The 72,089-nt window shown below is 44.8% G+C and overlaps 2 protein-coding genes and 1 pseudogene across 8 annotated transcripts; all 3 read left to right on the top strand.

The window, feature by feature from the left end:
• Positions 1-36,169: 36,169 nt before the first annotated feature.
• LOC125544974 (uncharacterized) lies at positions 36,170-54,110 on the top strand. 7 transcript variants are annotated; one of them, XM_087547660.1, is made up of 20 exons: positions 36,171-36,560; positions 36,664-36,843; positions 36,929-37,155; positions 37,260-37,332; positions 37,432-37,488; positions 37,757-37,836; positions 37,919-37,981; positions 38,282-38,369; positions 38,464-38,567; positions 38,653-38,755; positions 39,387-39,460; positions 40,054-40,118; positions 48,506-48,666; positions 48,755-48,822; positions 48,897-48,957; positions 49,660-49,697; positions 51,263-51,331; positions 52,812-53,088; positions 53,495-53,588; positions 53,812-54,110. In XM_087547660.1, the coding sequence occupies exons 1-19, from the start codon at positions 36,285-36,287 to the stop codon at positions 53,522-53,524; spliced, it is 2,094 nt and encodes a 697-aa protein (XP_087403786.1). In that variant the 5' UTR covers positions 36,171-36,284; the 3' UTR covers positions 53,525-53,588; positions 53,812-54,110. The 7 variants fall into 7 exon arrangements, with proteins under 7 accessions (XP_087403791.1, XP_087403786.1, XP_087403785.1 ...); XM_087547659.1 differs by having other exon boundaries at positions 53,495-53,620; XM_087547661.1 differs by lacking the exon at positions 37,919-37,981 and having other exon boundaries at positions 53,495-53,620.
• LOC147980439 (uncharacterized) lies at positions 40,130-48,499 on the top strand (annotated as a pseudogene).
• A 639-nt stretch (positions 54,111-54,749) lies between the features above and the next one.
• Positions 54,750-56,659, top strand: LOC125529161 (homocysteine S-methyltransferase 4-like). The gene is made up of 6 exons (XM_048693568.2): positions 54,750-55,122; positions 55,222-55,460; positions 55,561-55,690; positions 55,846-56,049; positions 56,139-56,210; positions 56,309-56,659. Exons 1-6 carry the CDS (start codon positions 54,892-54,894, stop codon positions 56,513-56,515), a joined length of 1,083 nt encoding a protein of 360 aa, XP_048549525.2. The 5' UTR covers positions 54,750-54,891; the 3' UTR covers positions 56,516-56,659.
• Positions 56,660-72,089: the final 15,430 nt, after the last annotated feature.

Raw genomic sequence — 72,089 nt, 5'->3', positions numbered from 1 at the left:
GGAAAAGTGGCTTTCTCCTTGGTTAGCTTTACTTGAAGTTGATCATGAGACTCTTTGAGGCTAGCATGAGCACCCTTCAAGACCTTGTGAGCCTTTTCAAGTAGATCAAACTCCTCTTTGAGTCTAGCAAGATCAACCCCAAGCTTGGCCTTCTCGGAGTTTAGCACACGAGAGACAACGAGAGCATGATCAAAATCTTTCTTTAACTTAGCGTGATCAACGTTGTGTGACTTCTCAAGAGCCAAACGAAGACCACGCTCTTCCTCAAGAGCATTGGAAAGATCCGAAATCTCATCGACATAGTCACGACTATGCCCCTCCATCTTGGAGATAGTATCTTCGTGAACCTCGATCATGTCATTGGCTTCACCAAGTTGTTCCAAGAGAGCAACAAAATGCTTCTTGGACTTACCCTTGAGTTTACCCATAAAGGACTCAAACTCATTTTCCTCCACATTCGATCCCTCATATTCATCAATGCAATCCGTCAAGGAAGGATTATTAATGATGGTAGTTTTGATGTTGGGGGTTACCTTGTTGGTGGATTTATCCATGAGGCACTTGGCGGTGATGTTCCCATTGGGTGAGTCGAAGAGAGACACTCGTGCAACTTTTGCAATGGCAACGGAGGCCATGGCAACCGACTCACCATCTTCATCATCATCATCCTCATGGTACTCTTCTTGAACCACCAACGCCTTGTGAGGTGTCTTGTTGGTGAAGTTGCTCTTGTTGGGGAAAGACTTGGCTTTGTCCTTTCAGATGAGCTTGCCACCATTGTATTCCCTCTTCTCATACGGGCACTCCGCAACAAAATGGCTCACATTGCCACAGTTGTAGCAAGTCCTCACACGTTGCTTGCTCTTCGTGCCACTTGAGTTGTTCTTGTTGACGTTCGGCCTTGAGCTCTTCTTGCTCCAAAATTGCCTTGAAGCAAGTGCCATGTGTTCATGATAGGCATACTTTGTATCTTCGGGGTTGCTTTCCTCTTCTTCCTCCTCTTCTTCTTCTACAACACAAACCTTGGCCTTCAATGCAAGGTTGGGCTTCTTTGCCCTTTGAGAGCGAAGCATCGCATTGTCGGCCTTTGACGAATGACGGAGGACATGGCCTTGTGGTAAGGCATCATTGCCTTGAGGAATTTGTGCTTGATCCAATTGTCATCCGTGTCCTTGCTCCCATGATCTCAGAGTGAGACCACGAGTTCGGTTACTCTCCGATAAATCTCACGAGGTTCTTCATCTTCTTTCATTGCAAACTCATCGGCTTCATCTTGCACTACTTCATAGTTGGAGTGTTGAATAATTGCGCTTCCCCGGTAGAGAGAGACAACACAAAGCCATGCATCTTTGGTCAGGGCGAAGGGCCAAAGATGTGGTAGATCTTCGGGTGGAATTGCATCTTGGATGATGAAGAGAGCATTCTCATTGAATTGATTATCCGCGGCCTCTCAAGGGGTGAAGTTGCTTGGGTCATGCAGATAGAAACCTTCTTAAATGATTCTCCAAAGATTAGTATTCACATGATTTAAATGGCGCTTAAAGCGATAAACCCAAGAATCAAAGTCCTCATTTTTCACAATCTTAGGGGGAGGACCGACATGATTCAAATGAGTGGAAGGAATCGGTCCACCATAAACAAGTGGTGGTTCCACATGGGCAAAGTTGTCGGTGCCATTTTTACCACTAAAAGAAGGAGCCTTTTCACTACTAGCTTCCCCCTTGTCGGAGTTAGCATCCGTCACCTTGTCCGTGGGATCACCCACTTTCAAAGGTGCAGTGGATAGTTTAAGCCCTTCAATGAATTTAGTAAACATGCTTTCAACCTCGGTCGTCATTGAGGTTTTCAATGTCTCAAAGGCTACATTGAATTCCTCATGGGATACCGAGGTTCCCCCATCACCCGTAGACGAGATCAGATTCACACCGGAGTGCTCCTCCACACCGTATACGGTGTCAACCATACTCTTCGGACGACAAAGTCCTTAGTAAAGAGACGAGACTCTGATACCAATTGAAAGGGTCGATATGGTTGACTAGAGGGGGGTGAATAGGCAACTAACATTTTTTAGCTTTTCTTTATCAAATTAAAGTTTGAATCAAAGTAGGTTGTCTAGATGTGCAACTAGGTGAGCAACCTATATGATGCAACAACAACGAGAACACAAGCAAGCAAGAGAAGTAATACTAAAAAGCTTGCACAAGTAAAGGTAAGAGATAACCAAGAGTGGACCCGGTGAAGACGAGGATGTGTTACCGAAGTTCCTTCCTTTTGAAGGGAAGTACGTCTTCGTTAGAGCAGTGTGGAGGCACAATGCTCCCCAAGAAGCCACTAGGGCCACCGTATTCTCCTCACGCCCTCACACAATGCGAGATGCCGTGATTCCACTATTGGTGCCCTTGGAGGCGGCGACCGGGCCTTTACAAACAAGGTTGGGGCAATCTCCACAACTTAATCGGAGGCTCCCAACAACACCATGAAGCTTCACCACAATGGAATATGGCTCCGCGGTGACCTCAACCGTCTAGGGTGCTCAAAAACCCAAGAGTAACAAGATCCGCAAGGGATTAGTAAGGGGAATCGAATTTCTCTTGGTGGAAGTGTAGATCGAGGCCTTCTCAACCAATCCCTAGAAAATCAACAAGTTTGATTGGCTAGGGAGAGAGATCGGGCGAAAATGGAGCTTGGAGCAACAATGGAGCTTAGGGTTGGAAGAGGTGGTCAACACGGAGAAGAAGGTACCCCTTATATAGTGGAGAGAGAAATCCAACCGTTATCCACTTAGCCAGCCCGCGATAAGCGGTACTACCGCGCCTGCCAAGCGGTACTACCGCAAGGCCTTACGGTACTACCACAAGGCAGGGTTGGGCCAGCCTGAGAAGGCCGTGGACAGAAAAACGTCCATGGCTAGTACCGCTGATAACAAAAAAAGTGCAAAAAGTCCGACACGGTACTACCGCTGATGGCACGCGGTACTACCGCGCGGGGAGCGGATGTAAAAAATTACATCCGCTCCTACTTTCACTACTCCTGTTGTGTTGGACCAGGGCTCACGGTACTACGACTCCCAAGGAGCGGTACTACCGTGACCACCTGCGGTACTACCGCAAAGGCATGCGGTACTACCGCAGGGGCCTGCGGTACTACCGCTCCGAAGAGTAGTACTATCGCAAGCCTCAGGACAGCAACATAAAGGAAGACTTCTTTTTGCACAGTCAAGAAGAAACTAAAGATGCTCCAAGGTGCTAAAGGAAAGGCGGTGCAAAGAGGAGTAAACGTGTACGTGACGATTCCACCCAAACCTTTCCAAAGCGGACCCCCTCTTAATAGTACGGCATTCCTACGACTCAAATCCACCGAAAAAGGAACGTAGAAAAACCGCCGTCTTCAATAATCTTCGAGGGGCCCCTAACCATCTTGTGCCTAGTCATGAATTATCTGAAATACTCGAGACACACGATTAGTCCGCAAATGCATTGTCATCAATCACCAAAATACCTTAGGGATAAATATGTCCTTACAACCCTCTTATTAAAAAACACCAGTTGGAGAGCACTGCTGTCATTTGCATGCATTAATATTAGTTTACATCAAGTATGACTGTGACTGGATCTCTTTTACCATGAATTACAATGTTTAGCCAGTCTTTAAACTTCAGAGGTGCTCTGCATTTATGTTTTGCGGTCTTAGAAAGGGCTAGCGAGATACCATCTTGTTATATCATATTATGATTGTTTTGAGAAAGTGTTGTCATCCGAGATTTACTATTATTGCTCACTAGTTGATTATGCCATTGATATGAGTAAACATGAGACCTAAGTGTTATCGTGAATATGGTTAGTTCATAATTGTAACACCCCGGATGTAACTTGCCATATTTGTAACTTCGACTCTTGCCATTTTCGGCTTTAAGTTATGAGATTCCCTTCGTGGTTGTGTTTTTGTCTTCGTTTTGCTTTTTGTTCATGTCATGCATATCATATCATGTCATCATGTGCATCGCATTTGCATACGTGTTCATCTCATGTATGCGAGCATTTTTCCCGTTGTCCGTTTTGCAATCCGACACTCCTACGTGCACCGACGCACCCCTCTTGCCTCTTTTTCGTGAGCGGGTGTTAAACGTTCTCGGAATGGACCGAGATTTGCCAAGTGGCCTTGGTACGCCACCGGTAGACCGCCTGTCAAATTTCGTGCCATTTGGAGTCCGTTTGATGCTCCAATGGTTAACCGGGTAACCGCAAAAGCCTCCTGTGTGTTGCAGCCCAACACCCCTCCAAAACGGCCCAATAACCCATCAAAACCACTTCCATGTCCTCCATCGCCGGATCACAATCGTGTGGGCGAAAAATACACCCCATTTGGACACTCATACCTTCTCCTACCTATAAATATGTGCACCCCGTCCAAATTCGTTGTCCAAAACCCTAGCCCCGCTCCTCCTCGCCGCCGGACGCGTCCGAACCGCGCCGGACACGTCTGCGCCGCCACTTCCCTCCAATCCGCCGCCGCCACGTGGCGCACCCACGCCCACATCGCCGCCGCCGCCCGGGGCCCAGATCCGGCCCTCCCCGGGGCCGAACCGGGCCTCGCCGGGCCCGCACGCCGCTGCCTGCTCCCGCGGCTCGTCCCCGCCGCCGACCGCTCCCGGAGCACGCGTCGCCGCCACCCGAAGCACGCGCCGCCACCACGCGCCACCGCGCCTTACCGCCGCCCCGCGGTAGCTCGCTGCTGCTCCGGCCACCGCGCCGCCCGGATCCGGTGCTCCCCCCAACTCCGGCGGGCCCCACGCCCTCGTCTTCTCCGGCGCAACTCCGGCCGTCTTCCGGCGAACCTCGCAAAACGTGCCCCGAAACCCTAGATCTGGTCCGGAGGGGTATATTTTCTCTAAGTCCTTTTTCTGCAACTTTTTCATGCTCTGTTCATTGCCTCATATCTCCATGACCATAGCTCTGTTTCATGCATATAAGATATCCAAATGTTCATTGTGAGATGCTCTTCATTTCATTACTTTGTGGCATGCTTGTTTGAGTTCATCTTGATGCCCAAATCATTGATGCAAGAGTGCTATAAAATGTTTACTCCTATTACTTAGCAGATTATGATGTTTTGTCATTTTTGTCACATTTGATGTGTGCTTCATATGGGAATGAGCTCTACATGTGTTTTGAGCTATGTCATGCCATCTTTACAGAGGTGCTTGCCATGTATTTTTGTGATCTTTGTGGTGACTAGCACAAGCATGCGAACTAGGCTTCGTGATATTGCTGTTTTCAGGGACTTAGGATTTTGCTAAGTCCTTTTCCTGCTGTTATTTTGATGCCATGTAAACATGATGCTACAGTGAGATCCATGCTTGTTTTGAGTCTCTTCAGTAAGGGTGTTTGGACCATATGGTTATGCTCTATCCACCCATGCCCCTGTTTGCAATTATGGAGTGCCCTAGCATGTCTTATTCTTGCTCTACTTTTGCTATAAAATGTTCCTGGCAGATTGTTTACATGTTAATCAATTTTGCCATGGTTGTTGCTAGTGATCCATGCATGCTATGAACTTGCTCTTGCCATGGTTAGCTTCATGAACATGTAATATTGTTGTTGCCATGATTGTTTTGGCATGCAAGGCTTTGTGATGTGTGATTTAAGCTCGCAAAGATGCCTTCATAATGCAGTTTATGCCATGCTCAGTTTTCAGCTAAGTTTGATATTGTTAATGAAACTTGCTATGTTTACATGGGTGCCATTATATCTTCTGTGCCTTTTTGGATCATGATCAGTAAGGGACTTGTGATCTATGCATTTAGTAGATTCATGCCATACCTTGTTTTGCTATGATATGTTCCTGTAGCATGTTGTTTGCTTGCTCTAAACATTGCTTCCTTATGTTATTTCTGGCATGTTAGTATTTTCACTAAGTCTGTGAAGCTGATATCTTTTGCACTTTTGCCATGCTTGTTTGAACCTGCTCTTGTGTGATTTAGCCATAGCTCAGTGTTCATGTTTTGTCAAGAATCTTGAGTACATCACTTCCATATGCTTTGTTGTTATGTTGGAGTGCAGTAGCTTAGTTTCTTGTTGCATTGTAGATGGCATCGTGTTGTTAATCGCAGAATTGTGCCATTCTTGTTTTGCTTGCCATTTGCAAACTGTGCATCCGTTTCCGGTGATCTTCATATCGATTTCAACCGAAATCATATCATCTTTCCAGTGGCACACTTGGTTTGCCAAGTTGATGCCTTGATCATTCTTTCTCTTCCGGAGCACGCATATGCATTGCATATCATGTCTTGCATATCATGCCATGTTTTGCATCATGTTGCTTGTGCATTGCACCGTGATTGATTGTTGGTCCTTTGCTTGTGTTCTTGCTTTGGGTAGAGCCGGGAGACGAGTACGTGATCGAGGAACCTGTTGAGTACGCTAACGAGGATCAAGCTTTCAGCAACTCTGAGAACTTTGCAGGCAAGATGACCATACCCTCGAAATCACTTCTATCTTTGCTTGCTAGTTGTTCGCTCTATTGCTATGCCGCGCTACCTACCACTTGCTATATCATGCCTCCCATATTGCCATGTCAAGCCTCTAACCCACCTTTCCTAGCAAACCGTTGTTTGGCTATGTTACCGCTTTGCTCAGCCCCTCTTATAGCGTTGCTAGTTGTAGGTGAAGATGAAGTTTGTTCCTTGTTGGAACATGGATATTGTTGGGATATCATTATTATCTCTTATTTACTTTAATGCATCTATATACTTGGTAAAGAGTGGAAGGCTCGGCCTTATGCCTGGTGTTTTGTTCCACTCTTGTCGTCCTAGTTTCCGTCATACCGGTGTTATGTTCCTTGATTTTACGTTCCTTACGCGGTTGGGTGTTATGGGAACCCCTTGACATTTCGCCTTGAATAAAACACCTCTAGCAAGGCCCAACCTTGGTTTTACCATTTGCCACCTAAGCCTTTTCCCTTGGGTTCCATGGACTCAAGGGTCATCTTTATTTTAAACCCCCGGGCCAGTGCTCCTTTGAGTGTTGGTCCAAACTGGGCGATGTCCGGCGCCCCCTGGGCAACCAGGGTCTATGCCAACCCGATGTCTGGCCCATCTGGTGTGCCCTGAGAATGAAATACATGCGACTCCTATCAAGATTTGTCGGCACATTGGGTGGCTTTGTTGGTCTTGTTTTACCATTGTCGAAATGTCTTGTAACCGGGATTCCGAGTCTGATCGGGTCTTCCTGGGAGGAGGAATATCCTTCGTTGACCGTGAGAGCTTGTGATGGGCTAAGTTGGGACACCCCTGCAGGGTTTTGAACTTTCAAAAGCCGTGCCCGCGGTTATGGGTAGATGGGAATTTGTTAATATCCGGTTGTAGAAAACTTGACACTTAACTTAATTAAAATGAATCAACCGCGTGTGTAGCCGCGATGGTCTCTTTTTGGCGGAGTCCGGGAAGGGAACACGGTCTTGTGTTATGCTTGAACGTAAGTAGCCTCAGGATCACTTCTTGATCACTTATAGCTTCTCGACCGTGCGTTGCTTCTCTTCTCGCTCTCTTTTGCGTAAGTTAGCCACCATATATGCTAGTGCTTGTTGCAGCTCCACCTCACTACCCTTTCCTACCCTTAAGCTTAAATAGTCTTGATCTCGCGGGTGTGAGATTGCTGAGTCCTCGTGACTCACAATTACTTCCAAACAGATGCAGGTGCCGATGATGCCAGTTGGGACGCTACCGAACTCAAGTGGGAGTTCGACGAGGATTCGGGTCGTTACTATGTGTTCTTTTCCGGATGATCAGTAGAGGAGCCCAGTTGGGACGATCGAGGATCTAGCATTTGGGGTGGTCTTTCTTTATTTTGGTTCCGTAGTCGGACCTTGATTGTATTTTGGATGATGTATGAATATTTATGTATTGTGTGAAGTGGCGATCGTAAGCCGACTCCTTATCCCTTTCTTATTCACTATATGGGATGTGTAAAGATTACCCCTCTTGCGACATGCCTACCATGCGGCTATGCCTCTAAGTCATGCCCCGACATGTGGGAGATATAGCCGCATTGTGGGTGTTACAATAATCTTTGCTGAAAACTTGAATGATGGCTTTACATATTTACAGCAACAAGATCAAACCGAGTTTGTAAAAGTTTTTCTTTATCACTTTCAGTTTGTCAACTGAATTGTTTGAGGACAAGCAAAGGTTTAAGCTTGGGGGAATTGATACGTCTCCATCGTATCTACTTTTCCAAACACTTTTAACCTTGTTTTGGACTCTAACTTGCATGATTTGAATGGAACTAACCCGGACTGATGTTGTTTTCAGAAGAATTGCCATGGTGTTATTTTTGTGCAGAAATAAAAGTTCTCGAAATGACTTGAAACCTCACGGAGGATATTTTTGGAATTTATAAAAAATACTGGCAAAAGAATCAACACCAGGGGGCCCACACCCTGTCCACGAGGGTGGGGGGCGCCCCCTGTCTCGTGGGCCCCCTGAGGCTCCACCGACCTCAACTCCAACTCTGTATATTCACATTTGGGGAGAAAAAAATTAGAGAGAAGGATTTATCATCTTTTACAATATGAAGCCGCCGCCAAGCCCTAATCTCTCTCGGGAGGGCTGATCTGGAGTTCGTTCGGGGCTCCAGAGAGGGGAATCCGTCGCCATCATCATCATCAACCTTCCTCCATCACCAATTTCATGATGCTCATCGCTGTGCGTGAGTAATTCCATCGTAGGCTTGCTGGACGGTGATGGGTTGGATGAGATTTATCATGTAATAATCGAGTTAGTTTTGTTAGGGTTTGATCCCTAGTATCCATTATGTTCTAAGATTGATGTTGCTATGACTTTGCTATGTTATGCTTGTCACTAGGGCCCGAGTGCCATGATTTCAGATCTGAACCTATTATGTTTTCATGAATATGTGAGTTCTTGATCATATTTTGCAAGTCAATAGTCACCTACTATGTGTTATGATCCGGTAACCCCGAAGTGACAATAATCCGGACCACTCTCCGGCGATGACTGTAGTTTGAGGAGTTCATGTATTCACTAACAATTAATGCTTTGGTCCGGTACTCTATTAAAAGGAGGCCTTAATATCCCTTAGTTTACAATAGGACCCCGCTGCCACGAGAGGGTAAGACAAAAGATGTCATGCAAGTTCTTTTCCATAAGCACGTATGACTATATTCAGAATACATGCCTACATTACATTGATGAACTGGAGCTAGTTCTATGTCACTCTATGTTATAACTGTTGCATGAGGAATCGCATCCGACATAATTATCCATCACTGATCCATTGCCTATGAGCTTTTCACATATTGTTCTTTGCTTAGTTACTTTTCCGTTGCCACTGTTACAATCACTACAAAACCAATACTGTTACTTTTGCCATCGTTACCATTACTTCCATATTACTTTGCTACTAAATATTTTGTTGCAGATATTAAGTCTTTCAGGTACGGTTGAATTGACAACTCAACTGTTAATACTTGAGAATATTCTTTGGCTCCTCTTATGTCGAATCAATAAATTTGGGCTGAATACTCTACCCTCGAAAACTGTTGCGATCCCCTATACTTGCGGGTTATCATGCACTAGCTCAAGAAATATGGTCGTGTAACATCCCACAATTCTAAATTTTGGAATGTTATATTAAATAATTAACTTGATTGATTGTTTGATTGATGTGTGAATGGTTGTGTGAAATTGAGTGAAATTTGAAACTTTTTGAAAGTTAAATGAGAGGGAATGAAATGACTTCCCAAACTTTCATCCTTGCATTTGATCTCAATGAAATTCAAATTCATTTCATCACAATACCCTTGAGTGAAGAAAACATGACTTCTTCTAGAAACAAAAAGGGTTTTGAAAGATTTTTGAATTTCATTTTTGAAAGCATTTCAAATTTAGAAACTTTATGCAACTCAATGATTTTCATGAGAGAGGATAAAATGACTTCTTCAAAATATTGGAAATATGAGTTGGAAGTATGAAGAAAAGGTTTGAATTTTAAATTCAAAACCATTTGGAAGTTTTTGGGTTTTATTTTCAAATTATTTTTCTCCAAAAATAAAATATATGGAAAATAGGGTAAAATGATTCCCTACATTATAAAAATGGAGAAAAATAAATTTTAAATCATTTTGGCATTTTAAAGAAATTTTATTTGCAGCAGTACCACTATTTGTTTTATTAGAATTTGTGTGAATTTTATTTCATCTTGTAAAATAGTTCATATTGTAGGATTTCTTTTTCCGGTCATTTTGATATATAATACTCCTATATTTTATTTTCGTTTTATTTTTCTAAAATGATTTTTCTTCGGGGAATCTTTCAAAAAAAAGGGAAAGGAATTTTCTTTTTTTGGGCCAAATCCGGCCCGATCCGATCTGAATCTTCTCCTTCCTCCAGCACAGGATATCATCCCGATCAACTGTAGCACCACGTCGGACCTCGCCGGAATTGCGGGATTAGCGAATCCTGGCCGACCCCTCGCCCAAGCCGCACCCCAACCCTATAAATACCCCCTCCGCCGCCCCATTCCCGCCCCTAGCCCCTCCTCTCCTCGCCCCACATCGCCGCGCCGCCTCGCCGGAGTTCGCCGGACCACCGCCGCCATTGCCGCCCCGCCCCGCCACCACCGGACGCCCCCGCCGCCACCCGCCACCACCATCCGGCCGCCCTCGACGAGCCGCCCCCGCCGGACCCCTCGCCTCGCCGGAGGACCCACCGGAGGACCACGCCGTAGCTTCAGCAGAAGCTCCTCACCGGACCGCTACAGTAAACCCGATCTACTGTTCACCTTTTTTTCGTTCTGTTTTTTTTCAGAATAGTTCCAAATTTGTAAATTCAATAACTAATTATCTATAATGTATTTTTGAGTGATTCCAACTGTCTTGGATCACAAATTTGTTGAAGCTTCTGTTAGTGTTACTGGATTTCAAATTTGAGTGGTTTAAATTTGAATTTGATAAATTTTGTTCAAATTAGTATTTTGGCCATAACTTGAGTTTAAAAATAGATTTTAACTTTATTCTTTTTGCTACTGGTCACTTGTGGTATTGTTTAACTGTAGGATTTAGTTTGGTAATTTTAGAGCATTTTAAATTAGGGTTTTATTAGAAACAGTTTGTTTTGCTTATATAGTTGTTTTGGTTATATAATTATTGTTTTTAATTATTTTAGTTAATTCTTTTTGTAGATTTTTACTTGTTGTTCTATATTTCTGTTAGAATACAGTAGATAATTTTTTTATAGTTATTTATTAGAGTTTAGTTATTGTTTTGTTTTACTATTGTTTAGTTATGAAACTAGGATAAATAGAATAGTTTTATTAGTTTTAAAAGTAATTTCTTTTGCCACTTCAAGTTACGTTGTTATTGTTTCTGTTATTTGTAAATTAGTTGTTATATTTATTTAGTATAGTTTATTAATGTTTTAATGAATGCTTGGCTGTTATAGTTGTCTTAGTGTTTTGCTAGTTGTTATAGTATTAACTAGATGGTTATAGTAGTTTTATCTTAGTTCTTTTTGCTAGTTATTAAATTAGTAATTTATTTTTTGTTATTTTATTAGAGTTATATTTTTTTGCTATAGAAAAGTTATTAGAGTAATTTAGTGATGTTATGTAAGATTTGTGTGAATTGGTCTCCACTAGTTTTCCTTGAAGTTTTCTTTCGAAGTTTTCTTTTGGTTTTTATTTGGTTTTCTTCTTGCTTTTTGATTGTTATTTTGATTGCTAGTATTGTTTGCTAGGACGATTGCTTATATGATTACCATGTTTGACTATATAGATTTACATCGGAGTGACGAATAGTTTATCAAGTTTCCGAGAGCGTTTATATCTTCATCAACATACCAGGCAAGTTCACTTTGACCATATTTTCATACCAATGTTTTTATTGCATTTAATGGCACCATTATTTCAATCTCTCCAGTAGTGATATTGAATTCTTGTAGTTGAGTAGAATGCATGAGGTAGGAACCCACCTCCCTGTTACCAAGCCCGGGACGTATATAGTTTTAATGCTACGTTGTAGTAGACGGGGTTTGGTATGAGTGCTCGGGAGTGGTGTGAGAATGAAGGACTTTACGTCAAAGACGACAACTTCATGATGGCATCTGCAAGGACTGCATCTTCAGGACTCCTCAAGATTTCGAGACTCGAGACAAGAATTCAATACACACTACTGGGTGAAGGACGGTTGACGGGCACCCTGGAGAAGCCAGTGGTTGGCCGGGATGCATGGAGAAGCGCCATGACATCTTGCGGAAAGCTTCACCCATACTCAAAGAGACGGAAGAATACTTCATGCCCGGAAGCTTACCTGTGCAACCGCAAGTCACTATGGGCTCTGGCTTGGTTGACCTTAGTTGTGACTCTGGCTGGGACGGTGCTAGCAGATGTAGAACTACGGTAGGATTGGATGAGCACCGGACAGTGGTCAGAGGAACTCTTCGGAAGACCATGTTTCGGTCATCTTGTTCTCAAACACCCTGAAGTGCGAGAATGTAAAGAGAGGGATCGAATCTTGCGGGTAAAGTGTAAAAACCTCTGCAGAGGGTTAAAACCTAATCGATTAGCCGTGTCCCCGGTTATGGACAATTTGAGCCTCTGGACTTGGATCTATCTCGGAACTCTCAGCACCGGACTGATAATTTAATTGTGGGCAACTTATGATGATTTGGGTATGAGACATCGGTTGGCGGAACCATGTCATGGCAGAAAACTCCGTAGTACAGACTCCTGATATTCCTTTGTTGTAGGGAAAATAAAACCAGCTTTTATGCAAACAAAACTCAGATACAGAGCCACAATGCCATATTGCATATAGTATAGTTTATCATTTGTTTTCTCTTATTGTGATCTTGCCGGTACATTCAATGTACTGACCTACATGGCTGCAACGTCTCATGTTGCAGATATATTTCTTCCGACGAGTAAGAGTTACGTCATAGGGTTACGGTCTACACTCAACCTGCCGATGGCGTTGATGGGACTCCACACCCGATTATTTGTTTCCGCTGAGACTTATGAGGTATATATTAGTTTTACTTTATTTATACATGTGATTGCACTTTGATATATACATTGATGTACTGTGTGTGCCAGCATACCGATCCAGGGATGGCACAGATACACAGAGGCTTGACCGTCTGAGGTCGGATCGCTACAGGTCGCTTGGTAAGCGGGAGCCTGGGTTGATTTTCACGCAACCCGTACACGTTCCCCATGCACCCTATCTCGAACACCTACACCGGCCTATCAACACCCTACCTCCCCAGGAAGGAGTGGCTGGCCAGTCTTCGGGCACCCAGTCGCCTCGATACGGCCTTGTCGAGTCAGCAGATACGACCACTGGGCGAGCTGCCCGTTCAACAGTGGTTGCACAGCCTTCACTGGTAGAAAAAGGGCATGTTGTCCCGGTTCGTAAGGGCCTTTTGTCCCGGTTCCTGAACCGGGGCTAAAGGGTCGGTACTAATGCCCTGTCCCTTTAGTCCCGGTTCAATCCAGAACCGGGACAGATGGGCCTCCACGTGGCCTGTGCGCGGAGCCCAGGCAGGAGACCCTTTGGTCCCGGTTGGTGGCACCAACCGGGACCAATAGGCATCCACGCGTCAGCATTTCTGTGGCTGGGGTTTTTGTTTTTTTTTAAAGGGGGGGTTGGGGGTTTTGGGGGGTTAATTTAGGTGTTTCATATATTGTGTTAGCTAGCTATAATTAATAGAGAGAAGTGTCCTCTCTTATGTCTGTGCTTGGTCGACGCTACGTACTATACATACGTATAGAGAGGACTAGACACGCTAGCTAGCTAGTAAGCAAACGAAGGAAACAGAAGATCGTCATGAACATATATGCATACAGAGAGAAGTGATATCGACCACCTCTCCTTCTCCGAGAGATTGGTCGAACAACAAGTTCTCGTATATCTATCCGACACTACCGGCTACATATATACAATAATTATCTCTTACAAATATAATCATGCGGACTCATGGTCCACATAGTATTCTCCGTCTTCAGTGATCACGTGGTCAAGAAAGAATGTCACCAATTCCTTTTGAATTGCTCGCATGCGAGCTGGTGCTAGGAGTTCATCCCGCTTCCGAAACATCTAATTTGAAGAAGGGGGTCAATACATATATATATGAATGAATGAAACTCAACACAAATGATGGTAATAAAATAAAATTGTGAATGTTGTTATTTACGTACTTCATATTGTTCGTCAGTGTAGCCCCGCTCACAGGTCGTGTGGCGGATGGACTCGCAAACGTAGTATCCACAGAAATCATTTCCTTGGTCCTGCCACAACCACTTTACAAGAAATAGAGGTCAATCAAACTGATAAGCAAGAATGCCAAATGGTATTGATGAAACTAGCGCTTGAATCAATAGGAGATGCGCGGAACATGCTACTATAGTACTTAATTTCGGGTGTCTAAATTGCAGCTTCTTCGGGAGTCCTGGAGCTTTTTTGGAGAATTTTTTCCAAACCCTGCCAGACAAAGAAAACAATTACTTGATATATCAGGAAATGAACAAAGTTGTTGATATGGTGGATAATGATCGATTTAACTTACTTCTCGAGCATTTGAGTCATGCCTGCATAGTCCTGGGGATCTTTTCGTCTTGAGTCTAAGACGGTTACTAGTCCCTGCTCAAGCTTAATCTCTAGGAGAATATAGTGGTAACTGCACACGCATGCATAACTCATCAATTACATTACTATAACCTTGACTAATATATAAGGGAAACCGAATACGCACAAGACAGTAACACTCACTTGAAGTTGTAAGGAAAGAGTATTATATCTTTGTTTTCATTTATTACCAACGATCGTAGCAAGTTGGCCTCGGTATCTGCGGCATGAAATTTAACCTGAGTTGCATCTATGAGATATGTGTTAATGAACCCAATATCACCGACTTGTCTTTTCTTCAATTCGGCGATCTTCAATCTGCATAATATATTGAGGATGATTATAAATACATGCAATGAAAGAGCTGAGCTATATAGAGAGACTTAATGACAGAAGTAGTACTACTTACAGACAGTAGCAGGCGACCGTTGTTTTATCGAGGGCCAATTGATTGAAAAACTGAAAGAACTCCTCAAATGGAACAGGAAACAGTTCAATTCCAACGAGGTCATGCCCCTTTTTAACTTTCACATACAAAGTACTCCTCCCCCCAGAGTCTCTGCAGATTTTCAAGTACCAATCATGCAATCTTCGCATCATCATTGATAGAGATCTTTCATCTTTGATGAGAGGCTTCCCGTACTCGTATCTTTGTATCTGCACCTCCATGAAATCATAATGTACATCGCCGGGCAGATAATCGCCAAGATTGCTATAACCGGGCACCATCCTCGGATCATTAGTGACGTTGTCGCTAGGCACCTTGAGCGGGGGGGGCACGATTGCTTCGCTTGTTCGCCGAGTTGGGCAATTTGTTTCCCAGCTCGTCGTTCTTTCAGCCTTTGATCACTGATAGTACTTCTCGACCGCTTCGCTTCGGCAAATTCCTTTCCAATAATGCGCTCATAGTTTCCTTTTGGCGGAGACTTGGGTGGTTTTGTCAGGGCAGCCAGAGTGCGCTTCGCTTTCACCGGATCTACCTTCTCCTCCGGAGGTGGATGTTTCTTTGCTTTCACCCCTTCAAAGTAGTTCCTCACTTCTTCTCGTGCGATCTCGGCGTTCTCCTCCGGGGTCCTCTCGTATGGTAACTTCTCTGGAGTCTTCAGAGAAGGACCAAATCTGTATTTCCTCCCGCCTCTGGCTGTACTGCTAGACGCCGGCAGAGCAGACGGAGCGGTTGTCTTCTTTACTTGCTTATGAGGCGGAGGAGAAGGACTACGACGCGCCGAAGCAGCCGGAGCGGCGGCAGGTCTCTTCCGCCCTTGCTGACAAGGCGAAGAAGGAGGAGGCTGGCTGCTCGGGCGCGTCGGCGCAGGAGGAGAAGGAGGTGGAGTGCCGCCACGCGCTGGAGAAGGAGCCGGTCGAGTGCCCTGATCGTCACTCGCCGGAGGAGGAGGCGGTGGAGGAGGCGGAGTGCCCTGACTCGCCGGAGGAGGAGGCGGTGGAGGAGGCGGAGTGCCCTGACTTGCCGGAGGAGGAGGAGGAGGAGGCGGAGGCGTCCAGTTCGGAAGGTTGATGAGCTCCTTCCGCCATAGGCATGGAGTCTTCAGAGCAGACCCCAGCCTAGTCTCCCCTTCACCGGTAGGGTGGTCAAGCTGGAGGTCCTCAAGTCCCTCCGTTATTTCATCCACCATCACCCTAGCATATCCTTCTGGAATTGGCCGGCAGTGAAAAGTTGCACCGGGTTCAGTAGGATAAACAGAGCCAACAGCCGCCTTGACCTTCAAATTCATCCATTGCGTCATAAGGTGGCAATTTTGAGACTCCGTGATAGCATCCACGGGATAGTTGGCAGGAGCCGTCAAGGCATGCTCCGGCTGAAGCAGCTCGGTGGAAGCCACGCTGCTTCTCCGCTGAGATGGCGGGGTAGCTTCGGGGGAAGCTTTGGCAGTACATTTACTGTGATTTGCTTCTCGTTCCTCTATCGCTTGTACCCTTGCTTGCAGCGCCTGCATTTGGGTCTGCTGCAATTTTTTCTTCCTCTCCTGGGATTTGTAACCGCCTGCGTCCGGAAACCCAACCTTCCACGGAATGGAGCCTGGCGTGCCTCGTGTCCGTCCAGGGTGCTCAGGATTCCCGAGGGCCATTGTGAGCTCGTCATTCTCTCTGTCTGGAAAGAACGTCCCTTGCTGCGTTGCTTCGATATACTGCTGAAGCTTCCTGACTGGTATGTCCATTTGATCGTTCGTCCAAATGCACTTCCCTATTATAGGGTCCAAGGTTCCGCCAGCCCCGAAGAACCAAGTCCGGCAATGGTCTGGCTAGTTAATTGTCTCTGGTTCGATCCCTTTATCAACCAGATCATTCTCAGTCTTGGCCCACTTAGGTCGAGCTACGAGGTAGCCACCCGACCCCGTGCGATGGTGATGCTTCTTCTTCGCAGCATTTTGCTTGTTTGTCGCCGACATCTTCTTACTCTTTTCCGATGTCTTGTGGGCCACAAATGCGGGCCAGTGATCTCTGATCTTCTCATATCTGCCCTTGAATTCTGGTGTCTCATTATTTTCAACAAACTTATTCAGCTCTTTCTTCCACCTCCTGAATAGTTCTGCCATCCTCTTAAGAGCAGAAGACTTGATTAATTGCTCTTTAACTGGCTTCTCTGGATCATCCTCTGGCGGTAGGGTGAAATTTGACTTCAGCTCGGTCCAAAGATCATTTTTCTGCATATCATTGACATAAGACACCTCAGGGTCTTCTGTAGCCGGCTTTAACCATTGCTGGATGCTGATCGGGATCTTGTCCCTAACCAAAACCCCGCACTGAGCAACAAATGCGCTCTTTGTTCGGAGGGGTTCAATCGGTTGGCCGTCGGGCGCGATTGCTATGATCTCAAACTTTTCATCCGAGCTCAACTTTTTCTTCGGGCCTCGTCTCTTTACCGAAGTTGTGCTCGATCCGGAGGGCTAGAAAAAAGAACAAAGACTTAATTAATATGTGTACAATGAATGCATCAATTAGCTAGTCAGCAAAAGCTTAACTAATATATATACCTGGCCGGACTCGGTTCGGTCACCGGAGACGTCATCACGGTCTCCTTCTTGCACCGGCATTGGGTCACCGGAGCCGTCCTCACGGTCTCCTTCTTGCACCAGCATTAGGTCACCGGAGCCATCATAATCATAGCCAGCTGCTTCCAGACCATCGGTGTCGTTGAGAAACAACGAGCAGACGGCATCACTTCCTCGTGCGATATATTAGTGGCAAACGTAGAACTAATATTAATTAGTGGCCTCAACGCTGCTTCTCTAGGGTTTGGGGTGGCCTCGACTCTACTTCTCTAGGGTTTGGGGTAGCCTCGACGCTGCTTCTCTAGGGTTTGGGGTGGCCTCGACAACGCTTCAAGGATAAAAAAAGAGGAAGAAGAAAAAAAAAAGAGGAGAACTCCTCTTTTTTTCTTCTTCTTCTTCCTCTTTTTTTTATCGGGAACGAGGGTCGTCGAGGGTCACCGAGCGGTAGAGGAAACCCTAAATAGCAAGTATCGTGGGTGTGAGATACATGTGGCCGTCGGTGTCGGACACCACATCCACCACCCACAAGTAACATGGGCGTCGAAGCCCGCGCCACTTGTGGGACGTGGATGTAGTGTCCGACACCGACGACCACATGTATCTCACACCGACGATATTTTCTATTTAGGGTTTCTCCTCTACCGCTCGGCGACCCTCGACGACCCTCGTTCCCGATAAAATAAAGAGGAAGAAGAAGAAAAAAAAGAGGAGAAGAAAGAATAGAGGAGAATAACTCCTCTATTCTTTCTTCTCCTCTTTTTTTTCTTCTTCCTCTTCTTTTTTTATCCTCTTCTTCCTCTCATGTTCGACGACCCTCGACCCCTCGGCGACCCTAGACCCCCTCTCGACCCCCTCATGTCGAAGTTATCGGGTAGGGGGTATATCGACAACGACATACCCGATACATACATACATACATATCACATGCATCCATACATATATGAACAAAATTAATATCTGTTGGAAATATGCCCTAGAGGCAATAATAAATTGGTTATTATTATATTTCCTTGTTCATGATAATCGTTTATTATCCATGCTAGAATTGTATTGATAGGAAACTCAGATACATGTGTGGATACATAGACAACACCATGTCCCTAGTAAGCCTCTAGTTGACTAGCTCGTTGATCAATAGATGGTTGCGGTTTCCTGACCATGGACATTGGATGTCGTTGATAACGGGATCACATCATTAGGAGAATGATGTGATGGACAAGACCCAATCCTAAGCCTAGCACAAAGATCGTGTAGTTCGTATGCTAAAGCTTTTCTAAATGTCAAGTATCATTTCCTTAGACCATGAGATTGTGCAACTCCCGGATACCGTAGGAATACTTTGGGTGTGCCAAACGTCACAACGTAACTGGGTGGCTATAAAGGTACACTACAGGTATCTCCGAAAGTGTCTGTTGGGTTGGCACGAATCGAGACTGGGATTTGTCACTCCGTGTAAACGGAGAGGTATCTCCGGGCCCACTCGGTAGGACATCATCATAATGTGCACAATGTGACCAAGGAGTTGATCACGGGATGATGTGTTACGGAACGAGTAAAGAGACTTGCCAGTAACGAGATTGAACAAGGTATCGGGATACCGACGATCGAATCTCGGGCAAGTATCGTACCACTAGACAAAGGGAATTGTATACGGGATTGATCGAATCCTCGACATCGTGGTTCATCCGATGAGATCATCGTGGAACATGTGGGAACCAACATGGGTATCCAGATCCCGCTGTTGGTTATTAACCGGAGAACGTCTCGGTCATGTCTGCATGGTTCCCGAACCCGTAGGGTCTACACACTTAAGGTTCGATGACGCTAGGGTTATAAGGAATAGATATACGTGGTTACCGAATGTTGTTCGGAGTCCCGGATGATATCTCGGACGTCACGAGGAGTTCCGGAATGGTCCGGAGGTAAAGATTTATATATGGGAAGTCCTGTTTTGGTCACCGGAAAGGTTTCGGGTTTTATCGGTAACGTACCGGGACCACCGGGAGGGTCCCGGGGGTCCACCATGTGGGGCCACAAGCCCCGGAGGGCTGCATGGGCCAAGTGTGGGAGGGGACTAGCCCCAGGTGGGCTGGTGCGCCCCCCCACAAGGGCCCAAGGCGCCTAAGGGGAGGAGGGGGGGCAAACCCTAAGGGCAGATGGGCCTTAGGGCCCATGCCTGGTGCGCCTCCCTCTCCCCCTCCCCTGGCCGCCCCACCAGATGGGATCTGGGCTGGCCGCCGCCCCTAGGGTGGAACCCTAGGTGGGGGCGCAGCCCCCTCCCTCTCCCCTATATATAGTTGAGGTCTTTGGGGCTGCCAACACATGAGTTTCTGACCTCTCCCTGGCGCAGCCCTACCTCTCTTTCTCCTCATATCTCGCGGTGCTTGGCGAAGCCCTGCTGGATCACCATGCTCCTCCACCACCACCACGCCGTTGTGCTGCTACTGGATGGAGTCTTCCTCAACCTTTCCCTCTCTCCTTGCTGGATCAAGGCATGGGAGACGTCACCGGGCTGTACGTGTGTTGAACACGGAGGTGCCGTCCGTTCGGCACTAGGATCTCCGGTGATTTGGATCACGACGAGTACGAATCCTTCAACCCCGTTCTCTTGAACGCTTCTGCTTAGCGATCTACAAGGGTATGTAGATGCACTCTCCTTCCCCTCTTTGCTAGTTTCTCCATAGATAGATCTTGGTGACACGTAAGAAAATTTTGAATTTCTGCTACGTTACCCAACAGTGGCATCATGAGCTAGGTCTATTGCGTAGATTCTATGCACGAGTAGAACACAAAGTAGTTGTGGGCGTTGATTTTGTTCAATATGCTTACCGTTACTAGTCCAATCTTGTTTCGACGGTATTGTGGGATGAAGCGGCCCGGACCGACCTTACACGTACTCTTACGTGAGACAGGTTCCACCGACTGACATGCACTAGTTGCATAAGGTGGCTAGCGGGTGCCAGTCTATCCCACTTTAGTCGGAACGGATTCGATGAAAAGGGTCCTTATGAAGGGTAAATAGCAATTGGCATATCACGTTGTGGTTTTGCGTAGGTAAGAAACGTTCTTGCTATAAACCCATAGCAGCCACGTAAAACATGCAAACAACAATTAGAGGACGTCTAACTTGTTTTTGCAGGGTATGCTATGTGATGTGATATGGCCAAGAAGAATGTGATGAATGATATGTGATGTATGAGATTGATCATGTTCTTGTAATAGGAATCACGACTTGCATGTCGATGAGTATGACAACTGGAAGGAGCCATAGGAGTTGTCTTTATTTATTGTATGACCTGCGTGTCATTGAACAACGCCATGTAATTACTTTACTTTATTGCTAACCGGTAGCCATAGTAGTAGAAGTAATAAGTTGGCGAGACAACTTCATGGAGACACGATGATGGAGATCATGATGATGGAGATCATGGTGTCATGCCGGTGACAAGATGATCATGGAGCCCCAAGATGGAGATCAAAGGAGCTATATGATATTGGCCATATCATGTCACTATTATTTGATTGCATGTGATGTTTATCATGTTTATGCATCTTATTTGCTTAGAACAACGGTAGTAAATAAGATGATCCCTCATTAAAATTTCAAGAAAGTGTTCCCCCTAACTGTGCACCGTTGCGAAAGTTCGTCGTTTCGAAGCACCACGTGATGATCGGGTGTGATAGATTCTAACGTTCACATACAACGGGTGTAAGATAGATTTACACACGCGAAACACTTAGGTTGACTTGACGAGCCTAGCATGTACAGACATGGCCTCGGAACACAAGAGACCGAAAGGTCGAGCATGAGTCGTATGGTAGATACGATCAACATGAAGATGTTCACCGATGATGACTAGTCCGTCTCACGTGATGATCGGACACGGCCTAGTTGACTCGGATCATGTAATCACTTAGATGACTAGAGGGATGTCTATCTGAGTGGGAGTTCATAAGATGAACTTAATTATCCTGAACATAGTCAAAAGGTCTTCGCAAATTATGTCGTAGCTCGCGCTTCAGTTCTACTGTTTAGATATGTTCCTAGAGAAAATTTAGTTGAAAGATGATGGTAGCAATTATGCGGACTAGGTCCGTAAACTGAGGATTGTCCTCATTGCTTCATAGAAGGCTTATGTCCTTAATGCACCGCTCAGTGTGCTGAGCCTCGAATGTCGTCTGTGGATGTTGCGAACATCTGACATACACATTTTGATAACTACGTGATAGTTCAGTTAAACGGTTTAGAGTTGAGGTACCGAAGACGTTTTGAAATGTCGCGAAACATATGAGATGTTTCGAGGGCTGAAATTGGGATTTCAGGCTTGTGCCCACGTCAAGAGGTATAAGACCTCCGATGATTTTCTTAGCCTGCAAACTAAGGGATAAAAGCTCAATTGTTGAGCTTGTGCTCAGATTGTCTGAGTACAACAATCATTTGAATCGAGTGGGAGTTGATCTTCCAGATGAGATAGTGATATTTCTCCGAAGTCATTACCACCAAGCTGCTAGAGCTTCGTGATGAACTATAATATATCAGGGACATAAATGATGATCCTTGAGATATTCGCGATGTTTGACACCACAAAAGTAGAAATAAAGAAGGAGCATCAATTGTTGATGGTTGGTGAAACCACTAGTTTCAAGAAGGGCAAGGGCAAAAAGGGATGCTTCATGAAACGGCAAATCAGCTGCTGCTCTAGTGAACAAACCCAAGGTTGAACCCAAACCCGAGACTAAGTGCTTCTGTAATAAGGGGAACAGCCACTGGAGCAGAATTACCCTAGATACTTGGTAGATGAGAAGGCTGGCAAAGTCGATAGAAGTATATTGGATATACATTGTGTTAATGTGTACTTTACTAGTACTCCTAGTAGCACCATGGTATTAGATACCGGTTCGGTTGCTAAATGTTAGTAAACTCGAAATAAAAAGCTGTGGAGTAAACGGAGACTAGCTAAAGGTGAGCTGGCGATATGTGTTGGAAGTTTTTCCCAAGCTTGATGTGATCAAGCATCGCACGCTCCCTCTACCATCGAGATTGGTGCTTGCGTTGAGCATAGACATGATTGGATTATGTCTGTCACAATACGGTTATTCATTCAAGAAGAATAATGGTTACTCTGTTTATTTGAATAATGCCTTCAATGGTCTTGCACCTAAAATGAATGGTTTATTGAATCTTGATCGTAGTGATACACATGTTCATGCCAAAAAGATATAAGATAGTAATGATAGTACCACCTACTTGTGGCACTACCACGTAAGTCATATCGGTATAAAACGCATGAAGAAGCTCCATGTTGATGGATCTTTGGGCTCAGTCGTTTTGAAAAGTTTGAGACATGCGAACCATGTCTATTGGTGTATATGCATGAAGAAACTCCATGCAAATGGACCGTTTGGACTCACTTGATTTTGAATCACCTGAGACATGCAAATCATACCACATGGGCAAGATGACTGAAAGCCTCGTTTTCAGTAAAATGGAACTAGAAAGCAACTTGTTGGAAGTAATACATTTTGATGTGTGCAGTCCAATGAGTGCTGAGGCGTGTAGTGGATATCATTATGTTCTTACTTCACAAATGATTTGAGTAGATGTTGAGTATATTTACTTGATGAATCACGAGTTTGAATTATTGAAAGGTTCAAGTAATTTCAAGGTGAAGTTGAAAGATCGTCGTGACAAGAGGATAAAATATCTATGATATGATCATAGAGATGAATATCTGAATTACGAGTTTGGCACAGAATTAAGATATTGTGGAAATTGTTTCACAACTAATACAGCCTGGAACACCATAGTGTGATGGTGTGTCCGAACATCATAACTGCACCCTATTGGATATGATGCATACCATGATGTCTCTTATCGAATTACCATGATAGTTTATGGGTTAGGCATTAGAGACAACCACATTCACTTTAAATAGGGCACCACGTAATTCCGATGAGATGACACTGTATGAACTATGGTTTAGAGAAACCTAAGCTGTCATTTCTTAAAAGTTTGGGGCTGCGATGCTTATGTGAAAAAGTTTCAGGCTGATAAGCTCGAACCCAAAGCGGATAAATGCATCTTCATAGGACACCCAAAACAGTTGGGTATACCTCCTGTCTCAGATCCGAAAGCAATAAGGGATTGTTTCTAGAATCGGATCCTTTCTCGAGGAAAAGTTTCTCTCGAAGGAATTGAGTGGGAGGATGGTGGAGACTTGATGAGGTTATTGAACCATCACTTCAACTAGTGTATAGCAGGGCACAAAGAGTTGTTCCTGTGGCACCTACACCAATTGAAGTGGAAGCTTATGATATTGATCATGAGACTTCGGATCAAGTCACTCCCAAACCTCGTAGGATGACAAGGATGCGTACTACTTCAGAGTGGTACGTAATCCTGTCTTGGAAGTCATGTTGCTAGACAACAATGAACCTACGAGCTATGGAGAAGCGATGGTGGGCCCGGATTCCGATAAATGGCTCGAGGCCATAAAATCCGAGAGAGGATCCATGTATGAAAACAAAGTGTAGACTTTGGCAGAACGGCTCGATGGTCATAAGGCTGTTGAGTACAGATGGATTTTTAAAAGGAAGACGGACAATGATGGTAAATGTCACCATTAAGAAAGCTCGACTTGTCGTTAAGATGTTTTCCGACAAGTTCAAGGAGTTGACTACGATGAGACTTTCTCACTCGTAGCGATGCTAAGAGTCTGTTGGAATTATATTAGCATTATTTATGAAATCTTGCAGATAGGATGTCAAACATTGTTTCCTCGACGTTTTTCTTGAGGAAAGGTTGTATGTGATACAACCGGAAGGTTTTGTCAATCCTGAAAGATGCTAATAAGTATGCAAAGCTCCAGCAATCCTTCTAAGGATTGGAGTAAGCGTCTCGGAGTTGGAATGTATGTTTTGATGAGATGATCAAAGATTTTGGGTGTATACAAAGTTTATGAGAAACTTGTATTTCCAAAGAAGTGAGTGGGAGCACTATAGAATTTCTGATGAATATATGTTGTTGACATATTGTTGATCAAAAATGACGTAGGATTTCTGGAAAGAATATAGGGTTATTTGAAAGTGTTTTTCAATGGAAAGCCTGGATTAAGCTACTTGAACATTGAGCATCAAGATCTATAAGGATAGATCAAAACGCTTAATGGTACTTTGAAATGAGCACATACCTTGACATGATCTTGAAGGTGTTCAAGATGGATCAGTCAAAGAAGGAGTTCTTGCCTGAGTTGTAAGGTATGAAGTTAAGACTTAAAGCTCGACCGTGGCAGAAGAAAGAGGAAGGACGAAGGTCGTCCCCTATGCTTTTGTCATAGGCTCTATACAGTATGCCATGCTGAGTACCGCACCTGATGTGTGCCTTGCCACATATCTGGCAAGAGGGTACAAAGGTAATCTAGGAGTAGATCACCAGATAGCGGTCTAAATTATCATTAGAGGAATAAGGATATGTTTCTCGGTTATGGAGGTGATAAAGAGTTCGACGTAAAGAGTTACGTCGATGCAAGCTTAACAACTATCCGGATAGCTCTGAGTAGAGATACCAGATACGTATAATGGAGCAACAATTTAGAATAGCTCCAAGTAGAACAGTTATTTGAAATGGCTCCAAATGTAGCGTTGTAGTTGCATCTACAAGATGACATAGAAATTTGCGAAGTACATACGGATCTGAATGTTGCAGACCCGTTGACTGAAACCTCTCTCACAAGCATAACATGATCAAACCCAGAACTCTTTGGGTGTTGGTCACATGGGGATGTGACCTTGAGTGTTAATCACATATCGATGTGAACTGGATTATTGATTCTAGTGCAAGTGGGATACTGTTGGAAATATGCCCTAGAGGCAATAATAAATTGGTTATTATTATATTTCCTTGTTCATGATAATCATTTATTATCCATGCTAGAATTGTATTGATAGGAAACTCAGATACATGTGGGATACATAGACAACACCATGTCCCTAGTAAGCCTCTAGTTGACTAGCTCGTTGATCAATAGATGGTTGCGGTTTCCTGACCATGGACATTGGATGTCGTTGATAACGGGATCACATCATTAGGAGAATTATGTGATGGACAAGACCCAATCCTAAGCCTAGCACAAAGATCGTGTAGTTCGTATGCTAAAGCTTTTCTAAATGTCAAGTATCATTTCCTTAGACCATGAGGTTGTGCAACTCCCGGATACCGTAGGAATACTTTGGGTGTGCCAAACGTCACAACGTAACTGGGTGGCTATAAAGGTACACTACAGGTACCTCCGAAAGTGTCTGTTGGGTTGGCACGAATCGAGACTGGGATTTGTCACTCCGTGTAAACGGAGAGGTATCTCTGGGCCCACTCAGTAGGACATCATCATAATGTGCATGATGTGACCAAGGAGTTGATCATGGGATGATGTGTTACGGAACGAGTAAAGAGACTTGCCGGTAACGAGATTAAACAAGGTATCGGGATACCGACGATCGAATCTCGGGCAAGTATCGTACCACTAGACAAAGGGAATTGTATACGGGATTGATCGAATCCTCGACATCAAGGTTCATCCGATGAGATCATCGTGGAACATGTGGGAACCAACATGGGTATCCAGATCCCGCTGTTGGTTATTAACCGGAGAACGTCTCGGTCATGTCTGCATGGTTCCCGAACCCGTAGGGTCTACACACTTAAGGTTCGATGACACTAGGGTTATAAGGAATAGATATACGTGGTTACCGAATGTTATTCGGAGTCTCGGATGATATCCCGGACGTCACGAGGAGTTCCGGAATGGTCCGGAGGTAAAGATTTATATATGGGAAGTCATGTTTTGGTCACCGAAAAGGTTTCGGGTTTTATCGGTAACGTACCGGGACCACCGGGAGGGTCCCGGGGGTCCACCAAGTGGGGACACAAGCCCCGGAGGGCTGCATGGGCCAAGTGTGGGAGGGGACTAGCCCTAGGTGGGCTGGTGCGCCCCCCCCACAAGGGCCCAAGGCGCCTAAGGGGAGGAGGGGGGCAAACCCTAAGGGCAGATGGGCCTTAGGGCCCATGCCTGGTGCGCCTCCCTCTCCCTCTCCCCTGGCCGCCCCACCAGATGGGATCTGGGCTGGCCGCCGCCCCTAGGGTGGAACCCTAGGTGGGGGCGCAGCCCCCTCCCTCTCCCCTATATATAGTTGAGGTCTTTGGGGCTGCCAACACATGAGTTTCTGACCTCTCCCTGGCGCAGCCCTACCTCTCTTTCTCCTCATATCTCGCGGTGCTTGGCGAAGCCCTGCTGGATCACCATGCTCCTCCACCACCACCACGCCGTTGTGCTGCTGCTGGATGGAGTCTTCCTCAACCTCTCTCTCTCTCCTTGCTGGATCAAGGCATGGGAGACGTCACCGGGCTGTACGTGTGTTGAACGCGGAGGTGCCGTCCGTTCGGCACTAGGATCTCCGGTGATTTGGATCACGACGAGTACGAATCCTTCAACCCCGTTCTCTTGAACGCTTCCGCTTAGCGATCTACAAGGGTATGTAGATGCACTCTCCTTTCCCTCGTTGCTGGTTTCTCCATAGATAGATCTTGGTGACACGTAAGAAAATTTTGAATTTCTGCTACGTTACCCAACAATATCTACTAATTAACAACCTAAATAAAAAAACTAATACATATAGGAAGAAGAAGAAAAAAGAAGAGAAGAAACAATAGAGGAGAAGATCTCCTCTATTCTTTCTTCTCCTCTTTTTTTTCTTCTTTCTCTTCTTTTTTTATCCTTTTCTTCCTCTCATGTTCGACGACCCCCTCTCGACCCCCTCTCGACCGTCGACCCCCTCTCGACCCTCATATATAAAACATTTTCTTCCTTCTATTCCTTCTTCCTAAATATATAAAACTTTTTTTAAAATGAAACTAACCTAAAATGTACTAAATCAGAGAACATATATAGATAAAAATTTTCTAATTAAAAATCTAACTTTTGCATATATGTATTTTTTAAACTTCATTACAATTGAAAAAAATACATACATACATACAAAAAACATGTAAAAAATACATACATACATATATGAACATACATCACAAAATACGTATATCTAAAAAAATACATACATACACACACATATATATATATATATGAAAATCTAAAAACATGTAAAAATAGCATGTATAATAAAAAAATGCTCGGTGGCAGCGGGGGCGGCAGACGTGCGGTGCTCACAGAGGCGGCGACGTTCGGGGCAGGGGACGGCGGCACGGCGACGGCGACGGGGCAGGGGCGGCGCACGTCGGGGCAGGGGACGACGGCGCGCGGCGACGGTGTCGGCCGAGGGCGCGGGCGACGGGCTAGGGCACGGGCGACGGCGTCGGGCGAGGGCGCGGGCGACGGCCGGCGAGGGCGCGGGTGACGGCGACTCGGGGCGCGGGCGACGGCGACGGCTGGGGCGGCGGGCGGCGTTGGGGCAGCCTGGCGGCGTCGATGTGCTCGGCGTCGTCGGGGGGCAACTGCGAGGGAAATGTGAAATTTTCCTAAGTGTTGGCTTATATAGCAAAGGCATTGGTCACGGTTCGTGGCACAAACCGTGACCAATGCCCCCCTTTAGTCCCGGTTGGTGCCACCAACCGAGACCAAAGGCCTCTTTTCAGCAGCCCAAAGGGCGGGAAGCGGCGGCCTTTGGTCTCGGTTGGTGGCACCAACCGGGACTAAAGGGGGACATTGGTCACGGTTTGTGCCACGAACCGTGACCAATGGCCCCCTTTAGTCCCGGTTGGTGCCACCAACCGGGACCAAAGGCCTTGTGCGGCTGCTGTGTCGAAAGTTTAGTCCCACCTCGCTAGTTGAGAGGGGTGCGCAGTGGTTTATAAGCCCCACTGCCGCACCCCTGTCGAGCTTCTCTCCATTGCAGGCTTACGGGCCTAATTGTCACTGCTATGGCTGTGGGCCTACTAGGCCTCCTGCGGGCCTGAATCCTGGCCCTTTGATGGGTTTCTAGTCGTATTCAGGCCGTGGGGGCCCAGTAGGTGGCATTTTTTTGTTTTTTTGTTGCTTTATTTATTTTATTTTGTTTTGTTTTTGCTTTATTTTTTAATTCTTTATGCTTTTAGTTTTAGAAAAATTATAAACTTTTTGTTAATGCCATTAGTTTTCAAATTTGAAAACACTTTTTTTGTTTTTTTGTTTTCTTTGTTGCTTTATTTATTTTATTTTGTTTCTACTTACAACAAAATACTTATTGTTGCTATTTTTTTCCAGTTTTTTTGTTTTGTTTTCTGCATTATTTATTTTCTTTTGGTTTTTGCTTTATTGTTTTATTCTTTTTGCTTTTAGTTTTAGAAAAATTATAAACTTTCTGTTAATACCATTTTATTTTGTGATTAACTTTACTATACAAATAGTTTTTTTCCTGTTTTTTTGATTTGTTTTTTGCATTATTTATTTTCTTTTGTTTTTTGCTTTAATTTTTAATTCTTTTTGCTTTTAGGTTAGCAAAATTATAAACTTTCTGTTAGTGCCATTAGTTTTAGAAAAGTTATAAACTTTCTGTTAGTGCCATTAGTTTTTAAATTTGAATAGTTAAAATTTGAATTCTTTGAAAATTGTTTGAATCACAAGTTTGTGATTAACTTACTAAAAAATGAGAATAGATGCGCTTATAGAGAAAATTCAACCTAAATTCATAGTAAATTTCTATGAATTTCAGAGAAATTCACTATGGATTTAGGTTAAACTTTTCTCTATTAGGGCATCTATTTTCACTTTGAGAGGAGCTCAACAAGGCAGAGAGGATAGGGTTTATAAACCGGTGTGAGCCCCCTTCGGTTGGCGAGGTGGGACTAAACTCTGCCCGCAACGAGGACCAACCCTTTAGTCCCGGTTTGTGGCACAAACCGGGACTAATGGTCATGGGCCAGGGGCGAGGAGCAAGATTATAAACTTTCTGTTAGTGCCATTAGTTTTAGAAAGTTGAAAGTTGAAAGTTGGCATGGGCCAGGGACTAATGGTCATGGTATTACGAGGGCCGAACCATAAGACATGAAAGCATTTCAAATGAACTCTGAAAAAGTTGAAAGTTGGCATGGTATCATAATTTCACCCACATAGCATATGCATGTACAAAACGGACAATGGTAGCATGTTCGTGTGTTACAAAGTTGGCATAATATCATCATAATAGTTGCGGGAGAAAGTCTTCACTTTTTCTTCGCTTGTGTCATTTGCTTATTGCGCCGTAACCATGGATAATCTTCATTGTTTATCAGGATGCTTGGGTCAGCCTTGACATTGAAGGGAGGAATTTCATGAAACTTTTCATAATCTTCAGACATGTCTGTCTTGCCGTCCACTCCCAGGATGTCCCTTTTTCCTGAAAGAACTATGTGGCGCTTTGGCTTATCGTATGATGTATTCGCTTCCTTATCTTTTCTTTTTCTTGGTTTGGTAGACATATCCTTCACATAGATAACCTGTGCCACATCATTGGCTAGGACGAACGGTTCGTCAGTGTACCCAAGATTTTTCAGATCCGCTGTTGTCATTCCGTACTGTGGGTCTACCTGTACCCCGCTGCCTGATAGATTGACCCATTTGCACTTAAACAAAGGGACCTTAAAATCAGGTCCGTAGTCAAGTTCCCATATGTCCACTATGTAACCATAATATGTGTCCTTTCCGCTCTCGGTTGCTGCATCAAAGCGGACACCGCTGTTTTGGTTGGTGCTCTTTTGATCTTGGGCGATCGTGTAAAATGTATTCCCATTTATCTCGTATCCTTTGTAAGTCAATACAGTCAAAGATGGTCCCCTGGACAACAAGTACAACTCATCACAAACAGTGTTGTCACCTCTGAGACGTGTTTTCAACCAACTGCTAAAAGTCCTGATGTGTTCACATGTAATCCAGTCGTCGCACTGCTCCGGGTGTTTGGAGCGCAGACTGTTCCTGTGTTCATCGACATACGGGGTCACCAAGGTAGAGTTCTGTAGAACTGTGTAGTGTGCTTGAGACCAAGAATATCCGTCCCTGCATATTATTGAGTCTCTTCCAAGAGTGCATTTTCCAGTCAGTCTCCCCTCATACCGCGATTTAGGAAGACCTATCTTCTTAAGGCCAGGAATGAAGTCAACAGAAAACCTGATAACATCCTTTGTTTGATGGCCCATGGAGATGCTTCCTTCTGGCCTAGCGCGGTTACGGACATATTTCTTTAGGACTCCCATGAACCTCTTAAAGGGGAACATATTGTGTAGAAATACGGGCCCCAGGATGACAATCTCGTCGACTAGATGAACTAGGATATTGAAGAAGGATGGTGGGAACACCAGCTCGAAATTGACAAGACATTGCGCCACATCACTCCTTAGCCTTGGTACGATTTCTGGATCGATCACCTTCTGAGAGATTGCATTGAGGAATGCACATAGCTTCACAATGGCTAATCGGACGTTTTCCGGTAGAAGCCCCCTCAATGCAACCGGAAGCAGTTGCGTCATAATCACGTGGCAGTCATGAGACTTTAGGTTCTGAAACTTTTTCTCTGACATATTTATTATTCCCTTTATATTCGACGAGAAGCCAGTCGTGACCTTCATACTGAGCAGGCATTCAAAGAAGATTTCTTTCTCTTCTTTCGTAAGAGCGTAGCTGGCAGGACCTTTATACTGCTTCGGAGGCATGCCGTCTTTTTCGTGCAAACGTTGCAGGTCCTCCCGTGCCTCAGGTGTATCTTTTGTCTTCCCATACACGCCCAAGAAGCCTAGCAGGTTCACGCAAAGGTTTTTCGTCACGTGCATCATGTCGATTGAAGAGCGGACCTCTAGGTCTTTCCAGTAGGGTAGGTCCCAAAATATAGATTTCTTCTTCCACATGGGTGCGTGTCCCTTAGCGTCATTCGGAACAGCTAGTCCACCGGGACCCTTTCCAAAGATTACGTAGTGTAAATCATTGACCATAGCAAGTACGTGATCACCGGTACGCATGGCGGGCTTCTTCCGGTGATCTGCCTTGCCTTTGAAATGCTTGCCTTTCTTTCGACATTGATGGTTGGTCGGAAGAAATCGACGATGGCCCAGGTACACATTCTTCCTGCATTTGTCTAGGTATATACTTTCAGTGTTATCTAAACAGTGCGTGCATGCGTGGTATCCTTTGTTTGTCTGTCCCGAAAGGTTACTGAGAGCGGGCCAATCGTTGATGGTCACGAACAACAACGCCTTAAGGTTAAATTCCTCATGTCTGTGCTCATCCCACGTACGTACACCGTTTTCATTCCACAGCTGTAAAAGTTCTTCAACTAATGGCCTTAGGTACACATCAATTTCGTTGCCGGGTTGCTTAGGGCCTTGGATGAGAACTGGCATCATAATGAACTTCCGCTTCATGCACATCCAAGGAGGAAGGTTATACATACATAGAGTCACGGGCCAGGTGTTGTGCTTGCTGCTCTGCTCCCCGAAAGGATTAATGCCATCCGCGCTTAAAGCAAACCATAAATTCCTTGGGTCCTTTGCAAACTCACCCCAGTACTTTCTCTCGATTTTTCTCCACTGCGACCCGTTAGCGGGTGCTCTCAACTTCCCATCTTTCTTTCGGTTCTCATTGTGCCATCGCATCAACTTGGCATGCTCTTCGTTTCTGAACAGACGTTTCAACCGTGGTATTATAGGAGCATACCACATCACCTTCGCAGGAACCCTCTTCCTGGGGGGCTCGCCGTCAACATCACCAGGGTCATCTCGTCTGATCTTATACCGCAATGCACCGCATACCGGGCATGCGTTCAGATCCTTGTATGCACCGCGGTAGAGGATGCAGTCATTAGGGCATGCATGTATCTTCTCCACCTCCAATCCTAGAGGGCATACGACCTTCTTTGCTGTGTATGTACTATCGGGCAATTCATTATCCTTTGGAAGCTTCTTCTTCAATATTTTCAGTAGCTTCTCAAATCCTTTGTCAGCCACAACATTATCTGCCTTCCACTGCAGCAATTCCAGTACGGTACCGAGCTTTGTGTTGCCATCTTCGCAATTGGGGCATAACCCTTTTTGTGATCCTCTAACATGCGATCGAACTTCAGCTTCTCCTTTTGACTTTCGCATTGCATCCTTGCATCGACAATGACCCGGCGGAGATCATCATCATCGGGCACATCGTATGGTTCCTCTTGATCTTCAGCAGCTTCACCCGTTGCAGCATCATTGGGCACATCGTCTGGTTCCTCTTGATCTTCACCAGCTCCCCCCGTTGCAGCATCACCGTATTCAGGGGGCACATAGTTGTCATCGTACTCTTCTTCTTCGCCGTCTTCCATCATAACCCCTATTTCTCCGTGCCTCGTCCAAACATTATAGTGTGGCATGAAACCCTTGTAAAGCAGGTGGGAGTGAAGGATTTTCCGGTTAGAGTAAGACCTCGTATTCCCACATTCAGTGCATGGACAACACATAAAACCATTCTGCTTGTTTGCCTCAGCCGCATCGAGAAACTCATGCACGCCCTTAATGTACTCGCAGGTGTGTTTGTCACCGTACATCCATTGCCGGTTCATCTGCGTGCATTATATATAATTAAGTGTCCAAATTAATAGAAGTTCATCATCACATTAAAACCAAAGTGCATACATAGTTCTCATCTAACAACATATAGCTCTCCAGAGCATCTAATTAATTAAACCATACATTGAAACTATGTAAAACATTTCAATGCGAAAACAAATGCGATCATAATCGCAACCAAGGTAACAATTGATCCAACAGCATAATGATACCAAGCCTCGGTATGAATGGCATGTTTTCTAATCTTTCTAATCTTCAAGCGCATTGCATCCATCTTGATCTTGTGATCATCGACGACATCCGCAACATGCAACTCCAATATCATCTTCTCCTCCTCATTTTTTTCCTTCAACAAATTGTTTTCTTTTTCAACTAAATTTAACCTCTCGACAATAGGGCCGGTTGGCATTTCCGATTCACATACATCCTACATAAATAAAATCTATGTCACGTTGGTCGGCATAATTTTCATAAACAATAAATGAACCAATAGTTATAAAGATAATATATATACCACATCCGAATCATAGACAGGACGAGGGTCGACGGGGGCGGATACCAAAACCATCGCACTATATAAGATGCAATAATAAAAGTAAGAAAATAATACAAGTATCTATGTAAACATACAAGTAAGAATATTTTTCCTTTCAGAAAGAAGATAAGAACAAGAGGCTCACCACGATGGTGCCGGCGATGAGCTCGGCGCGGGTGATCGACGACGGTGAATACGGGGACGGGGCGTGACGGACCGCTAAACCTAGACAAATATTATGGAAAATGGAGTTTGGAGGTCAAGCTTGGAGAGGAGAAAGCTTAAGTAGTGTGGCTCGGGCATTCCATCGAACACCTTGTGTGCATAGGAGGTGAGCTAGAGCATCACCAAGCCCTCTCCCCCTCGGCCAGAGAAAAACAGAGCACTGGGGTGCTCTGCTCGCGAGCGAGGGGTATATATAGGCACCTCATTGGTCCCGGTTGGTGACATGAGCCGGGACTAAAGAGGAGCCTTTGGTCCTGGTTCAAGCCACCAACCGGGACCAATGGTGGCGGGCCAGGAGCGAGGCCCATTGATCCCGGTTCATCCCACCAATCGGGACCAAAAGGTCCAGATGAACCGGGACCAATGGCCCGCGTGGCCCGGCCGGTCCCCTGGGCTCACGAACCGGGACCAATGCCCATATTGGTCCCGGTTCTGGACTGAACCGGGACTAATGGGCTGACCCGGCCTGGACCAAAGCCCTGTTTTCTACTAGTGCTTGGGTCATCATGACCCGCATGCTACGGTTGGTGACGCCGACTGAGTGGTCTTATCGTCTGACGAGCGAGACGAGTATGGATGATCCTTTTAACTTATGCCTCTCGAAGGATAACGTGAGATTTCCCGCCCACCTTGATGAAGATGGGATTCAACGGAACAATGGCGGATATGGCATTCCATCACTACACGGCGACACCACCAACTTCTGTCAACCACGTGGGGCCCATTTGGTGAGACTCAAGCAGGTCAGGAGGAGGGTGCCCATTTGACCCAGGGCTCACCATGCGTTCCAAAAAAGTGTATTGTGGTTGCTCGTGTGGCAATCTTGTAAACACACACACACACACATCTCCATCATAAGAACTAGCATGCAAGATGTAGAGTGATACACCTCCTCAATGAGTTGAACCTAGACAAACAAAGGCTCAAACTATGAAGTGTTTGACCCCTAGACGGATCTCTAAAATGGGATCTCATGATCTATGATCACAACGATCACGTGTTGACATCTAGCACACCATGTAAGGGGGGCAAGACTTCAGGTTTTGTCCAGCCCATTGATGTCAACCATGCCCTCTCGTGGATCACACACACGGTGGTGGCGGTGGCCTCCACGGCTTGCATAGTAGGAACTACCCAGGCATGGAACACTGTCACAACTCAGCCGATCTTCTTGTGGTAGGGGCTCAACGCTCCCAATTGTTCCCGCACCGCCAACCAGACGCTAACGAGGCCAACCAGGTGGCCAAACTCCAAACCATGCACGTTCTCCTCCAACACCCGCTTTGTGCCCTTGGAGGAGGAACCCCTCATGCACCTATGGCTCGAGGAAATCTTCGGGTTGGTGGAAATCGCTCGCCAGCGCCCAACTTCGAGGGGAACCCGCGCTTCCCCAAGGGGAAGCCCTTCCCCTTCAATCTCCAGTGGGAAGCCGTCACCACCGTAACAGGGGAGCTTCGGGCCCCGTGAAACTAGGTGGGTGTCGAGTAGGTCCCGGCCTCTCCGAGATCGCCCACGGTCGCATCGACGACCTCCGCGACGTCCTCGACTGTAAGAGAATAACCCACACTTGCGAGGCGAACCCTGGCAATTAGTGCCCGATACATCTCTCCACCAAGCATGACCTCGTGAACTACTTGGGGGTTGTGGCCCTCGTCAACAGCAGGTTTCGGGTCCGCCTTGAATTTAAGATTTTTTTGAATTGATGAACATTTTTTTGAATTTGTGAACTTTTCAAACTATGTGTTTTTAAATTTCGTGAATATCTTTTAAAAATCTCTCTTTAAAAAATTGTTGACATTTCTAATAAGATTTTTTTTCAAATCCGTGAACATTATTTAAGTTTAGTGAACATTTTTTCAAATTTGTAAACATTTTTCAAATTTGTGTACTTATTTAAAATTCATGAACTTTTAAAATCATTTTTGTTGCTGGACAAGTTTTTTTTCTGAGACAAGTATTCTCTTATATTATGGGACGGAGGGAGTAGCTTTTTTGAGCTGTTTTTGAGACAAGTAGCTGTTGACATTTTTAACCAGCGGGAGCGACCGAGAGGGACCGGTGACCGCGCGAGGCGACCAGGAAAGCGCTATTGGGCTGCGGGCCGTCTAGCGTGCGCGCAGTAGACGGCCCGCAGCCCAATAGCTCTTCAAGCGCCTTCGACATTTTTTCTCAGAAAAAAAAAGCGCCTTCAACAATTGCTCAGCCTCCAGTTTCCAGCTCCCACATCCCAACCACCCCCTACAGAAACGGAGGCGGAGCGCGCGGCTGGCCGAATCACCTCCCCACCGCCCCTCCGCCGGCCATCCTCCCACCGCGCGTCCGAATGCGCTGCCGCCACTTCCTAACCTCCCTTCTCTCCCCCCTCTCATTCGCAAACCCCCCTTCTCGCCCCCTCGCCAGCCGCGCCCGCGCCGTGGCCCAGCCGCCCGCCCAGCGCCGCGCCGCCCTCGCCGAGCCCGACGTGGGCATCTCCCGGTTCGCCTCCTCACTCCCCGGCTTCCGCGGCGCCCTCAAGCAGCGCTACTCCGACTTCGTCGTCCACGAGGTCGCCCGCGACGGCACCCTCGTCCGCCTCACCTCCTTCGACCTCCCGGACGAGGTTTACCTCTCGAGCTCCCTGTTGCTTCCCCCCCGCATTGCGGTTTTCGGGATTCAGAAACCGTACTCTCATGACATCGTTTCGGTTTGGTGCGGATTCGCAGCGTGCAGATACGGATGACGAGGCCGACGCTGACCTCCCGCACGCACTTGAATCGTTCCGGCTGCTCTGTGGTGACGCCGATTGTGAGGCGTTGAGGGGATTTCTGTCGAGGGTTTCAGAAGGTGATAGTGATGTCTCACCGATCATTCTCTCCCCTGATGCCGACAAGGCTCATCGCTTGGTGGGTTTGATTTTCCAGATATTGTGGTTAATTGGTTATGGTGGAAACTTGGATGTGAACTTGTCAAGTATTCGACATTTTCTAGGAGGTGCATGACTTCTTCAAGAGGAACTTCATCTTCTTGGTGACGGACACCGTTGAGCACAGCGATGGGGTCCAGAGGTGTATTAGGGTGCGGTTGAGGTCAGGGCCACGTGGCCGGAGGAACAGGACGGGCACAGGAAGTTCTGAACCTTCAGGCTGGAGAGATGACAGGCCATTTGATAGTAGAGGATCTGTAACCTGGCCTTATCATCTTGGGAAGTTTCTCAGGTGATGGCATTACATATCATCCCATCATTTTTAATCTATGATATTTAATATTTATGCATAAGGATGCATAGGACTGCACATTTAGGTTGTAATTCATGCTACAGGTTTCATCTCTACAAAGAGAACAAGGACACCCAGGAGGCACTAAGAGTTATAGGAAAAATGTTAGGGCTTCAGGTGCCTGTTTGCCATTGTTTTCATCAAAATATTTGCAACTTCTCCTTTTGAGTTGCTGAATGTATTCACATATTCTGAAATTACCTGTATTATCCACAGCCACGATCTTTTAGGATTGCAGGGACAAAGGATAAACGTGCTATTACAACCCAGCAGGTCCTTATTTTCGACAGTAATTTATGATGTCAATTCATGCACATATCAACCTTTTGAATTTCTTTCATTTATTTATTTGGACAATATGAGTTGTGATTCAATATAACAAGCATGGTGTCAAAATGGAAAGTATAATATTTTTCGCAGAAAAAAAGCTGACGCCATTGACTATTGCAGCCACAAGGAAAATTGGATGATATAGTTTCAAAAGACAAGTATTTTAGTTTTTCTTGGGTTCATGATTTTTAATTCTCTTTCTTCTCATCAGGTAACACTTTTCAAGGTACATGCCAGTAGGTTGGCTGCTCTAAATAATAAACTCACTGGCATTAAAGTTGGAGATTTTAAGTAAGTGGTTATGTGTATCATCTCCTGTGCACAACATTGATTTATGTCATTGACAATTCAGTAACTGATTACCTTTTTCTAGTTATGTAAAGGAGGGCCTTGTTCTTGGTCAACTCATGGGAAACCGATTTACAATTACCTTAAGGTGCATGTTTTCTTTGTGATGGCACTATACATCAATGCTATAATGAATTTGCTTGACCTTCTGCAATATAAACGGTGCACAGCCACACAGGCTGTGACACACGCTGTAACACAAGTCGGGTGGATATGCCGTGACACAATGTTACGCTAATTCACGATGGTTACAATTTACAAAGAATTGCATAATTTGTTGCCTTTGTTGTGTACTATGATCTTAGATTCCCGTCATGACCTTATTGTTTTTATTTTCAACTACAGAGTGATTAGAGAATTCATGCTTTCCATTGCTGTTATCTGTCAGGAGTGTTATCGCAGAATCAGAAGACATGATTAAGGTAGCTGTTGATGGATTGATAAAAAGTGGGTTTATCAATTACTACGGTCTGCAGGTACAAGAAATATACCCTCTTATTTCTTTTATCTCTTCAAGCTTTTTTGCCACTGTCTCTGACGTAAAACATTTTATTTGTATCGTGTTTCTAGCGTTTTGGTAGTGCTTCAGTACCAACTCATCTCGTTGGTGCTGCTTTGCTTAGAGGAGAGTGGAGAAGTGCTGTTAGCTTGATTCTTGATCCAAGGGAAGGAGATATCCTTGATTATTTTTGCTGTTTTACAACTAGAAACTTTAATATGTAGTGCTCGGATTTGTTCATCTTAACTTAGCTGTGTACAGTGTGATGACATGAATGGGGTGAGGGAACATTACAAGGAACATGGTGATATTGATGTGGCAATTAGGAATTTTCCTCGGCGTCTCATAGCAGAGAGGGCTATCGTAAGTGTATTTTGTCTTCCTTTTCTTGGATTATATATCGTACGTCTGAGCATTTTTTTTGTCCTATCACATTTGCTGGTTATCGTTGTAATGTTCTGTTGGTGCTTATAAAGTCTATTTATCCGTAGCAAGTGAGATTGATGTGCCCACACAACATTGAATCTGTGATACTAGGACTTGTGATGCTATGGACCAACAGAAAGCAAGATGATGTCACAGAATGATAATGCAAGCTTATATATTTATCTATCTGGTGCCCAGAATTTGACATTGACTTGATTTTAGTAGATGTTGTATGAAAGTGTAACTACAAAATGGAGAAAACTTACCAACTTACTCTGGATGAGGTTATAAACTAGAAATTATTACGTTGATCTCTTGATTCAAATATATTAATTACTCCCTCTGATCCAAAATAAGTGTCACAGTTTTGAACTAAAAAACTGCGACAGTTATTATGAATCGGAGGGAGTACTCCCTCGGTCCCAAAATAAGTGTCTCAAGCTAAATTATTTTGGGACGGAGGGAGTACTAAATAAATTATAACAGGGAATATAGCTTTCCTATTCTCTGTTTTATCACTTTAATTTGACGATGGAACCCTTATATTTGTGCTTTCTGTCATTTTCAGCTTCAGCGTTTGAAGAAGTACCCTGGCAACTATCTACAAGCACTAATGGCTATACCTAGAACACTGAGATTGATGTATGTTCTATTGCACGATCTAAGTTTTGAGTGTTATCTTAAATTGGAATACAGCATCTGTGATGGCCGTAGAGTTTTTTCCTAGAGAATCCACCATGCCTGCAAAGTAGTTACAATTTTCTGGGTGGCAGCATTTTGGTTCCTGTGAGCACATGCTCCTGGACAAACTGTAAAAACTTAAACAATATGTAAATAATAAAAGCAATATGTTTTTTTTGATAACACACATGTTCATGGCTTCTATCTTCTTGCAAAGTTTCATGAAAAAATGACATATATTTTGCTCTAACAAAAAAAGAAAGAAAAGAAAACCTGGTGCTCTCAAAAGGCAAATTTTAAGCGCCAAATATGTTTTTCGGCACAGGCCACAAAACCAGTCTTTTACCTCATGAAAAGTTTCATGTATATATAGGACATGGACATGTAAATGTTTTTTTTTTCAGTTTTTGTATATCAAGATTGTCATTTATCACCCCCGGAGCATATGCTCTTGGGAGCCGATTTGAATATCCGCTCTTTTCTTACTTACGATTAAGTCTTAAGTTCTACAGATCTACATCTACTTATTAAGCGGTGTTGACTATTCTACACAGGTATGTACATAGTTACCAGAGTTATCTATGGAACCATGCTGCGAGTATGAGAGCTGGAATATATGGTCAGTATACTTTGTGTGTCTGTGGCTCACTAGGTTTTGATCTGATTAGTTTCATTATTTTGAGACAACTACTGGAGACTTTCTGCTGTTACTTAAAGTATTATAGTACAACAACAACAACAACAACAAAGCCTTTAGTCCCAAACAAGTTGGGGTAGGCTAGAGGTGAAACCCACAAGATCTGAAAATTGGTAAATTTAATAGATTCACTTTAGGTGATCAAGTTACCCTAACTATGAATCTACAAATAGGAATAATTTGCAAGAACGTGGAAAGTAAAGAGCAAGTTGTAGAGATAATTGCACACATAGTTTTCCCAAAGTTCCGATCGTTGCCGCTAAGTCCTAGTAGGGCCCTTGGTGCCTCATCCAAGAGTCTAGGCACCAACAGCTCCTCTTAGACGCTTCAGCCTTGTTTATAAAGCGTCCTGCTTCAGACGCTTAAGCGGTAAGGCGCCCTGGCAGTGCCTTAGAAATATGCCTGCTTTAGGCGCTTAGGCGACGCTTAAGCGTCAGAGCGCGTGGTGCTCGCTTTAGGTTGCTTTACTGCCTTATAAAGCATGCCTTTCGGTAGGAGAGATTTAACCTTCACAAGCTTTGGAGAAATCTGCACGATAAATTGCTGCAAGATGGGCAAGCTTTTCTATATCAAACTTATTTAAATCAACACATGAGAAACATACAAGTACCTCTTGAGCTGTTTTACCAGACTGGCAATTCATTTCAACACATATCTTGTTAATATTGACAAAGAAAATCATGACACGACGAAGTTGAAGATTAGTGATAGTCCTCTTTAGCGACCTTTAATCAACATTTCTTTTTCTTCTAGCAACCGGCAAGAGCTTTGCTTTTCCATTATGTAGAAGAGGAAACGACCATTTAATAAGGAAAACTGGCGGAAAATTGATGAACTAGTATTTCTTCTTTCATATTTGGCAGCGGAATGCTTTTGGAATAATAATATTGTTGGACTTCGCCAAAAAGATCATGCCTTCGCAAAACTCTGCGAAAGCTAATTTGTAGTGCAAAATAATTTTAACTTGGAACTCATGGTGAAAACAAATTTAAAACACTTACACTTCTTTTGTACAACTATGGGATGAGTTTTCATACACCTATTTGCATTAACCTCACTAAGCACTTTTATTCACGAGGCCCACATTTGATTTAATACGAAACAAAGTTATATGGTGTGAACCACATTTAGTATATCTAGGTCTAGCAAGACTAGTTTGTCAATGCAAGCTCTTTCCACTAGATATTTCGCCTCTCTCAAGCATATATAGAACATACTAGTGAATTCTTCGGTCAGTGCATCCATCCATTTGCAAGAATCACTTGTTGCAGTCACAATCAAATAGAGATAGCTGAAAATTTCATTAATATATGAGCAACAACTAGCAATAAACACAACAACCAATTGCAAATGTTGGGCAATGCAATGGACATAGAAAGCATGTGGTTTTCACCTACAAGGCTACAACCTTTGTTGAATGGCATTAAATTCACGTCTACGGCGGGGGTTCAAACATGAGACGTGATTTAATGCCATGCAACAAAGGTTGTAGGTGAAACCCGTATGCTTTGTTTGTCCATTGCTTTACCCATTATTTGCAATTGGTTTTTGCCTCCCTTGCTATTTGTTTCCCTCCTAAGATTTTCTTGAGCATGTCCCCTTGATTAGAATTAGAACAAGTGTATTTTGCAAAAAGTGGATGCATTGGCAGAAGAATTTCCTAATTATGTTTTTGATAGTCCTGAGAGCGGTAAAATATGCAGTGGATGAGATTCGCATCAACAAACTAGTTTTGCTAGACCTAGACATACTAGATGGGGCTCAAATAGCTTTGCTTTGTGTAGATCAATTATGGGGCTTCGTGATTAAATTGTTTAGTGTGGTCCATGGAAATGGGTGTATTCCGACTCATGTCGTGGGTTGCATAGAAAAATAGAGTGTTCTAAATTACTTATATGTTGAAGCTTATGTTAAAGTTATTTAGTATTACAATGAGCTTTCACAAATCTTGCAAAGAAAGTATGTACATATTGTGCATGCAATGTAATTAGTTCGAGATCTCAAATCTCGGTTGGTGCCCATGAGATAGTGGTTGATAGTACCTTTTTGGTTAGGCCCAACAATATTATGATTTCAGAGGTATTTTGATGCCAAATATGGAGGATCAAATACACATTCAAGCCCACTCGTGTTTACGCCAATTTGCTTCTAACCCATGCTTGACAAGTAAATAGACTCAAAGTCACCTTGTGCTTGACCAAACTCTTAAGTGTGAGGAAGGCCGTGGTGAAACGAGTGGCCGCGGGTCTAAAAAATCTAGCCCGCCTAAGCCTTCCTCATTAGACTAAGAATTCTCCCATGCCTATTTATGAAAGTTGTGACACGTCTGGCCTGTGCAATAGGTTTCTTAAATGCCTTCAACTTCCCTATATCTTCCAACATTATGTCCAAGCAATGACATGCACACGGACTCCAATGTAGTGTAGGGACCCTCAACTCTAGAAGGTGGCGAACTGCCTTGTAGTTAGCACCATTATCGGTGACAACATTTTCTTTCCCAGCTTTCTCAATTCTCTTCTCTAGCAAACCAGCGATCATTTGAGCATCATGTGATTTACTTGAGGCATTAAGCCTCCAAGAAGAAGGGGCCCTCCAGACTGTTAACAAGGACAAGTGGCGGCCCCTTCTATCTGACCAGCCATCCGACATGAGTATCCATATTCTTTCCATGCTGCCTAGTGTTGCATCCATATGGTGCTAATAGACTTTCATCTACAAGATCTCCAGGCGTTCTTTGCAGCATGGCAAATAATTGGCTTGGAACTATTGGTGGCAGCAGCAGCAGACTTGACTTTTGCTTACATATTGACAACAAATGCTCTCTTATTTCTTTTGGCTATTGTCCCTGACCTTGGCTTAGCAATGGGGACATTTGTTGTATGTGAGCCCATGTTCCAGTCTAGTCCATATGGCCCAGGCCCATGCCATGCCACTGACCTAGAAGAGGAGCCAAACTATGTTTGGTCTCATGCGCCGCTTTACACCAGATCGAGTAGCTGCCTGGCACATCCCTCTCTCGAACTACATGGTATCAGACGCTGAGGGCGAGGGAGGAAGGCGACGACAGCTGCAGAAGGAGCTACAGTAGAGGCGTGGCGAGGCGGAATCAGCGGCGAAGAGAGGCGACTGTGCGCGAGGAGCTGGCGGAGCTGCACAGGTGCTGCACGACGCCGACGGAGAACCGGCGGCTGCAGGAGTTGCGGTTGTGCGGCAGAGGAGGAAGAGGAGGCGCAGCTCGTCCTCTCTTCCTCGATCTGGAACTGGAACACGACGAGCAGGAGCTGAAGTGTTGTGCTGCTGGAGCTATTTCCTGCTTCGTTGACATTCTTGGTGTTTTTCAGCAAGAAGTGCTGTGCTGCTTGCTGTTGGCGGTGTGACTATATATTGTGCTGTTCCTGGAGGCTGCTGCTTCCTGAAGCTGCTCGTTGCTGCTGCTGATTCTGCTGATTGGAGAAAGAGGAGGTCCTGTGCTGCTGCTGGTATTGCTGGCTAGCTTGGTGCTGGTGCATGTAGCAGAGGTTCTCACAGCTAAGTGAATAGCTGAAGTGAGTGATCCTGGTGGTGTTCTGGCTGTGGTGTTGTGGCTGCTGATTGCAGAGGAAGGAGGCATGAGGTGGCATAGCTAGGAAAAGACGAGGTGGAGGCTGTCATGGGGAGTGATATTACTTCTGTGCTGGAGCAACTTGTGTAGCTCATGACTGCGAAAGCTGCCGAGGGTTCATCTCCTGCAGGTGGTGGAACTGTTGTGCCTCGAGCTGGTCAGGGATTCAAGCCGGAGCTCATGCCAATTTATTTAAGGAGTCGATGCGGGCCTTGTTAATCTTGAAGACAAAGGGACAGAAGGGGCATGTTCTTGGTGTTGAAGTATATCTGTGGACATCCAAGCCCTTTCCATCAGTTGGGACTTTTGGTTGCGCTGGCTAGTGCATGAAGCTTAACATAGTATCAGAGCCCAAGGTCTTGAGTTCAAATCCCGACATTCGCAATTTATCCAAAAAATTATTGCCCTCCCTTTGTGTCCACGTATAGGCCTTGAGTCATACCTCTGAGTCTATCCACATGTTGACTTCCCGCGTCACATGTGAGAGGGGGTGTTGAAGTGTATATGTGGATTTTTTTTGAAACTCGAGGACGGTGGGAAAGGCCCTCACAGACTTCTAAATTAGAAAAAGATCAAACAGTTACATATGTACAAGTGTATATGTGGATTGCATTGGCTAGTGCATGAAGCTTAACATGGTATTAGAGCCTAAGGTCTTGAGTTCAAGTCCCAGCTTTCGCAATTTATTCAAAAATTGTTGCTGCCCCCCTCTGTGTCCACGTATATGCCTCTATTGAGCCATACCTCTGAGTCAATTTACGTGTTGACTTCTCGCGTCACACATGAGAGGGGGTGTTGAAGTATATATGTGGATTGCCTAACTCTTTACACCAGTTCGGACTTTTGGTTGCGTTGGCTAGTGCATGAAGCTTAACACTTGGAACGGTTGGAGAACCAGCTGACAAGCTGAGCTCAGAATAGAAGAAGTGGAATGTTACTGACTCACTGATATTGGCTTGGATGTTGAACTCACTGATTCTAGTCATTGCAGTCTCTTGAGAAATCGTTGAATGCTTCTGCTGTGTGAAGCCTGATATCCATGAGGTATTCCGGTAAGGGATACCTGATGCTCGTGTCTCAAATTGAAGACAAGATCCATGATGTTCGTCAAGGTGACAAAAGCGTGATGGTGTATGTGATTGAGCTGCATCACCTTTGGGCCGATCTGGATTCGTGTGACCCCCTTGAGCTTCCACATGTAGAGTCCATGGAGATTGCCAGGAGATGGGTTGAGCGCAGGCGGGTGATGCAGTTTCTAAAAGGTCTAGATCAAGGTTTTGATAGCAGGCATGTTGCGCTACTACATCAACCGATGCTTGTGTCCCTTGATGAGGCCATTGCTGTTCTCAAATGTTTTGCTCAGTTCGTTGTTAGACTACTGTTAGCTCGAGCTATTCTCATGGAACTACTCTGGTAAAGCCTTATCTGTTGCATGCACGCGCCATGCAATGTGCCGCCTCAGGATCGGCTGGTATTCTATTTGTACGCGCATGTGTATTCTTCTCTCTCTCTCTCTCGTACTCTCTCTACTTAATCACCCCATCGAGGAGGAATACACTATGATGCATCATTACTCTTACTCTCTTTCTATCATGGTATCAGTTTGATCCATCTCCATCACTTCCGCTATGGCCTGAGGTTGCCGCCACCGGAGCTTCCTCATCGGCGGCCCCCTCGCATATGCCCGCTCCCCTTTTCCAATGGCATCCACGCCTCTTCCCACACCTTCCCATGCACTGTCCTCTTCACCCTTGACGATGGTCACCGCCACTCTTCCCCTCCAGACCGCGCCGCCTGTCGCGAGCTTCTATCCCATGCCGGCCCTAGCTCATGCCATCCGCGTCGAGGGGCCAACATCTGCCACCATGTAGATGTGTGGTTGGACATGAAAGATGGCAAGTATTCGGTCTGGCGCGACCTTATGTTGGAGACGATCGACTAGTACGACGTCGCCGATCACATCTCTCCCGACTTCAACGACCACCGTGGCGGCGCCGCATGGTCAACAAAGCTGTCAAGAAGTGGTTCTATGAGACGATGAGCACGGAGCTCGTTGGCTTCATCATCGATCGGAAGGCCACCGCCTTTGGGATCTGGTCATCTATTGAGGCTCTGTTCCCCAACAATCATCGCTTCCGGCAGTTCTACCTCAAGTCCGAGCCGCATGGGATCCGCTAGGGCGACTCTTCCATCTCCACCTTCAACGCCCATCTCAAAGCTGCTGTTGATTGGCTGCGGAACGTTGACAAGCCGGTGGACGATGACGAGCTCGTCCTCCAACTTCGCCGCATCAACAAAGACCAGCACCAGATGACGGCGAAGATCATCGAGAAGTCCACCACGCCCCTGGCATTTGATATCGACGTGGGCATGTTCTTGTAGGACGAGATGACTTCCGGCGCCGACTTCTCTGGCTCCTACAGCGCCCTCGCCGTCCACAACCGGCCACCTGTTCCCGCCCCGCCTCCTGGTGGCGCCTCGGGCAACCACACCAGGCCACGTGGTCCGGGCTTCAGCGGCGGCAAGCTCGGGCCTCCATCGCCGAATCAGGGCAGTAACAAGCACCATCGTTTCACCAACGACGACTACCAGGACGCCTCCAACTTCGCCCCCACCCTTCGTGGACTAGCCACGTCTACGCCTACCCCATCGCGAAGGCGTAGACGTGTCCAGTCCACGAGGGCGGGGAGTTGGAGGCGCCCTGGTAGCCGCTGTTGTTGGTGAAACGGCGACGCTTGTTGTTGCCCTGATAAGGCGATGGAGACCCGAGCTTGCCTGTGTGCCTAGTTCACTCGCTTCGCCACGTTCGTCGCCACCATTGGTTTCACCGCTTCTAAGTGCGATGCCTCCTTATTTGTCTACAAATCTTCTGGACACACTGCCTATCTCCTTTTTATGCAGATGATATCATTCTCACCGCATCCACCCCTGTATTCCTTCGTTACGTTATTTCCCTTCGACAAGAGTTTGCCATGACCGATCTTGGTTCTCTCTCGCACTTCCTTGGAGTTTCTGTCATGCGCTCCTCTTCTTCTCTTTTTCTCTCTCAGCGGCAGTACGCGCTTGACATTATCCAGCATGCCGAGATATCTGATTGTCATACCGTTCGCACCCCCATTGATTTCGGGTTAGCAGCGTGATGGACAGCGAGGTGATGGTGGTCCTTGTCTCGGGTCGGGATGAAGTTCTCTGCCGGTGGTGGTGACATGGCTAGATTCGGCTAGTGGGGGTGGTGGCACAACATGGGTGGTCGACTACCCCCCTTCTGCTCGTACGATTGGGTGCAGCGGCTTGTGGTAACCTACAGTTTGGTGTCGAAGGCTCAGCGCGTGATGCATCGTTGACTGTCTGATGGTGGCAAGGGCGACCCGGGAAGGGAGGCAGGAGGCCTTCTGGCTTGTCGACACCGAGATTTGGAGGAGCCAAATGTGTCGTGTCGGCGGCCTTAGCCCTCGGGGGTGGCCGGGTGGCTGCGGTGCAGCCGGCGGCTGCTGACCATCCCCTGTTCGCTTTAGGTCAGCTAGGCCATCGCCCGGCCATGGGTTTGTTTTAGTGTTGGAAGGACGGGCCTTCTACCCTTTACTGGTCGGCCTTCTACCCGGTTGTTCTCGTCTTCATGTCGTGGTGGCATTGGAGGGGGTGGTCTCGGATGCCGGGGCGGCAACCCTGGTGGTGGGAGCCTGGATGTTCATGGGCGGGGCGCATGGCTCAGGTGTGGATTGGCGGCCATAGCCGTGCGCGCGGCCTGGTGGCCGGTGCTCGGTGATCGAGGGTGGTTTTAGAGGTAGAGAGCGTGCCGGGGAGTAATACCTGTCTGGCTTGGACCAGGTCGAAAGCGGCGGCGTCCGCGGGTGCTGTCCCCTTCATGACGATGCCGTTGCGGTTCTCTCCTTTTGTTAGCACCGGGTGAAAACCATGATCCTTTTGTATCAGGCGGCGGCGGTGCTCCTGTGTAGTTCCCTTCCTGAAGGCGCCCTCTTGGAGTCCATGGTTCGTCGGGCGCAGCGTCGTCACTTCGTGACGCCTGTCATGGTTGAGAACTCCGATAGCTTGAAGCGGGGCTCTAATTGTACTAGTAAATGCGTACGTGCAATGCACGTTAATATTAGGCAGTATATTAATTGCATAAAGATAATAGGTAAGATATCATTTTTTGTGTTAATTATGTGATTAGTGCTAACGGTGATATTTGGTATGATTTTAGTTGCACGTTAAACATGTTGAGTGCTCACCATTGGAGCAATCTGGGTCGTCGGATTGACCTTATTTGATGGCCGAGATTAATTGGATCTGCCCCTTAGGGTCTTTTTACATAGGTATAGATTCTTTTGTTGGCTTGTAGTGGGTTGGGATGGTGTAGCTGTTCTTGTGCACTATTGTATCCTGTCTTGTGTGTGTGTTGTGGTGTCGAGTTGTATGCTTTGGGTTGTATGGTTGTTGCTTTATCTATAAATGGGGGCACGCGGCTTGCCCAGGCTTCATATTTTTCCTAGCTCCGCCATCAGATGCAACCACTCATTCAAAATCTGATTATTGCAAGGCACACTAGTCTCTTCCTCCATATTAATTTTTTGGTGCATTTAGTGATCCAATATGCATTTTGTTGCACTATACTTACTCAGGGTGTTGAAAGTTTGTTTTCATTTTTCGAAGCTTCCATCCACTCTTCTTTCTTTTGTCTTTATATGCTAATGGGTAAACATCACAGGTTTATCAGGGGTCATAGAAGGTGACTTGGTTTACAAAAAAGAATGTCTTGGAGAAGGAACTGTAACAGATGCTTCAGAAAATAATGATGACCACACCAACACATCTGAAATGGACATATTTGCTGAAACACTTCCGGAAGAAACGATCCAGTCTGTCAAGGTTTACTATATTTACACACAAACAGAGTGAAAACTTGTGCATGAGAGCTACTGTTTGCGGAATTCCCTTTCATACACTTCTCTTGTAGATAGCTGATTCTGAAGATTTATTGAAGGCAGTGTACACACTCGAGGATGTTGTCCTTCCTTTGCCTGGGTGATGAGCATTTGCTGTATGTTCTTTGTTATACAGTTGATTCATAGTGTTATGCTTACTTTTTCCATGTGCAGCTCAGAAACATTGTTTCCTGGAAATGAAGTTGCTGGGATTTACCATGAAATAGCTAACAAGGTAATGCTATCTTTACTGTGAATTTTATCGAATAATGTGCTTTTAAGTTCTCAAGCTTTTCTTTTTCTTTTTTTTTGCTACCAAACTATAGGGTGTAGATGTGTAATATTGGATTAGTTTCCCTCTTTTTGTAGTACATTTTTAATTGCTACCCATGTGTTCTGTGCACCTTACCTGAGTACTCCCTCCGTTTGAGATTCGTAGGCGATAATTTCTGATTTGATTTTCTATTTTACATGGCATGTGCTTCTACCAAAGCATCTAGTGTAATTACTGCCTTCCGATTATGCCCTTTGCTTTTCTTGAAAAGCTGCAGAATGAAATTGCCAACCAATCACGCTAGTAGGTAACACCAAGCTTTTCGTTTTGGCAATAAATACAGCTGCATGCAATCACTCTTGTCCAAGGCCAATCTAGTATATTTTCATTGTGATCTTTGTTGCTTTCTATTATTAGCTGGTTTTGTTGATCTTTGTATATATACTAGAATGGTGGAGGCTAAGTAATTTCTTATGTTTGGATTTATGAAGTTTGTTTTGTTGAAATGAGACACACATATCTCCCTTTTTACAGAGATATTATCTGTAAGATTGGAGCACAAACCTACTTATTTGTCAGACTACTGAAAAGAGATAGCTTCAAGCCTTAAATACTTTCTTTTTAAATGTGTATTTAATGTCTATCTGTTTCTTTTTGTCCCAGGATGGTATTAGCCTGACAGAGAGCACCCATGGAGTCAAGTAAGTTAGTTTGTTCCTATATATGTATGTTGCTTTCTGAAGCTAGTTTATAGCTCTGTACGATAATTGTGATCATAATGGGCCTTTATAAAGCGGGTGTTCAAATAACACATCCAAAGGAAAAAGGGAAGCGTTTCTAGCCGGCTGTCCGTCCGAGCCACGCACCGGCGGCACGCGCACTAGCCACGCGTCAGCCCTGGCCCACCACCCACCGCTCTCGCTCTCCTTATCTCTGTGAGAAACCATGTGAGCCATTCCGTATTCTTTCTCCATCTCTATCGTTCATTCTCGTCTTCTTCGCGAGTTTTCCTCTCTCTTTCTCTCTCACCTCTGCTATCTCCCACATCAAGCTAGTCCCCTTCTCTTTCCTCTCATCGCCCTGGCAGAACCATCCTCCCGACAAACTCCGGTCGGCCAACCGCTGCCTTGTGCCTGGGGGTGCGCTGCTGTAAGGGGTGGGAGGGGAGTGACCACCTGGGGGTTCTTCTGCTGTGACGCCACCGGCAAAGCTACGAGCCGTCTTGGCCACGCCGCGAGCGGTAGAACGCTGTTTTAGTAGGGTAGTGGCCAGGGCGTGCCGGGGTGCTGCGGTGCAAGGTATGAAGCGGTGCTACGGCGGTGGTCGTGGGCGCTGAGACCGGCTGTGACAGATGCTGTGTCCGACGGCAACAGATGCTACAACTAAGGGTAGTGACGTTGAACTGCTGCAGCCGATGACGTCAACTGCTGCGACCGGCGACCGGCGACGTCGACTGCTGCGACCGGCGACCGGCGACGTCGACTGCTGCGACCGGCGACCGGCGACGTCGACTGCTAGCACCGGTGACTTGGGACGCTGGAACTGGCACCGGAGGCTGGGATGCGATCGTCAGCCATGGGAGCTGCAACCGGCAGCAGCCGGTGCCGGAGATGAAAGTCACCCGATTGTGGGATCGTGGCACTAGATGCTGGAACCGGCCAGCGACAGAGCTGCAACCATTGGCAGCAGAAGTTGGAACCCACCGGCGAGTCATTTTTTGCTGGGACCAGCGACTTCCAGTGTTCTGACGGCGAGCCGTTTTGCTGGGTTCGGCTACCCTCACTGCTGCAACCAGCATCGAGGCTGCTACTGCTGGGTAGCAGCCGGTGGGGAGCTGCAGTGACGAGCCCGACGTCTAGCCGACAATGGCGAGCTGTTGCGGGAGTGGGGTGGGTGCGCATTCGCCGCACAGCCACGGCCTCCCATGTGGCATGGTGTGGAGGAGAAACGAGCTGGGGTGAAGGGGATTTTTGCTGTTGACTTTTGGATCAGATCTGAGACGTGGGGGAGGAAGACGACATGCAGTGTGCGGGATCCAATGGTTGGCGCTTGGCGAATTGGACAGCATACGTGTGACCGGTCGACCGGCGCCTACCACTGGCCAAGGAAAAAGGGGTTTAAATATTGCATTTGGTCACTAATATTGTATCTTTGGCATAGCTACTGTGTTATCTTATTCATATTCATGCATTTTTTGATATATCATTTTAATATCCATTTTTGCATACTAACCGTTGTGCTGGATGACACAAATTTCAATTGTAAGGGAATTCTCGATTACAAGCATGAAAGGAGGTTACCGTCGTGTATTACAACGACCTATTGACTGTGAATGGTATGTGCAACTTAAACAAAATTCTACTGTTTCGTTCAATCAATTGCTTTGTTTATGTTTTGGTTTGTTAAGTTTAACTATATTTGCTGTACAGTGAGTTCTAGTTCTAGATGTTTCAATGCAGTTTCTCTTTTGCAGGATTTTTTTCCATACAATTTAGGATCGGGTTCCATTATCAAAGGGGATAACAGAACAAAACAAGAAAAAATAGCATCCATGTGCAACCACAAGTTGAATAACGAAAGCTGCTACTTCATAGCAACCAAAATGGACCTACTAACATCGTCACCAACTAGTTTACAACGAAACAACAAAAGGAAGGGGAAACACAAACAGCCCTATCAAGCTCGAGCACCAAAATCAAACACTCCAGCAACTTTTTAACTGTTACAACTCTCCAAACGATACTAGCAACAGGACAGGCCTCCAAAGATCCCCTATTTTTCATGCTTCACCATCGTGCTCAGCCGCTTCCTCCATATCATCATCTTGATCTTGATCTTTCAGCAGCAGTCTCTGAGTTCTTTTCTCTCCTCCACCATTGTTGTGAATGGCCAGCGCCTCATCCTGGAAAGCAGTCGCCCCTTGCTCCAGCAGCACCTGTTCCTTGGCATTTTGAAGACCTGCTCAGTAGCGCATAGAAGAATAGGCATACCAAATGAATTCAGCTGGAGATCTAACAAGCTTGTGATTAAAGCAGGCCCTATGACGTAGCTTCCAAATGGCCCAATATATAGCAGCCAAACCTACAATTTGTAGATTTCTGCTGCTGGGAATAAAACGTGGTATCCACCAAAAGTATTGGGTAAAGCATCCATGCCTGGTTTTGGCCCCTAGGCATTTACTCAAGATGCTCCAAATGTATTTCGCTGCCGAACAACCAAAGAGATGATTGATACTCTCCGTCTCGGAGCAAAAACTACAGGAAGGATTACCAGTCAGTTCCTCTTAATCATATTATCTTTAGATGCTTATGCCATATAAGCCACAGCCATATCTTAATTTTCAGAGGTATCTTAACTACAGGAATGATTACCAGTCCAGTTCCTCCCAATCACCCATCCTCTTATGAATCTTATCTTCAGTTCGAGTCAGCCACATGCAATCTGCTCCCACAAGCAGGTACCCCAAATACTTAATAGGCCAAGAACCCAACTGACAATTGAAAAGATCAGCATACTTTGCCCTTTCTCATCATCCTGTAACACCATCAACATCTCACTTTTCTGAAAATTGATTTTCAGTCCTGACATTTGCTCAAAGAGATACAGTAACAGCTTGAGATTTCTAGCACTGTCTGGATCATCTTGTATAAATAATATAGTACCATCATCAGCATATTGCAATATAGCCACTCCTTTGTCAATTAAGTGAGAATTAGGCCAATAATCTGTTCATTTGCTTGAGCCAACTGAATCATTCTTTGCACTTTTGCAGGATACCTTGTACTTCTCAGTTAAATCGTCTCTTAATACTGCAGGGACCTCATGACTTACACAGATGACAAAATACACTTAGTGGAGACTGACTTAGATGTTCTATCCAAAGCCAAGCCATCTGAAGTAAATGAACTATTATCTACAGGGGCGTCACATGATGATTCATTGGACACCTCTGGAGCAACCATCCTAGCAGAGACCGAATCTATTGGCAGCTCAGATCTGTTACCAGAGCTTGCCGTAATATTAAGTTTTACTCTACCGACATCATCTTATGCTACGATGGCTATCAGGGAGCTGACGAAGACTTCAACTTCGGTATTTCTCTAATTTCCAGATCATTTTATTTGGTTTTGATTTAAAATATTTTTATTGGCGTTGCTTCTGCAACATTTTATTCTTTTATTTAGTTCATAATTGACACTCTGGGAGCATTATAGGGCATTTCATCCAAATGCATCTCCTTGCTGGAACATTGGTGCCACCCAGTTAGTACTGGTGCTCGAATGCCGTTCAATTTCGAAACCATATGCTGCAGTCTAATTAGTGTTTTCTGGCCATCAAGCCGTTCTTATTATTTTGCCTGTGCTGTTATTGATTTTTAATTAGTGTCTGCTTAAGTTTGCCAAGTTCCCCACTCTTCCTTAATTATCTATCATTTCTTTTGTTAATAAACTTTGCTGGATGAGTGTGCACCTCATAAAGTTTTTTGGGTTGCACACAGGTTGATTGTCAGAAAGCATTAAACTCCTGAACCTGCAGCAACATGCATCATCTGCGAAAACTGATCTAATCTTGAACGGGTGGAAGTTAAGTGGGTACGTTCCATCAGCAAACTTTGTCCAATGACGTGAGTTTTCCCTCTAGGCCGTCATATATTCTACAATAATTTTTATAGAGATTGATACCCACTCCCTCCGTCCCAAAAAGAAGTGTCCTGGCTTTAGTGCAAATTTAAACTAAAGCCAAGACACTTATTTTGGGGACGGAGGGGGTGCAATATTTGGACTGTAATAACTAGATGTTTCTTTGTGCTTGCAGTGATACTTTCCTGGATTCTACATGTTGACTTCTATAGCATTTCTGTAATTTAGGGGAGGATGCGGTCAGCTAGCGAGAAAAGAACGACCACTAGTTGGGATGTCCCACTGAGCAGAGTAGGCAGTTTACCTGAAAAAGGAAAATCAAAAGGAAAACGAGCAACTGTAGGCAGTTTTGTTTTGTACTATGAATTATGAGGGATGTTGCTTCGATCAGTATTGCATTGTACACGGAGCAGGTCTAATACCCTGTACAGCTATTAGTAAGTAAAACTTGCTAGTTATGCTCCTTCCAGTTCATAGAGGTTTTTGCCACAGAAAAGAGGGTTCGTAGTTCTAACTTTTGCAAAAACAGGCCAATCTCCTCTCTGATCTTGCAAGGCCAGCACTTTTTTCAGACCGACCGGAGCTGTTCATTAAGAGCGACCATAATTCTAAAAAAACAACTATTTTTTCAGTTAACATTCACACCTGTCTGATAAAGATTCTATCTCTTTGTAGCATTTGCACAAATCTCAATATTCAGATCAAATGGTTCTCAGTGTTGACTTTGTCAAAAATAATAAAACCATCTTCGTTAATTCAGTGCAGAAACGTAGGTGCGTTGCAACTTGCAACCCCACGTGTACCCATGCAACCGGGAAAAGAAAAACACTGCGAGGCCTATTCTGCTGAACCGCCGCATTCCCGGCCACGCTGTTAGACTGCCTGCCGGTTGGGTGAACCGCGCGGCGCACACGGGCTACGACACCGCAGGCCGCGCGCATGTACGACGTGAAACAGTTACAGCGACACGTATCTTCCAGCCTATCGGCGTGGCCGCTTCGAGCGGTGGCCGCGTGCTGTCCCGGCCGCCGCTGTAGCATACTACGTGCCGCAGCCCAAGGCCTCTGGGCGGCGCCCGGGCCGTCCGGACCCAGTCTTAAAACCTCCACCGCGACTGCGCGATCGATCGTCATCTCATCTCGGCGTACCACTACTCCCTCAAACTTGCCCCCTTCTCGATATCCTGCCTTCTCGTTTACGTGCTCGGCGTGTGTGCTAGCTAGAGGTGCTGAACGACCGACATCGGCCGGCTGCCATGGGGCGTGGCGACGGACACGACGACGCGCTGCGGCGGTGGCTGCGGGAAGCGGGCGGGTGGCTGGTGGTCGACGGGGCCCTGGGCACGGAGCTGGAGGCGCACGGCGCGGACCTGCAGGACGAGCTCTGGAGCGCCCGGTGCCTCGTCTCCGCTCCCCACCTCATCCGCAAGGTCCATCTGGACTACCTCGACGCAGGCGCCAACATCATAACCACGGCCTCCTACCAGGTACATACATGCCCACGTTTCCTCCGTTCCCCGTCCAAGCCAATGCTCTGTCTCTGGTGCACACACGATGACGCGGTGCGTGCGCGTGTGGTGTCGCAGGCCACGCTGCAGGGGTTCCAGTCGCGAGGCGTGTCGAGGGAGCAGGGCGAGGCGCTGCTCCGGCGGAGCGTGCAGATCGCGCAGGAGGCGCGCGCCATCTTCGTGGAAGGCCGGTCGAAAGGCCCCTACGCCGCGCGCGATGAGTACGACGGCGTGGCGTCCAGAGCGCACCGGCCCGTGCTCGTGGCGGCCTCCGTCGGGAGCTACGGGGCGTACCTCGCGGACGGCTCCGAGTACACGTACCGATCAATCCCAGCAGACACCGTCCATTCATCTTCTTCTGGACATGTTTTAATTTGATTGATCAGTTAACTGATGTTTATGTATGTGTGCACGTAGCGGGGACTATGGCAGATCCGTCACCAAGGAAGCGCTCAAGAACTTCCACAGGAGGCGGCTCCAGGTGCTGGCGGACGCAGGGCCGGATCTCATCGCCTTCGAGACCATCCCAAACAAGCTGGAAGCACAGGCACGTATGCTTAATAACTACTCCCTCTGTTCCAAAATAGATGGCTCAACTTTAGTACAAAGTTTGGTCATCTATTTTAGAACGGAGGGAGTAGTCACTAGCTAGTTGTGAGCACTCCATGATGAACTGATCAACTTATTGCTACACAATTGCAGGCTTACGCTGAGCTGTTGGAGGAGAACGACATCAGGATTCCCGCCTGGTTCTCCTTCACCTCCAAGGACGGGGCCAACGCGGCGAGCGGTGACCCCATCACCGAGTGCGCCGCCGTCGCCGACTCCTGCAGGAGGGTGGCCGCCGTCGGGATAAACTGCACGGCTCCCAGGCTAATCCATGGCCTCGTCCTCTCCATTAGCAAGGTGAATACGCGCGGCTGCGTCTCACGCTGCATACTACTAGTTCACGTGTACTGCCAACTTAATCGCGTGCACTTGTTCTATACTTGCAGGTGACGAGCAAGCCGATCGTGGTGTACCCCAACACCGGGGAGACGTACGTGGCCGAGACCAAGGAGTGGGTGGTGAGTTCTCCGTCTCTTGGCAACAGCTGCAGATAGATGTCCTCGATCATGCCCGTTTGCGTTGCATCACGGACCGTTCGCTGGTGCGTGCGTTGCAGGACTCGGCTGCTGCTGGTGGTGGTGTTGCGGGGACGGACTTCGTGTCGTGCGTCGGCAAGTGGAGGCAGGCAGGAGCTTCCCTCGTGGGAGGGTGCTGCAGGACGGGCCCGGCGACGGTGAGGGCCATCGCGCGGGCGCTGCGGGAGGAGGATGCTGCCGCCGACGCCGATACCGACGATGACTACCCTGACGTGGCCGTCCTGTAGAGCCTATAGGCCACCCTTTCTACATCGACCGCGATGCTGGCGTAGAGGTGTATGTAGATCGTCGTTCTCATGGCCCTGTTGTGATGTAAATCGTTCTCATGGCTCTTTTTGTTATGACGAAGCTTGGTTCTTTGATCTTTCTAATTTTAGTCGTATTCTCCGCTGTGTTGCTGTCTATCTTGTTTTGGCTGCGTATTTTGGCGGTGCTTTGAGTTTGGGAGGTGGCTGTAATATTACTCAGCAACCGTGTACCAGTGAAACTAGAGTGTAGTTTTGAGGGTTCAGACGGAAATTACAAAGGAACTTCTGGGTGTTCCACACACCTATACGAATATTAAAAAAACATTAAATGTAAAAAATACCGAAAAATCAAAAAATCGGAAATTAAGGATATGATACCTGGGTTCTCAATCGACTAGTGGGATGTTCTGTGCCGAAGAAAATGTTGTCCGAATAAAAATCCAACTAAACAGTTTTTTATACATAGGAAATTTTGTTTTTTGCCACGAATACATTTTATGGTATTTTTCATCAAATTTCATATGGGAGTAGATCGGGAACCAGGTTGATATTCCAAAATCTAAGTTTTATTTATTTATTTTTGGATACTTTTTGAATTTAATGTTTGTATAAGGTGTGGAGCAACCGGATGCTCAAATTCGAACAAAATCTAAGTTTTCTATTTATTGTTTGGGTATTTTTTGGATTTAATGTTTGTATAAGGTGTGGAGCAACCGAATGCTCAAATTCGTATTCGAGTTGAGATCCTTCTATCTTTTTGGGTATTTTTTGAATTTAATGTTTGTATAAGGTGTGGAGCAACCGGATGCTCAAATTCGTTTTCGAGTTGAGATCTTCTACAGTACAGTGCAGGTGACAAGTAGGGTCGGGTCAGCAATCGTGCATTAGTGAAATTACAGGATACTCAACTTGTTGCTATGGGAAATTGAGAATTGGTTGATGAAATGACATGTGAGTTAAAAATTTAAAATAGAGATAATTTATTATATTTGATTATGTATGGTTTAAAATATTTATTAAATACAAGTAAAATAGTTGAATGAATTTTTTTTCAAAAATTGGAATATATATATATATATATATATAATTTATTACTCCGTATATTTACTATATTTCCTTCTTATTAAATGTAAAATGTTTTGTAGGCTAGTTTAGCCTTTTTTAATATTTTAATACAGAGATAGAATTTGATTATGTATAGTTATGAATTACTTTCTCTGTCCTATAATATAAGAACGTTTTTAACACTACACTAATGTTAAAAACATTCTTATATTTTGAGACGGAGGGAGTATTTATTAAATACAAGTAGAATAATTGAATAAAAATACTGTGATGGATCTTTATCATGTATGACTATATGTTGAGGAACGTAGGCCTTATCCCATTGTGAGGTGAAATGCTTTCATGTTGATGTCAAAATATATAAATTAGCTAGTGAGGATCAAGTGCTATATAGGATTGGAAAGAAATCCCTTAATTCAAAAAAAAAAATCGTTTCCAATCCACAGAGGAGTACATCTCGGGTCCCTGCATGCCTCTCTGAGGCCGACGTGTCTATATGCAGTTTTTTTTTTGGGTTGTCTGTATATGCAACTTGTTTGGTTGGAGAGAATTTAGAAGAGAATCAAACCCATTAAGTGGGAAATGGAAGGGTTGGAGATAATTAGAAGAGAACCAAACCCACTTAATGGAAGATGTTTTTTCTAGATAAGTTTTTTTTTCCTTTTCTTTTTAAGAAGATAGAAGTATTTTTTTCGAGATAGATGTTTAGGGTAACTAAATGATGTCTGTGCGCTATTGAATATCTAATATTTAAATTATTTATAAAATCATGTCTCGCCTCACTCTGATGATATATCCATCACACCATCAAGAAAATAAAGACATTACTAATAGTGTTATTGTAATTGATTTAATTACATTAGTTGTAACTAATTTGAGAAACAATTTTAATTACACCTTAATTTTAAAAATCACATCAAAATTTTATTGTTTACTTTAACCCAGGCCACAATCAATCCTACTCGAATAAGATGGCTGATGTGGCTTGAAATTGTGTCGGTATTTTCTCAAAGAGGAAGGGATGATGCAGTACATCTATGATAGGTATTTCCCTCAGTTATGAAACTAAGGTATCAATCCAGTAGGAGAACCAAGCAACACTATGTAAACGGGACCTGCACACAAAGAACAAATCCTCGCAACCTAATGCGTAAGAGGGGTTGTCATCCCTCCTCGATAAAAAGATAGATTTGTTTGTATGCTTTTGGACAAATAGATCTTGCAAAAACACAAAGTAAAATAAATTAAAAAAAGTGCAATAAGGTATTTTTGGGTTTTTAGAATAACAGATATGAAAACAAAAGCGGTGAAAAATAGATCTAAAAGCAATATGATGAAAGATAGACCCGAGGGCCGTAGATTCCACTAGTGGCTTCTCTCGAGAAAAATAGCACACGGTGGTAAACAAATTACTGTTGGGCAATTGATAGAAGATTGAATAATTATGACGATATCCAAGACAATGATCAATATATAGGCATCACATCCAAGATGAATAGACCGAAACGATTATGCGTCTACTACTATTACTCCACACATCGACCGCTCTCCGACATGCATTTAGTGTATTAAGTTTATGAAGAAACGGAATAGTGCAATAAAAACAATGACATGATGTAGACAAGATCTGTTCATGTAGGAATAGATCCCATCTTGTTATCCTTAATAGCAACGATACATGCGTGCCTCGCTGCCCCTTCTGTCAATGGGAGAGGACACCGCAAGATCGAACCCATCACAAAGCACCTCTTCCCATGGCAAGAAAAATCGATCTAGTTGGTCTAACTAAACCAAAGATTCGAACAAGAAATACGATGCATTAAATAATCATGCATATAAGAGATCAAAGAAGACTCGAATATTATTCATGGCTATAGATCTGATCATAAACTCAAAGTTTATCGGATCCCAACAAGCACACCGCAAAAAAGGTTTACATCAAATAGATCTCCAAGAGACCATTGTATTGAGAATCAAAAGAGAAAAGAAGCCGTCTAGCTATTGCCTACGGACCCTTAGGTCTATGGTGGACTACTCACGCATCATCGAAGAGGCACCAATGAGGATGATGAACCCCTTCGTGATGGTGTTAGATTGGATCTCGTGGTTCTGAAACTTGCGACAGCTGGAGTTGTGTTTCGTCAGCTCTCCTAGGGTTTCTGGAATATTTCGGAATTTTTAGGGCGAAGAGGCGGTGCAGGAGACCTCCGTGGGGCCCACAACCCACCTGGGCGCGCCCAGGTGTCTTGTGGTCCCCACGGGGATCTCCACTGGTGCTTTCTTGGCCCCCAAGGTGTCTTCTGGTCCAGAAAAAATCTCCAAAATGTTTCGTTGCATTTGGACTCCTTTTGGTACTGATTCTGCGAAGTAAAAAACAAGCAAAAAAACAACAACTGTCACTGGGCACTATGTCAATAGGTTAGTCCCCAAAAACAATATAAAGTTGCTATAAAATTATTGTAAAACATCCAAGAATGATAATATAACAGCATGGAACAATCAAAAATTATAGATACATTGAAGACGTATCAGCATCCCAAGCTTAATTCCTGCTCGTTGATACGTCTCCAACGTATCTATAATTTTTGATTGTTCCATGTTGTTATATTATCAATTCGGGATGTTTGATAATCATTTTATAGTCATTTTATATCATTTTTTGATACTAACCTATTGATATAGTGCCAAGTGCCAATTGCTGTTTTTTCCATGTTTTTTACATCGCAGAAAATCAATATCAAATGGAGTCCAAATGCCATGAAAATTTACGGAGATTTTTTATGGACCAGAAGGAACATAATGGGCCTTGGCTGCGCCTGGGGGGTGATGACCCACAAGTGTAGGGGATCTATCATAGCCTTTTCGATAAGTAAGAGTGTCGAACCCAACAAGGAGCAGAAGGAAATGATAAGCAGTTTTCAGTAAGGTATTCTCTGCAAGCACTGAAATTATCGATAACAGATAATTTTGTGATAAGGTAATTTGTAACGAGTAGCAAGTAATAAAAGTAAATAAGGTGCAGCAAGATGGCCCAATCCTTTTTTAAGCAAAGGACAAGCCTGGACAAACTCTTATATGAAGGAAAGCGCTCCCGAGGACACATGGCAATTATCGTCAAGCTAGTTTTCATCACGTTCATATGATTCACGTTTGGTACTTTGATAATTTGATATGTTGGTGGACCGGTGCTTGGGTACTGTCCTTACTTGGACAAGCATCCCACTTATGATTAACCCCTATTGCAAGCATCAGCAACTACAACAGAAGTATTAAGGTAAACCTAACCATAGCATGAAACATATGGATCCAAATCAGCCCCTTATGAAGCAACACATAAACTAGGGTTTAAGCTTCTGTCACTGTAGCAACCCATCATCTACTTATTACTTCCCAATGCCTCCCTCTAGGCCCAAACAATGGTGAAGTGTCATGTAGTCGACGTTCACATGACACCACTAGAGGGATGACAACATACATCTCATCAAAATATCGAACGAATACCAAATTCACATGACTACTTATAGCAAGACTTCTCCCATGTCCTCAGGAACAAACGTAACTACTCACAAAGCATATTCATGTTCATGTTCATAATCAGAGGGGTATTAATATGCATAATGGATCTAAACATATGATCTTCCACCAAGTAAACCAACTAGCATCAACTACAAGGAGTAATCAACACTACTAGCAACCCACAGGTACCAATCTGAGGTTTGGATACAAAGATTGGATACAAGCGATGAACTAGGGTTTGAGATGAGATGGTGCTGGTGAAGATGTTTATGGAGATTGACCCCCTCCCGATGAGAGGATCGTTGGTGATGACGATGGTGATGATTTCCCCCTCCCGGAGGGAAGTTTCCCCGATAGAACAGCTTCGCCGGAGCCCGAGATTGGTTCCGCCTCATGGCGGCGGAGTTTCGTCCCGTGAGCTAGCTTATGATTTTTTCCTCGATGAAAGACTCCATATAGCCAAAGATGGGCATCAGAGGGCCACCAGGGGGGCCCACGAGGCAGGGGGCGCGCCCAGGGGGTAGGGCGCACCCCCACCCTCGTGGACGGTGGGTGGCCCCCTCTGGTACTTCTTTCGCCCAATATTTTTTCTATATTCTGAAAATAATTCCCATGGAGTTTCAGGACTTTTGAAGATGTGCAGAATAGGTCTATACTATTTGCTCCTTTTCCAGCCCAGAATTCCAGCTGCCGGCATTCCCCCTCTTCATGTAAACCTTGTGAAATAAGAGAGAAAAGGCATAAGTATTGTGACATAATGTGTAATAACAGCCCATAATGCAATAATATCGATATAAAAGCATGATGCAGAATGGACGTATCAACTCCCCCAAGCTTAGACCTTGTTTGTCCTCAAGCGAAAGCCGAAATTGAAAAATATGTCCACATGTTTAGAGATAGAGGTGTCGATAAAATAAAATACGGACATGAGGGATCATGATTATTCTTAGAACAACACCCCTTAAGACCTTATTCTAATAACACCCCTTAAGACCTTATTCTAATAACACTTCCTCTTATTCTGATAACACCCGTACGCCCACCTGAACAGAACAAAAACAAACAGCCCACCCCACCCACCTCCACCCACGCGCACCCCACTCCCCACCTTCTCCTCGATCCCCCACCCCACCTTCTGCCCGCACCGGCGACTCCCAGCAAGCCACCGCCCCGGCCATGACCCCCCCGGCGTGGAACCCCCCACCTTCTCCCCACACCACCGCCTCCCAGCCAGCCACCGTCCCGGCCACAACCTCCCACGGCGCCGCCCCCACACAACGCACAAGTAGACCGCCATCGCACCACCCTTCAGCAGGTCGCCGTCCTGCCACCTCTCCCCATGCCGGCAGCACGCACCTGCCCGCGAGCACCATCGGCGTCAAAGCACCGCTATCCCCTGCCGCCCTGGTGGCCTCCTTCTAGGCCGCGGCAACTGGATCCAGCCTTCCCCGCCCCTGCATCCTCTCGTTGCATCCAGCGGCCGGATCAAAGTAGCCCCAGCGGATCCGACGTGGATCCACCGTCGCCGTCGCCGCCTACGATGCAGGTGGCCGCCGGATGCCCCTGCCTCCTACTTCGGCGACTCGCTGCTTCAGGGAGCCCCGATGCGCCAACTGTTGGGGAACGTAGCAGAATTTTAAAATTTTCTACGCATCATCAAGATCAATCTATGGAGACATCTAGCAAAGAGAGGGAGAGGAGTGCATCTACATACCCTTGTAGATCGCAAGCGGAAGCGTTCAAGAGAACGGGGTTGATGGAGTCGTACTCGTCGTGATCCAAATCACCGATGACCGAGCGCCGAACGGACGGCACCTCCGCGTTCAACACATGTACGGTTGGGAGAGACGTCTCCTCCTTCTTGATCCAGCAAGGGAAGGAGAGGTTGATGGAGATCCAGCAGCACGACAGCGTGGTGGTGGAAGTAGCGGGATCCTGGCAGGGCTTCGCCAAGCGCAAGCGGGGAGGAAGAGGTGTCACGGGAGGGAGGGAGGCGCCAGGGACTTGGGTCCGGCTGCCCTCCCTCCCCTCCACTATATATAGGGGCCAGGGGGGCACCGCCCCCTTGTAGATCCCATCCAGGGAGGGGCGGCGGCCAAGGGGGGGACTTGCCCCCCAAGTTTTGTGGGGTGCCCCCCACCCCCAGGGTTTCCAACCCTAGGCGCAGGAGGAGGCCCATGGGGGTGCACCAGCCCACCAGGGGCTGGTTCATTTCCCACTTCAGCCCATGGGGCCCTCCGGGATAGGTGGCCCCACCCGGTGGACCCCCGGGACCCTTCCGGTGGTCCCGGTACAATACCGATGACCCCCGAAACTTTCCCGGTGGCCGAAACTAGACTTCCTATATACAAATCTTTACGTCCAGACCATTTCGGAACTCCTCGTGACGTCCGGGATCTCATCCGGGACTCCGAACAACTTTAGGGTTACCGCATACTAATATCTCTACAACCCTAGCGTCACCGAACCTTAAGTGTGTAGACCCTACGGGTTCGGGAACCATGCAGACATGACCGAGACAACTCTCCGGCCAATAACCAATAGCGGGATCTAGATACCCATGTTGGCTCCCACATATTCCACGATGATCTCATCAGATGAACCACGATGTCGAGGATTCAATAAACCCCGTATTCAATTCCCTTTGTCTATCGGTACGTTACTTGCCCGAGATTAGATCGTCAGTATCCCAATACCTCGTTCAATCTCGTTACCGGCAAGTCACTTTACTCGTTCTGCAACACATCATCCCGTGACCAACCCTTAGTCACATTGAGCTCATTACGATGATGTCTTACCGAGTGGGCCCAGAGATACCTCTCCGTCATGCGGAGTGACAAATCCCAGTCTCGATTCGTGCCAACCCAACATACACTTTCGGAGATACCCGTAGTGCACCTTTATAGTCACCCAGTTACGTTGTGACGTTTGGCACACCCAAAGTATTCCTACAGTATCCGGGAGTTGCACAATCTCATGGTCTAAGGAAAGGATACTTGACATTAGAAAAGCTCTAGCAGACGAACTACACGATCTTGTGCTATGCTTAAGATTGGGTCTTGTCCATCACATCATTCTCCTAATGATGTGATCCCGTTATCAATGACATCTAATGTCCATAGTCAGGAAACCATGACTATCTGTTGATCAACGAGCTAGTCAACTAGAGGCTCACTAGGGACATGTTGTGGTCTATGTATTCACACATGTATTATGATTTCCGGATAACACAATTATAGCATGAACAATAGACAATTATCATGAACAAGGAAATATAATAATAACCATTTTATTATTACCTCTAGGGCATATTTCCAACACCAACCACCCCGATGCACCAGCCTCCCCTGCTTTCTCCCCACTGACGAACAGGCAACCACGCCATTGTTTGAGATTGTTGCAGTTCATTATTTTATTTTTGGAGGAAAATTAGTGCACTGCAGTTTGTTGTTCCCGTCGATGAGATTTGTGTATTTTGTGTTCTTCTGAAGACAAATAAAATTGCAAATGCAGTCCACTGTACTTTTGCTCTTGAGGTTCATTTTACTCTCTCTTTTTTGCAGAAAAGATAGGTGATGCAGTCCGCCGGCCTCCCATGGCGAATTTGGGTGACGCACGGGCTCCTACCCCTTTGGGTGTTTTGCAGGTGAATATTGTAATGCCGGCCGGAAGTGCACTGCTGCTGGGTGCCCGTGGATCAGGGACGGCTGCCGTGCATTACGCATCAACAAATAGGCGTAGCAACCGTTCCACTCTTCTCTTGGGGTAATTTTGGTTGTTGTTGATGCAGTGCAACGGGCCTATTCATGAAGTACACTGGCTCCGTGGCGAGCAGTGGAGAGGACACGGGTGTGCAGTTCCCCGTCCCCGTAGTTGTCCACTGAACCTGTAGAAGCCCATCTTGTATGTGAGCATATGGCTAGAACATTGCGGTGTGGTTTCGGTTGTCGTCCACGTGCACTTTGTTTTGGGGGGTAGTACGTATGTTCTTTGTGGATGTGCACTTCATTCGGGCCGAGCTCCATGAAGCTCAGTTTGCGCGCGTGTGCGGCTCGGCTACCTATTTCGTGCAGTCGACTACATCAATACTTGAAGTGTGTTTGGTCCTCGGATGTGGTTCACTTTTAAGAGTGATGTTATTCACTTGCGCCCAATACGAAAAAATGTGAAAGATTTAGCAAAACAACAAGATATTATTGCGGTTCACTTTGATATATGTCGCGGTTCACTTGCCCTCGTCTATGTGGTCCACTTTCGTTCATAAAAGATGTTAAAAAAGACAACAAAAACTCGTCTAAGAAAGTTTATGTTCGACAAAAGAAATTATGCAGCTCACTTGCCCATCCAATGCAGTGCGGTTTTCAGTTTGAAGTAGTGCGGTCGGGCGTATGATGTTGTTCATCTCGTAAGTGTAAAAGAAAAAAATGTTACCGAAACGACAAAAAAAGTAATGAGGTTCACTGCTCGATAGTGTTGCGGTTCACTTACGCCCGACGTGAAGTGCGGTCCACTTCCTCGTCCTTGAAAAAACTACATTTGAATAAAAGAAAACCATGCATTCCTCTTACCCGACTGATGCAGTGCGGTTTTTCGTCGGATGCAGTGCGGTTTTCAGTCAGATGAAGTACGCACGTCGATTTGGGGTGTCGCGAAAAACAGAGTGTCCGTATTTCGGTAAATTCGAAATTCCTCTTAAACCGTAAAGAATTAGAGAGAGTGTTCTACATGAAAAAGTTGCGCCTCGTCGATATATTTCCAACGGCGTATCGTTTGAATCATTCCGACTAGCGGTTTGTAAAAATTTCGTGAAAAATGGTCGTTGCCATTCGTCATCTGCCGCACGATTTTCAAAATTAACTTAAAACCATAAGGAATCTCAAAAACATTTTAACATATGAAAGTTGCGCCTTGTCCATAGCTTTTCAACGGTATATAACACGCCTCGTTTCGACAAACGGTTAAAAAACTGAAGCGAAAACAGTACCAAAAATTTGAAAAAAATTGAAAAACAGAATTACGCGATTTTGTAAATTTGAAACTGCTCTTAAACCATAACGAATTAGAGAAAAAAATAGTTATGAAAAAGATGCGCCTCGATGATATCTATCCAACAGTGTATCATTTGCCTCATTCCGACGAGTGGTTTAGAAAAAAACGCGAAAAAACACTCACTGCCACTCTTTGTGGGCCACACCGTTTTTGAAACTGCTCTTAAACCGTGGGGAATCCCGAAAAGTGTTCAACATGGCAAAGTTGCGCCTAATCCGTAGCTTTCCAACGGTATATTACATGTCTCATTCCGATAAACGGTTAAAAAATTAGAGTGAAAACAGTACCAGAAAAACACTACACGCAGTTTTTTCCGACACGAAGTTCACTAGTCTCTGTAATGCAGTGCTCTTGCTAAAAAAAGTGCAGTGCCCTCGCGTTGAGCATGCAGTGCGGAAGTGTTATCAGAATAACTATTCTGATAATATTATCAGCATAGACGGGCTATATATATATATAGTCATATGATCTCTTATGCTAAAGTAACAATTCATTCACATACTCAAGTATGAATCAGAAACTTCATTGAAAACTAACAAACTATAATCTCAGTCATTGAAGCAATCGCAATTTATCATAACACAGGAAAGAGTCAATATAAGAGCTTCTCAGCAAGTCCACATACTCAACCATTTTTTAGTTTTTCACAATTGCTAACACTCACGTGATATTTATGGTTATGAAGTTTTAATTGGACACAGAGAAAGATAGGGGCTTATAGTTTTGCCTCCCAACTTTTTACCTCAAGGATAATGTCAACAATAATAGTTCATGAAAACCCACATCCAATTAGTCATATATATTAGGATCTTTCCAACACATTGTGCTCACCAAAGGATAAAATGTAAAAAGGAAAGGTGAAGATCACCATGACTCTTTGCATGAAGTATAAGACAAAAATAAAAGATAGGCCCTTCACAGAGGGAAGCAGAGGTTGTCATGTGATTTTATGGTTGGATGCACAAAATCTTAATGCAAAAGAACGTCACTTTATATTGCCACTTGTGATATGGACCTTTATTATGCAGTCCGTCGCTTTTATTTCTTCCACATCACAAGATCATATAAAGCTTATTTTCTCCACACTAATAAGTCATACATATTTAGAGAGCAATTCTTATTGCTTGCAACGATGACAACTTACTTGAAGGATCTTACTCAATCCATAGGTAGATATGGTGGACTCTCATGGTAAGACTGGTTTTAGGGATATTTGGAAGCACAAGTAGTATCTCTACTTGGTGCAAAGAAATTTACTAGCAAGAGAGGGAAAGGCAAGCTCAACATGTTGGATGATCCATGACAATATAATTTATCTCAGATGTAAGAAAACATAACCCATTACGTTGTCTTCCTTGTCCAACGTTAACTCTTTAGCATATCATACTTTAATGAGTGCTCACAATTATAAAAGATGTCCAAGATAGTATATTTATATGTGAAAACCTCTCTTTCTTTATTACTTCCTATTAATTGCAATTATGACCAAAACTATGTTTGTCAACTCTCAACAACTTTTATTCATCATACTCTTTATATGTGAAGTCACTACTCTCCATAAGATCCATATGATCTCTTTATTTCTTCTCTTTTATTCTATTCCCTCAAGATCATAGAAAAATAATCAAGCCCTTGACTCAACACTAATCTTTATTATATATAGCTCACGGACTCGATTACATAGAATGATCATAAAGCAAAACTCACAACTAGATCATACTAAAACTTTATTCTACTAGATCAAGATATTACCAAAAGGATCGAACTAAGAAAAATGGTAAAGATAAAAGTGATGGTGATATGATATCGGGGCACTCCCTCAAGCTTGGCAGTTGCCAAGGGGAGTGCCCATACACATGTGTTTATGTTTCCTTCCTCGGAGGTGGTGATGAAGGAGTTGTTGATGGCGTGCGCTTCTTCCTTAATTTGCGCTTGAGGACAAAATTCTTCTCCTTTAGATCCTCGATCTCCCGCTCAAGGCTTAGTACCTTTTTGCATAGTTCTTGTTTGTTCTCCTACAAGAGACGGAAAGGGATAAACTTGATCTTAGGTTTCTTTGCTCTATTGGGGAGGCTTGACTTTTTGAACTCCACATGCATGTCCCCAGGTTGAGGTAATGGGACTTCATCTTCATCTGAGCTCGTCTCCTCCTTTCCCTTAGGCTCATAGTCTTCTTCTTCCTCCATGGTCCAACCACAATGCTCCAAGTCCCCGTAAACCTTATGATCTGCAAGGTAATCAACCACATAGCTTTCTCCCTCCGAATCTTGGGATGACATATTGCTCTAATCTGCAGCAGAAACAGCTCAAAACAAAAACAAAGGATATTTGCGTGATACGGTGGTCAAAACCTTCGGGAGATTATATAATGAATTTTTACCGACCAAAAGAAGTATCGTGCAAGAAAACGGGGCCCGGAGAGCACACGAGGTGCCCACGAGGCAGGGGGGCGCGCCCTCCACCCTCGTGGAAGCCTCGTGTCCTTTCCGGTCTGCTTCTTATTTTTCTATTTTCTTAAATATTCCAAAACAGAGAAAAATTGCCATTAGAACTATTTTGGAGTTGGTTTACTTACCGTACCACGTACCTATTCCTTTTCGGAGTCTGAAACGTTATGTAAAGTGTCCCTTATGTACTCCTCCGGGGTTACGGTTTCAATAACATTAGTTTCAACATTTATAGGATTACCCGAGATATAATGTTTGGTTCTCTGACCGTTCACCACCCTTGGATTTGTGCCTTCGAAGTTGTTGATTTTTATGGCACCGGAACGATATACCTCCTCGATGATGTAAGGACCTTCCCATTTAGAGAGGAGTTTGCCTGCAAAAAATCTTAAACGAGAGTTGTATAACAATACATAGTCACCTACATTAAACTCACGTTTTTGTATCCTTTTGTCATGCCATCTTTTAACTTTTTCTCTAAACAGTTTGGCATTCTCATAAGCCTGGGTTCTCCATTCCTCAAGTGAGCTAATGTCAAAAAGTCTCTTCTCATCGGCAAGTTTGAAGTCATAGTTGAGCTCTTTAATAGCCCAATATGCCTTATGTTCTAATTCAAGAGGTAAGTGACAAGCTTTACCATAAACCATTTTATACGGAGACATACCCATAGGATTTTTATATGCAGTTCTATAAGCCCATAATGCATCATCAAGTTTCTTGGACCAGTTCTTTCTGGATCTATTGACAGTCTTCTACAAAATTAATTTAAGCTCTCTATTGCTAAGTTCTACTTGACCACTAGACTGTGGATGATATGGAGATGCAATTCTATGATTAACATCATACTTAGCAAGCATTTTACGGAAAGCGCCATGAATAAAATGTGAACCACCATCAGTCATTTAGTATCTAGGGACTCCAAACCTTAGAAAATTAACCTCTTTAAGCATCTTAATAGAGGTGTTATGATCAACACTACTAGTTGGAATAGCTTCTACCCACTTAGTAACGTAATCAACAGCAACTAAAATATGTGTATACCCATTATAGGAAGGAAAAGGTCCCATATAATCAAAGCCACAAACATCAAATGGTTCAATAACAAGTGAATAATTCATAGGCATTTCTTGACGTCTACTAATATTACCAATTCTTTGACATTCATCACAAGACAAGACAAACTTACGAGCATCCTTGAAGAGAGTAGGCCAATAGAAACCAGATTGCAATACCTTATGTGCAGTTCTATCTCCAGCATGGTGTCCTCCATAAGCCTCGGAGTGGCACTTGCGTAGGATCTGTTCCTGTTCATGCTCAGGTACACAATGTCTAATAACACCACCTACTCCTTCTTTATAAAGGTGTGGGTCATCCCAAAAGTAATGTCTTAAATCATAGAAGAACTTTTTCTTTTGCTGGTATGTGAAACTAGGTGGTATAAATTTAGCAATGATATAATTAGCATAATCAGCATACCATGGAGCAGTACGAGAAGCATTTATGACAACTAGTTGTTCATCAGGAAAGCTATCATCAATAGGTAGTGGGTCATCAAGAACATTCTCTAACCTAGACAAGTTGTCTGCAACATGGTTCTCATCTCCCTTTCTATCAATAATATGCAAATCAAATTCTTGTAGCAAGAGAACCCATCTAATAAGTCTAGGTTTAGCATCTTTCTTTTCCATAAGATATTTAATAACAGCATGATCAGTGTGAACAGTTACTTTAGAATCAACAATATAAGGTCTGAACTTATCACAAGCAAATACAACTGCTAAAAATTCTTTTTCAGTAGTAGCATAATTTCTTTGGGCACTGTCTAGAGTTTTACTAGCATATTGAATAACATTTAATTTCTTATCAACTCTTTGTCCTAGAACAGCCTCTACAGCATAATCACTAGCATCACACATAATTTCAAATGGTAAATTCCAATCAGGAGGTTGAACAATAGGTGCAGAAACCAAAGCTTTCTTAAGTATTTCAAATGCTTCTACACAGTCATCATCAAAGACAAAAGGGACATCTTTTTGTAAGAGATTAGTTAGAGGCCGAGAGATTTTAGAGAAGTCCATAATGAACCTCCTATAAAAACGGGCATGACCAAGGAAACTTCTTATACCTTTAATGTCCTTAGGACACGCCATCTTTTCAATAGCATCAAGTTTATCTTTATCAACTTCAATACCTCTTTCAGAAAATTTATGCCCCAAGACAATACCTTCATTAACCATAAAGTGGAACTTCTCCCAATTCAAGACAAGATTAGTTTCTTCACATCTCTGCAAAACTCGATCAAGGTTGCTTAAGCAATCATCAAAAGAAGTCCCATAAATAGAGAAATCATCCATGAATACCTCAACAATCTTTTCACAAAAGTCAGAGAATATAGCAGTCATACATGTTTGAAAGGTAGCAGGTGCATTACATAAACCAAAAGGCATACGTCTATAAGCAAAGGTACCTAAAGGGTAAGTAAAAGTTGTCTTTTCTTGATCCTCTTTTGACACATGTATTTGAGAGAAACCAGAATAACCATCTAGAAAGCAAAAATGTGTATGTTTGGATAATGTTTCTAGCATTTTATCAATAAAAGGTAAAGGGTAATGATCCTTTTTAGTAGCTTTATTTAATTTGCGGAAATCAATTACCATTCTATAACCTGTAACAATTCTTTGTGGGATCAATTCATCTTTATCATTAGGAACAACAGTAATACCTCCCTTCTTAGGGACACAATGGACAGGACTTACCCACTGACTATCAGCAACGGGATAAATTATACCTACCTCCAGAAGCTTTAGTATTTCTTTTCTTACCACTTCTTTCATCTTAGGATTTAACCGTCGTTGGTGATCAACAACCGGTTTAGCATCTTTCTCCAATTTTATTTTGTGCTGGCATAAAGTGGGACTAATGCCCTTAAGATCATCGAGAGTATATCCAATAGCAGCACGATGCTTCTTCAGAGTTTTTAACAATTTGTTTTCTTCATGCTCTGAAAGGTTAGCACTAATAATAACAGGTTATATCTCTTTCTCATCAAGATAAGCATATTTAAGAGTATCGGGTAAAGGTTTAAGCTCAAACATGGGGTCACCCTTAGGTGGAGGGGGATCCCCTAGGATTTCAACAGGCAAGTTGTGTTTCAAAATAGGTCCCTGTTTAAAGAATACTTCATCTATTTCCCTTCTTTCATTCATAAACATATCATTTTCATGGTCTAGCAAATATTGTTCTAAAGGATCAGTAGGAGGCACGACAATAGAAGCAAGACCAATAATTTCATCTTTACTAGGAAATTCTTTATCATGGGGTTGTCTACAAAATTTAGCAAAATTAAACTCATGAGACATATCCCCTAAACCAACAGAAACAATATCCTTATTGTAGTCTATCTTAGCATTAACAGTATTCAAGAAGGGTCTACCAAATATTATGGGACAAAAGTCATCTTTTGGGGAACCGAGAAC

Source organism: Triticum urartu, chromosome 3A (genome assembly GCF_056163025.1).
Source record: "Triticum urartu cultivar PI428250 chromosome 3A, HENAU_Tu73, whole genome shotgun sequence".
Taxonomy (NCBI): domain Eukaryota; kingdom Viridiplantae; phylum Streptophyta; class Magnoliopsida; order Poales; family Poaceae; genus Triticum; species Triticum urartu.
This window is presented reverse-complemented; position numbering and strand designations above follow the sequence as displayed.

What these genes read in the sequence shown, in the direction of transcription:
- LOC125544974 (XM_087547660.1), top strand. Translation starts at nt 36,285, where the DNA reads ATGCGCTGCCGCCACTTCCTAACCTCCCTTCTCTCCCCCCTCTCATTC. An exon ending in CCTTCGACCTCCCGGACGAG is followed by an intron (nt 36,561 to 36,663) that starts GTTTACCTCTCG and finishes GCGGATTCGCAG; the next exon opens with CGTGCAGATACGGATGACGA. An exon ending in CATCTTGGGAAGTTTCTCAG is followed by an intron (nt 37,156 to 37,259) that starts GTGATGGCATTA and finishes TTCATGCTACAG; the next exon opens with GTTTCATCTCTACAAAGAGA.
- LOC125529161 (XM_048693568.2), top strand. Translation starts at nt 54,892, where the DNA reads ATGGGGCGTGGCGACGGACACGACGACGCGCTGCGGCGGTGGCTGCGG. An exon ending in GCGGACGGCTCCGAGTACAC is followed by an intron (nt 55,461 to 55,560) that starts GTACCGATCAAT and finishes GTGTGCACGTAG; the next exon opens with CGGGGACTATGGCAGATCCG. An exon ending in CAAACAAGCTGGAAGCACAG is followed by an intron (nt 55,691 to 55,845) that starts GCACGTATGCTT and finishes ACACAATTGCAG; the next exon opens with GCTTACGCTGAGCTGTTGGA.